This window comes from Ochlerotatus camptorhynchus, unplaced genomic scaffold (assembly GCF_037179485.1).
Source record: "Ochlerotatus camptorhynchus isolate MF236.1 unplaced genomic scaffold, CSIRO-AGI_Acam_v1.1 ptg000040l, whole genome shotgun sequence".
NCBI classification, from domain to species: Eukaryota; Metazoa; Arthropoda; class Insecta; order Diptera; family Culicidae; genus Ochlerotatus; species Ochlerotatus camptorhynchus.
In genome coordinates this window covers 14,181-86,269 of record NW_027040531.1, presented here as the reverse complement: position 1 = coordinate 86,269, position 72,089 = coordinate 14,181, and the positions used below count along the sequence as shown (strand labels likewise).

The window sequence follows — 72,089 nt, the reverse complement described above, 5'->3', positions numbered from 1 at the left end:
GTAGTTGATAGATTGTGCCTTATAATTTTCACATTTTTCACAATAGTGGCAACCGTAGCTGTTCTATTTTCGGCACCACACATCATCGTTTCGTAGCCACATGGAAAAGGTTATTGTTATTGGTTTTATCATAAAATCAATTTGTTATTCATTAAATTATTGTCGAGACTTTTTAAATAAATTTCAAACCAACAAGTGAACAACATTAAGCAAAACAAAAGGGGTAGTGTGTAATCAGAGAAAATTGGAGGAAACGCAAAAAAAAATGGAGGAAAGATTATTAAGGAAACATTGAAGCAAACAAAAGCGGAACAGCGAAATGGTGCTGCGTTAGAACGAAAATACAGAAAAAAAATAAAAAAATAAGAAAAAAAACGCTAGAAAAGTGAAGAAAATCGGTAAAACAAAACAAACAAGCACAACAACCGAAAGTAAAAAAAAAAACGAAACAAGGAAAAGGCAAAGTTTTTTGACAATTATTGCGTCTAGCATTCCATTTATTCGATCGAGTCATTTCCACCGAAAATCTCCCATCCATAGGGAGTTAGAAAATCAGAATACACTTCAGATCATTCTTTCGTTTATGGAGTTTAAAAAATCGCGAAAAACCAATATAGCTGCTGATAAGTTCCCATCGCTAGTGAGTATTAATTTAAGCGCAAACGGAAAATCGTCGAGTTTGTTTGGGGCGGTTATATATTTTTTTCGGGACGTAGAAATTTTGCTAGCAGTCTAGAGTCAGGATCGTCAAAAGCAATAAGACGCAAGCAGTATGCAGCCCAACTCTGTACTAACAGAGACACAGGAAACGAACCATCGGAGACGTCAGAGGATGCAGCTGGATGCGGATTGCAGTTTGCGTTGGATGTCTTGGATTATTTGAGGGTTGATAAGTGAAAATTGTTTCACAAGGTTCAAATAACTAAACAAAATTCTGAAAATTTTAATTAACTCAGATGTCTATTCCAAAAACGTGTCACCGAGAATTAGAATGGTCACAATTTGTTTCATGGATTATCTTGTTGGATGTGTTGCACCAGAAATTTCGGGAGCAGTTACTTTGAAGAACAACACAACAACAACTCTGATCTGATGTTCTTTACATTGTTTTAATGGAATTATGAGAGCAATCCAGGATGAACAGGAGTACTCTAAAAAATCTGAGAATATTCCCAAGAATTACAAAAATTTCCTCTTGAAATACCCTGACAGTTGTGACTGATTGAAAATCAGTGGGCTGTATTAGAATTTATGCCAAGACAACTTCAAGTATTAGTACAAGACACAGAAACAGTCTGTACATTGTAGACGAAATACGCGTATCTGTCAAGGATGAGGAATTAAATGGAAACTACTAATACTTCTCTCTCACTCAATACAAGACAACTTATTAAAAAGATTGGTAACTCGTCCATAGTTCTAGGGACATATACTCGATCAATGAGAGTAACTCAGAGAGGGAGAGAATCACTTCTACTCAGTTGTATGAGAAATTTACATCATGATTTATTCTGAATGGACGGGTAAGTAACCACACTTAGACATATACAAATTAGCAAATACGATAAACTCTTTTTTGTGCTGACCATTGAGCAGCAGATGTCGCAATTGTGCCCGTCTAATAGTGTTTGCATATGAAAGCCAAAAACATTCCAACACATCTAACGCACTGTACATTAGAGCAAGGCATAGCCCTTAAAAGAACATCACATGAAAAAAAAACACAGAGTCTACCGTCAACGCCGACCACAGACGATACCGACGCCCGCGCAAAACTGTCAAACAAAGGCAAAACGTAGCTAAAACTTCCAATTTCAAAGAAGTAAATTTCTAGCAGAACAAAACGAAGAAACCAAAATCTTTTCTCTAGCGAAAAAAAAATATGACAGAAAAAGCATGAAAAAAAACTAAATTTAAGATGTTTAAGAAATTGAACAAAAGTAAACTTTTTCAGTTATTATTTGATAAAAACGAAGATTGAAAAAAAAATTAAACCAAAAAAAAACTAAGTCGCATGCGATCGTCGTATTAAGAGGTTACATAAATCTTTATCGTTCTCATTCTGTTTTAGTTGAAGCGATTATTATTGAATTGCAACCTTTTCAAGAACGGCATCCGGCTTCGAATTCCGGCCCGAGTGGCGAGCGAACTCGAAATCGGAAGCGGCAGGTTCGGCCGAAAGGATGCAAGCGAGTAAAGTGAAATTTCTAAATTAATAAATCAGAGAGCAAGAGACAAAAACTCACTCGCACGCGCCGAGGTGCGAGCGGGAGTAATCGACGCGAGAGTGATTGAAATAGAGAAATCTTCGCTCAAATGGTAAGAAATTAAAAAAAAAAAAGAAAAAGTTCCGAATCTCTTACTGGAAATCTAAGTCAGAAAATCATTTAAGAAAAAAAAAAACAGAGAAGAATCCTGTACCAATACAGAGGCGAACACGAAAGAAAGAGAGCAAGAGTAACGGACGAGCGAGGAGGGAGAACAATCCTGTATTTGGTAGCTTCTTTCGAGTTTGTGTAGTAGCGTTATTAATTGAAAAGCGGATAGCAGGAAGCGATAGCGATAAATTTTAGGACACACAAGTGGATCAAACATCCGAAGGACCCATGCAGGATAGTGCAGCAAACTGAAAGCAAAGAACAAAAAAAAAAATCGAAGTTGAAGGAGCAAAATTAGCAAAGGAGGAAAATATTGAAAGTCAAGTAAAAAATTTATCAACAGCAGCACGACTGTGATATATAATAAAAAAAAAGTATATTTAAATTATTATTATTAATTATTAAATAATTATTGATTAAACGTACTGTAATTATTGATTAGTGTGGTGCGGTGAGAAGAGAGAAAGATGAGAGAGCGAACACGTTAGGGAAGGAGAATAAGACAAAATGCAACAACAGCCACCACGCGAGCGTTTTGGGTAAAATTGGGAGAGCCGTTCGGGTGGTTTTCCTCTCTCCCGGAGAGCTAGCGCATCATCGAGAGCGCGCTATTGCTGAATGGGGTCTCGCTGGTTCGGGACATTCGGATCTGTTCGGAAAGCTGCGGAATGTTTGCGATTGAGAGGAATGGGATTGGGTCTACCGTTTCTGTTTTGACGCGATTTTTTTCGCCTCTATTTTTCATCGTGAGATCTCAAATTGCTATAAAATTAAATCCAGCTTCACAGCTTACATCCAGCGGTGTTCCATCGGCGGATAATATCGCTTTGATTATTTATTTATAATCGCCATCGTTGGACTTAATTCTATTCTTAAAAAATAGTTTACTAATATTAAAATAAAAGCATCACAAACATCATTGAACAGTCTGCAACATTTGTCGAGTGGATTGTTAAAGCCAGTACGGTGTCCAGGAGTTTACAAGAGGTATGTATTGCGGAGACGACGGACTGATGCGTGGAAGTCGATATCCCGGAGCACACTACTGCAGTCAATATGATTACTAATCATGTCAATAATAAATAGTCTCTGCAGGAAGATTCGGCGAGTCGATAGTGTTTGCAGTCCAATAAGCGCACATCTGTGTTCGAATGGTGATAGGTTATTGGCATTGGTCCATGGAAGCTATCGTAAGGCGAATCTGGACAAGATATGGACCCCAGATTTGTACTCCATATTCAACAACACTACGAACCAAGGAGCAGTACAATGTTTTCAAAGCGTTCACATCATCGAATTGCACAGCGTTGTGACACAGGAATGCAAGCAAGGAAGTTGCCTGAATCTCAAAGGGGGTTACGGCAAGATGATGGACCTTCGTGTCTGCTATTCAACATCGCGTTAGAAGGTGTGATCAGAAGAGCTGGTTTAGACACGAGTGGCACGATCTTCAGGAAGTCCATCCAGCTTCTTGGCTTCGCCGATGACATCTACATCATGGCACGGAACTTTGACACGATGGCGGAAACGGCTGAAACAAGGCGGATTGGACTTGCCATCAACGCATCGAAGACAAAATACATGAGAGGAAGAGGTTTTTACAGAAGACAATGTTAGCCTCCCACCCCGAGTTTAGATTGACGGTGACGAAATCGAGGTGGTCGATGAGTTCGTGTATTTAAGGTCACTGGTGACCGCCGAAAATGATACCAACAGAGAAATTCAAAGACGCATTATGGCAGGGAATCGTGGCTTGGACTCCGGAGGACGCTCCGGTCGAATAAAATTCGCCGCCGCACGAGGTTGACTGGCTACAAGACGCTGATTAGACCGGTGGTCCTCTACGGCCACGAGACCTGGACTATGCTACTGGAGGACCAATATGCCCTTGGTGTTTTCGAACGGAAGGTGTTGCGTACCATCTACGGTGGAGTGCAGATAGATGACGGAACGTGGAGGAGGCGAATTAACGATGAATTGTAGCAGCTGCTGGGAGGACCATCCATCGTCCACATTGCAAAAATTTGGCAACTATGGTGGGTTGGGCACGTCGTACGAATGCCGCACGACGACCCAGTGAAAATTGTTCTCGAAAACGACCCAACAGGAGCAAGAAGAAGAGGCGCGCAGTGGGCAAGGTGAATCGACCAAGCTACCTGCGGACCCTCCGCAGACTACGAGGCTGGTGAAGTGTGGTCATGGATCAAGTAGAGTGGAGACGACTTCTTCGGACAGCAGAGGACAAAAAGGCCTTAGCCTGATTGGTTAGGTAAGGTAAGGAGTGATCGGTTAAAGATAGACATAACGGGTGTTGCCAACGATGCTGATTATATAATCCGGACGTGGGCCTTTCGATACATCAACCGAGCAAAGGCCTTTGAAAACAGCGTCATGGCTGAAGTTATGCTGCTGCAGACGAATGTTGTACTACTGCTGCGGAGGAGTTTGATCGAGTTCAAAAACGCTTCGGAAGAAATCAGCGAAGAGGTTTGCAGAAGTGGCATCGATTACAGTCTGCCGGAACACCAGCTGATTTTTTTGCGAGAGTTTACGAAAGACCAGAACGACGATGAGTATTCTTTGAAGCCACTCTGGAGATTATCGATACACTCACGAGCAAACTCTTGTACTCGGCTTCTGCAAGCTGCGCACCATACTTGTGTTCAGCAGTCCTGGAGCGAAAGTAACGTTTACGGGCCTTACGCAGACGGTTACGAAGATTACGCAATTGCGGATTCCACCACGGCTGTGGGCGATGCATAGAAGGTCTACGAGCCACTATTGGAACAGTATTATCGATTACTTGATAAATATTGTCATAGAATTCGGACACGGCGGCATCAATGGTAGGTAAGTTAAGTAATTGCACCCAATCCAACGCTGAGATGCTCACATTAATAGCATTGAAATCAAACCGTGCGAAATTGTACTCATAGCGTGCTACTGGATACGATGAAGGATGTTCGCTCGAACGGATGTCAACTTTCAAAACTAACGGCTTACGAAGGCGATCAACTTTCTGAATGGCAGATGGTGGTTCAAACAGCTCATTAGGATCTGAATCACTGACGAGCCCCAGGAATAGAAGTTTACCATTCGCGTTGACCAGATCGCTGATTAGCTTAAGTCTTGCAGATAGTAAGGTCTCGACTACAGCAAATTCCTGTTCAGATGAAGCATTGAGAGGTAAGAATCCTTGGACATCCTCATCAAAGTCTCAAGCTAGATTCGGCAGGTTGTAATCACCTATAACTATATTCGTATCATGAGCATGCTGCAGCATTTCAAGGAACTGTGGTACGAATTCGGCGTGCTTGGTATAAATGTCGAGTTGACCGGATGCACGGCTTTACAATTCAGCACGGATTTCACGACATTTAAGACACGACCACCACGTCGTAGTACACCTGTGCGGTAATTCCGGTCACAGCGGTAGAAAGTGTGACAGTTCAGCATTCGCGATGTCAGTATGAAGCCACGTTTCTGTGAAAACCACACAGCATTTGTTTTAGTCCTCAAACCACGGACGTTTTGACAGTACACGGCCAAATGAGCACGAGTGTTGACGAGAGTAGTATAAGAGGTAATTGTTACGGCTGGCGCTAATTACTGTTCGACGGACCCGGATCTGCGTTCAGCACCGGCTTCCAAAAATGCTGGGTCCTTGTATCATCCTCAATAAACTCCCGTAATTCGATTCCTTGTGGCCAAGATAAAGGATCCATATTCGAGGCTGATTCCAACCTTCTATAATACGAAAGACAGTGTTGACAATGGCCGACCTCTTGGTATCAGCGATTTCACAACAACTTCATCCACATTCGAAGATTCCTTGGTGAGTTTCTCGGTGTCTGACTGTGAAACATCGGGTGATATTTTGATAGGGAGACCCAGAACTTGTCTGCCGATTTATCTAGAGGGGCTGATGATACGTTGACCGCCGTTGGACCGATGCCAAGTAGAATTTTGGGTTGATCAGATGAAGCGATTTCATCATCACGGTTTCTTTTTGGCGTGTTGGATTTACCAATCTTGAAAATCCGAGGAAGAGGAGATAGTAGCACTGAGGAAAGCTTGTTAAACCCGCTTTAGATCTCCTGTTTAATCTCGGCAATCAGGCTGGGCTTCATCTCACTCTTCATTTCTACAATTATTTTTTGGTACGTTTCGTTGAGTTCCATCGCAGCAGCATTCATGGATGTCAGAGCGTTCTTAATACGAGCATTACCCATAATGTCACGGCAGCCTTCACACATCCTGAAAATAGCGAGTTTTTTTTAATTATTTCCTTGTAGAGTTTCTCCGTTATTTTTGCACAGCTGTAGTGAAATACAGCCTTGCAGAAACCGCCGCAAACAACTTCTATAGCGGTCATGCTGCGTGATAAACTTCCGATGCAGCCATTAGCAAGGTTTATCGGTACAGCTGGAGCCGGTGGAGATGCTCTTAATGTAGTCCAAGGTTTGACAAACAGATGGCACCACCAAGGGTGTCGAAGCAGGGCAAACTTTATTAAGGCTTGCACGGTGACGTCACCACCTGAAGAAAGAAAAAAACTTGCGGGCAATGTTTACAAACATTGACCGCAGCGGATGTCAAATTTTTTCACCGCTTTGCCTCAGGCTAAACAAATACGGACGATTTCAATCTATCCAGTGATTTCGCGAAGTATTTCGAGAAAAATTACAAAGAAGTGCGTAGTGCCGGGTTGTAAATCCACAGATTTAACCGAGGGGGGCGACACATCTAAATCTCAATTCTAGATGCTCAAAAAATCTCACACTAGCGAATCAATCTTCGAAAAATTATCTTTCATTTCTCGCATCTACTTGCATCGTGCTTCATCTTATTGCAGGAAATCTTCAAAATCGACATAAATCTTCCTTCTATCTACTCACATTGCTAGCCACAGCAAAACACAATCTTTTCTGCATCGTAGATAGAGTCGTCCCCCTCGGATTTAACCATAAACTCGCGTTTTTTTTCGATTTCCGGGGTTTCACGATTACCAAAAGCTCTGATCGAAGAACGTTTGAGATGCTGGATTTCTGTTCGGGAATTTCGACAATTATTCAACCCGAAAGACAAATATATTTGTAATTTGCATTTTGTGTCAGGTATGCTATAAATGAAGAAATTACAATAGCCGCTGAAATTAAAACCATTCCTTGATTCAGCTTAGGTGCTGCTGCAAACCTCACCGATAGTTCCAATGTGGACTGGTTACCATCATTGAACCTGCCTCTGCATGAATTACAAGCCTTCAACAACTCCACTCAAAAGACAAAGGATAAAAGCACCTCAGAGTCCAGTGTTTGAGATGCCACAATCTTATCAGAAAGTTCTACTTCCAGAACTAGGTTAGATGTGATTTCTGCACGATCAGAAAGCGGCTCAGTGTCAAGCGTTGTTGATTGTGCTATGGTCGATCCTGTCCAAGAGAATCGACGTAACGGTCAGGTTTTCAATGTAAAAGGCATCAAACGACCGCATGCAGAATGTAAATCCTTTCCCTTACTTTGACTATATGTTTTAGTATTACTTCTACGTGAAGTCAACGATTTACGTAGTTGAAGATGCTAATTTCAAATAACAGACTGTAGTGGTAATTTTTATACGATAGATGGAGTAGACGAAAGCATAGAGTTGATAGTTCCGTTAGAGTACGGCAGTGTGAAGATTGCATATAGATATTAGAATAGCGAGCTAGAACAACTTTTAAGGAAGGTACAAATCGGTTTTTTCATCTCTCTTTACCAAACTCCCCCTTTGGAGAGGGATGGTGAGGGGTGTCCCCCCCGCCACCACTGGCAAAAAGAGATGAAAACCGACCGCTCAAGTACCAACTGCGAGTTTGAAACAGTTCTACCGATTATTTACCGCACTACGGTTGTTATTTGAAGGAAGGCCTGGATGCTAGTGAGTTTCACTAATACATGCATTCTACTGGTTGAAAATAAAAAAAAAAGCAAACCGCTGTCAAGTCGAACACTTTGACAGCTGATTTTGTGGTTGAAAATAATAAACAAATCGATTTACACGGCTTCGCTAGCTAGGTTGTATTTGTGGGATCTTGCGTCGCGAAGTCAATGCGAAGGTCTCGCCACACCAGCGTTGCCAGATATACAGATTTATCGGTATTTATTGATGAATCTACGCGAAACTGCACCAGTGCATGCGACACCTAGGTTTGACATCCAAAACCACAAAAGTGATGATGTACTAAAAAATATTCCATACGATTTGACAGCTAGCAAAACGTCATTATCATCACCGACCGTAACGTAGATTCATCAATTCCGATTTGCAAACTTTATACCGATAAACAGATAAGGTTTCTCAGATAAATCTGAAACTCTGAAATATCGCGTAACATTTGAAAAGGGCCTATTCTCGTTGATCGATTCTCTTCATCGATTTTCTCTTTGGTTTACCATGGCAACATAAACGAATTTCTCGCTAAGCTCGCAGCACAGTTCGACAGAAGGTGATGTTAGCTTGCGCCTGAAACAACACACTGAATGGGAAATTAATTAACAGTCGGATTATTCGCGAAAGAGAAAATCTATGAAGAGAATCGATCAACAATGATAGGCCCTTTTCTCGTGTTGCGAGAGAAATGTCTAAATTTTTGGGTTACTTTAAAGATCTGTAAGGGTAGGTTTCTATACGTTAAAAACAGCTACATTAATTTCAAAAAATGTCCAGGGAACTCCAGTTCACTTAAGGAAACATCATTAATGTTTTGGAAACTTCACAAGTCTAAAAAACTTCAGAGAAATTGAATAGTTTTCATGACAGTTCCATTCGCTTCAGGCAAATTGAAAGGAAGCTCAAAGAGCATCAGTACAGATCAATTAAGTTCAAATGTATTACTGAAACTTAAAAGTACTTCCGAGAAACTCTTGGAATTTCCGGAAACTTCAGCAAAGTTCCGAGAGGTTCATGAAAATTTTGGAAACGTAAGGTAAGTCACATGTGTTATTATAAAATTGAGAAAACAATTTAGGAAGATCCGTGTTTGTAATGGCAGTTTGAAGATCTTTTCCAAAATAAATAATAATCGGAAATATCAGAGAATGTCAATACCGATGTTCATTTAATGTCACGAAAATTGTGGGAGCACTTAAGAACTCAAGCAGCACAAAACTGGTGCACAGAAAGTCCCATAAAAGTGGCCTGAAGTGTGCTGCTAGGGAAATTTCGAAATCTTCACGAAAGTCCAGAGACCTTCAAAGAAAATTTGATATTTTCCCGTAGTTTCATTGAAGCTCCGAATACTTCGAGAATTATTAGAGTACTTCTAAACAACCCCATTTACTTCAGGAAAATCGCAAGAATTTTCAAGGAGTTGCGAAGAATTATGGGCATGAATTTCAAGAATCTTTCGAAAACTTCAGAGATATTTTATGCTGCTGGTTTATTAGAACATGAACATGTAAGAGACTTCAGGGAGTGTTGTGCTAATATCCTCCAGATATCTCTATCTTCCGGAATGTTTTCCCAACTTCTCCTTTAAGTTTCTTACGACTGTTCCGTAAGCCCTCTGGCATCCGACTTACTTCAAAAGTTTTTTTCCAATCTCCAGAAAATTTCTTCCGTCTTCTCCATCGAATTCTACCAGAAGTTTCTGTCGTCTTCGTCTGGAAGTTTCTCCATAAGCCATTATCTGTTGCTTTTTTCCGACTTCTATTGGAAGGTTGATCCGAGCATCTTCTGTCATTCCCTGGAAATTACTACTCCTGGAATTTGCTTTGGATTTTCGAAGCTTTCTGGCTTCATCTGTTTTTTTTTTTCGACAGAAGTTTTTCAATAATCACCCTGGAAGTTCCCCGGATGTGTTTCCGACTTTTCACAGAACTTTCTTCAAACTTCCTCCAGAAAAGCTTCTTTATTTTTTCATTGGAAGTTTTATCGACTTCGCTCAGAAGCTAATTCAAAGCATCTCTGGAAATTTGTTTGGACATCCTATGGAGAGTAAATTTTCCGTTCTTAAAATTTCATTGGCATGAACATAAAATTTATTAAAGTAGTAAAAACCGATAAATACAGATTTTTTAAACATTGGATACCGATAAGCATGAAAACAATCTGGCAACGCTGCGCCACACTATAATGCCTCACCTGTCAGCGATGAATACTGTAAACAGCGCAGGTGATCGAGCTATGATGTTGTTGCAATGATGATGAAATTGAGCGGCAACCAGTTGGAATGCTGGAATATTTTTTCTTGTCGTTCGGATGGTGCAGGATCCGACAGACTTGGTAGTTATGCTGTATATTCAGCATAAACTTCGGGCAAGGAAACTTGCGGCGAGACTTTGCCGTGCCAATGTTGTCCATTTGTCAACTTGTCACTCCCAACATAGTTTACCCATTTTTGGGTAGGTTCAGTTTTGACCGATCTGGGTGGATTCTACCCAAATTTGGGTAGTTTTGAAATAGCGTGTACAGCTTAAAACAGTGTTGCCGGAACTTGTTTTAAAATATCAGAAAAATAATCAAAGAAAAATATAATGTTATAAAAAGTGCTGTACACACCATGCATGAGAAGAATATTGAAATAATAAACTCTCGTAAAAACAGATTTGAGAGTACCTCCATATAAATTATGGGTGCAAGATTTTATGCAAAAGTAGATCGATTAATTATTTTTAATGATAATGATATTTGGATTTTGAAAAATAGTTTCCAAAAAGAAGCCAATAGTCCATCACTTCTGAACCCCTAGTGCTGCCTGGGACCAATGTGTCACACTTAGAAATTATCGCCGATTTCGGTAATTTTTACCGAAATCTGAACAGCTGAACCGGTCGGTAAAATTTATGCAATTCAATTCAATTGCTTTTCAGCTACTTTGAAACTAAATCTCCACTAAAATGACAAGATTTGATCATTTAAGCTAGGTTGAACATTTTTTGAAATTATCTTCAAGTTCAATAGCCTTCAAAATGTAGGTCAAAGTTTTTACCGAACGTTCAGCTGTTCTGATTTCGGTAAAATTTACCGAACACGAAAACAAAATCTTAGTGTGTAAGATTTCCATCCAGGGGCGATTGCTGACCTTTGCTTGACCTACTTAACTATCAAATTTTAGCTACATACTAACTATTTTTAGCCTGTACAACCTAAGCTGCAGCTAAGATTGGGTAGGCTCCTAGCTCGATTTTTATCTCAACTGCTTCAATTTATTTGTTGAGGCTCCTCCTTCGTGATCCGCTTGGTTTACCTCTGCTGTGAAGTCCTGCTGGGTTCCAATTCAGTGTTCGCTTGCAGATTTCATTTCCGCCCGTTCGGTGTGTGTGGTCGACCCACCTACACTCACGCTTTCGAATTTCTGTTGATATCGGCTTCCGGTGACATCGTCGATCGAGCTCAGCATTCGAAATTCCGTTGTGAGGCCAACAAGCACGAACTATATACCACAGGTATCGTTTGGTGAAGTCCTCTAGCTTGTAAGTGTTCTCCGCTGATACGCACCTTGTTTCGTCGGTGTATAAAAGGGCAGATTTCACGTTGGAGTTGGATATTCGGAGTTTGGTGCGTTGACTAATTTGGATTGATCTCCAAATATTTCGAAAACTTGCAAAGGTAGCCCTAGCCTTTTTGATTCACGCAACAATGTCGTTCTTGGTTCCCTCGTTTGCAGCTATCTGGCTGTCAAGATTTTGGAAACTGTCGTGTGATTTGCACATCAACATATTTTGAATGCTTGGCAACAGATGATCTAATTGCTTAGGAAGTCACACATGGGCCACATCTCGATCAACTCTTCCAACTGAAACCAACACCGAATCAAGTATCTCTCGCCATTTCCAGATAGATGTACCAAGGAATGATAAACGGATGAAATATTTCATGATTGACAAATTAAAAAAAAAAAATGTAAATAGTAGCATGTAAGGGGCACAACATTTAATGGGGTTCTGCTATTATCGGGCGTTAACTACAGTCCATTTGGGCTCAATGGACTGCAGTTCGGAGCATAATTTCGGAGGCACCATTTACTCAAGCAACATTCAACATGATCGTTTGCTATATGGGATTGACATTGGTAAGACTTTTCCCAACATTTGAATAAGGTGCAGGCTGTTTCTGGTTTGGTAGAGGTGGTGCCTATTAGGGAGTAGATAACAGTTGGAAGAGAATACTGTATTGTTGTGGGGCCCGAGAGAGTTTAAATAAATGGTTATGGAAATGATAATGGCAGTCATCACAATATTTTGGAATACAAATCACAAAAATGTTTCCAATATCTTGACAGCCAGATAGAGGCAGACGATGGGATCAATAGTGACATAGGTGCACGAATCAAGAAGCCTGGATCTTCCTTTGCTGGTTTACGAAATATATGGTGATCAAATCAGATTGGTCAACGCATCAAAATCACAATTTGTAATTCCAACGTGAAATCTGTGCTATCATCGTCCAGCGAAACTTAGTTCATATCAGAGGAGAACGCTCAATAGCTGCAGGTGTTCATCAACTGATGCCTGTGGTGTATGATTCGAATTTGGTGGCCTTTCAACTGGATCTCGAATGCTGAGATCCGTCCGCGATGTTATCAGAAACTGATTTCATACAGAAGCTAGGGTACGTTATTGGAGTGGGGTCGACCACACACAGCAAAAGAGCGTGAAACGAAATCTGTAGGCAAGCGCTGGATTGGAATTCGGAAGGAAATAGCATCGAGCGGTGGGCCGAGAGAATCGTGGTGACGGAACTTTAAGAGAGAAATTGAAGCAATCGGTGAAGTGGACCCTACACGATTGCTTTTATTGACAATAATCGTATTGTCAATACATTCTATATTGACGTCAATACATCGAGATTGACAATATTTCTGAATTCACATCATCAATATTATTGTCAATAATTCCCCTTCGCGTCAATATATTGATGCTTGTGGGGTTTGCTTGAAACGAACCCAACACGTATCATATATTGACGTGAAGGGGAATTATTGACAATAATATTGGAGATGTGAATGCAGAAATATTGTCAATATCGATGTATTGGTATAAATATAGAATGTTGTCATACGATTATTATTATTAAAAGTAATCGTGTGGGGTCGACTTGAGAATTTGAGCTAATCCCAGTTAAAAACAAAAGCAAGCATTCACGCTGGCTCTATGAACCATTGCTCGATGAACATTTCAAATGGTCCTATCTGCTTTATTCGATTCTCTTCACCGACCTTCTCTTTTCATACACACTTAGAAAATATTACCGGTTTGATTTCAAACGAGTTTTTATCTGCTGAACGCTCGGTAGTCTGTTCGGTTCAAAGAGGAATAACCGAGCTGTCGTTAGTTCTTTTTGCTACCCACAATCTGTCAAAGTTACCGAAAATCTCGGTTGACGAAAAATAAATTTAAGCAGCAATAACCGAACATCGGTTTACTCAAGAATTACCGTACGCTGTCAAACAAACCGAACGGTTCAAGATTCCTTGAATAGTTTAATTTTTGATTTTGCGTGGTACTTTAACTCAAGAGTTGTGTTTTTTTATATTCATCGGGATGTAAATTTTTAGAGATTTTTTAAGAAAAATAGTTACCTTCTTCAATCTAAAAAAATTTTTACGGTTGAGAAAAATATCAACATTATGAAGACGCTCCTACCTCTCTGGCTACGCTCATATAATTTAAAGCAATAATACATACCATTCGAGTAGATTTTACGTGTTTAAAATTATAGAATAATTCCTAACAATTACTCGAGTATCATTTTTTGACGTAGGACTACGTCTGTGATTTCTATATGGAGATATACTTTGTGAAACCCGAAATGGACCATGTAACAAAATTATGAAAGATTTTGAACGTTAATAACTCAGCTGTCCCTGGACCAATTTCAATAATTTTATCACCAACCGATCAGAAATATTTCTACGCATCTGTTTAATTCAAGATTTTATCATTTTTGAAAATGTCACTATTGAAAACTGCACGAATATGCAACTGTTCCTATGATAATTAAAATTATCACCGATTGCCTGGGAAAGGCGATTTCCCTAGCACAGATTTCAAAGTTGAATTCGATCCGCTCTCACCAAACGGTGTTTCTTCAAACACCACGTGGTGAGTGGTGGTGTTCTCCAGTACACAAAGAAAGGCTCTCCGCAAGCAGCTAGCTATCAAGGCTATCCTCAACCGCTGATCGGATTCAGTCCAATCACCGTGTGTGGTGGTGTCTGGTTGTCGACATCAGTAGTGCTTCCGGCGCGGGGTTTTCAATATTGTACTCCAGTACCCAACGAAAGGCTGCCTGCAAGCAGCGAGCTGCAGCCCACATGAGCATCCATAGAAGGAGGAAGAAGCCGCACCGCTATTGATCGGAATCAGTAGTTCTTCGTGAGTCGCTGTGGGCTATCTATGTCAAGCGCGTCATACTATAGAGTATAAACAGAGAGAACCCCGCTCAAATTCCTATTCCTACACAAAACAAAAGCTCCTGCTGCAGTTAACAAATAAGATTTATTTTATAAGACCACGTAGTCCAACGTCACCATTGCGTACAACCCTTGTAGTTGTTAATACCTAAAGCAATGGTCTGTTCGAATCAAATAGACATTCAAAGGTGAATCGTCGAGGAGACCTAATTTCTGATTGATGTGTAGATCGTTTCTAAACTTCAAAAGCGCAGATATCAGCTCCCACGAAGCATACAACATTAAAACATTCTTCAAATCTACAGAAATACTTCAAGTCTTCTCATCCATTAATGTATGAGTTAGGTTAAGAAGAGTGCGTTTAACTAGTACTGTCGCATTAATGGCCCATCGCTCATTTTCAACTTCTATTCAATTTTCATACTGCGTACTCTAGCGAAACCATCTACCTACCCTCTTCAGACCTTTCTCTAGCTAATAATTATCAAACTTAAGCTTCATGTTAGATAGCATTTCCAACCAACGTTTGCTGTAATTCATTGGGTAGATACTTCAAGACCGATTTTTCAATATTGTATGAGAATTGTTTTAAAGGAAGTTAAAAGTGGTTTCGCCACATAGCCATCTAATTTTAAAGCATTTAAGTTTCAGTTTGTGTATTTTTCCTTGAATAAGGAGATGAATCAATAGCAGTGATATTTTGAAAACAAGGTGTTTTAAAATCCCCGGAATATCTGGAACGTTGAAAAATATGGAAATTAAAGTTATATGTCTGTGTGTCTGACAAGTTGACTAAAAATCTGGAAAATCCAGATAAATCTGGAATACTGCCAACGCTGCTTGTTCAAGATTTTTTTTAAGAGCGAAAACCACAAAGAGCACACACTATTTTGAATCCACCCGGTAACTGGGTAGATGGCACCCAGTCTTGTAGCCAGTAAAGAGTTGACAAAATCTGGGTAAACTAGTTTTGTTCAGATGAGTAGAATCTACCCAGATTCTGGGTAAATGGTTCTAATTGAAATTTTCCCAAACTTAAACATGGCGCAAGGAGATTGTTGTGCTGCCAGTGAAATGTATTCTGTTCAAAATATACAATTCTGATGGACAAAATGTTACAGCTGCGGAACTGTTAGTTTCTGAACTTTGAACTTCATTATTATTCTAGGTTATCCAGAAATTCTATGCCTCTCTTCTCGATGACAAATGTTTATGATGTTTATAAAACTTATGTAAAATCAATTTCAAATTTCATAGCAATTTTTGCGACCATCATTAACAGGCTAGATGAGCCGAGAGATGAGCTATAGTCGGGTAAAGTTATGTTTGATATAGCTGCTACAGCGATTATATCAACAAAATTCTATTAACATGTCATGTTAATATGTCAACATCTGAGTCACCGATACCCAGTTTTTGTCGCAAGTTCGTTTACCCAGATTTAGGGAAAAGTCATGTTTATCCATTTTTGGGTAGTCTTAAAGTAGCGTGCAAACCAAAAAATTCCTAGCTTTGTGTTTACTTGTCTGTGCTGTGAGCCGTTCTCTATAGAACGGTAAGAAAAAAGTACCCAAAATTGAGTTCCTTTCACTCATCACGTGGCTTCCGTGGAGCTAGGTAATATTAAGTTAAAGAAGAAAAGTCAATTTTGATTAATCCTGATCATGAATCCACGTTGACCAAGTTGACAAAAAAATAGTAAAACGGAGCAGACTGCAACCGAACCATGGACGTTGAGATTACAGGGCCCGTGTGTTGACCACTCGTCTATCACGCTTGTGAGGAATGGTTAAAGGCGCATAAGAGCAACGTCAATGAAAATAAACTTATATTTGAGTTCATTTATTATTACTCAATAGTTGAGTAAATTTTAACCAACGCCGGTTTTCTGATTCACTCAACGGCGGACCTCAAATGATAGAACCCAACGTTGAGTTTTTTTAACTTAATTTTGAGTATTTTTTCTTACCGTGTATCCCTGCACGAGGGGGGTGACACATCTAAATCTCAAGTTTAGATGGTCAAAAAATCTCACACTAGCGAATCAATCTTCGAACAATCTTCTTTCATTTGTCGCATCTACTTGCATCGCTCATCAATTTTTTGCAGGAAATCTTTAGAATCGTCATCAATCTTCTTTCTATCTACTCAGCGTGCGCGCAGCTAGCCACAGCAAATTACAATCTTTTTTGCATCGTAGATAGAGTCGTCCCCCTCGTCCCTGCAGGCAATCCAACTCAGCAAATGTTTTTTTAATAGTATGTTTCCAGGATGGTTCCAGTACACAAGAAAGGAGACAAACGTGATGTTAAAAACTACAGAGACTACTACTATAGAGGTAACTCTAAGACTAGCAGGTCCCGAAATAACGTGCTCAACTTTTTGGCTCAGCTCTGGTACTCTCTTCGGTCCCAAGCTAATCGATTCACCCCTCGAAACATAGGAAAAACCAATAACCCCTCATTTTATCTGTCAAACTTTCATAGCAAATCAAAACAAACATTGCGTAGTACTAGAATTTCGACTAGAATGGAATACGTTAATCGTTTGCTTGGGACCAATAGGCTAGTCAAGTAGTGAGCCAATTTAAAATCGTTAGTTTCATATTGATGTTGCTACTACTACCGTTTGAGATAATTGTGAGTGGGATAATTCTTGAGCGTATAAATTTTACATCTCCTGCGACCAACATGGCTTCATGCCAGGACGTTCGACTACTACAAATTTCCTGGATTTTACCACGACGTGTTTCGAACAACTCGAGAATGGGGCGCAAGTAGACGTCATCTATACGGACTTAAAAGCAGCGTTTGATACGATCAACCATGATATTCTGTTGGCTAAGCTATCCAAACTCGGCACATCAAATCGGTTGACATCGTGGTTTTGCTCGTACCTGACTTGCAGGTCAGGGTTAAACTTGATTCCAGTACTTCCTCGTCTTTTACGAACTCGTCGGGTGTACCACAGGGTAGCAATCTTGGCCCGTTGTTGTTTCTTTTATTCTTCAACGACGTATTGCTTGTACTTGGAGATGGTTGCAGGCTTGCGTATGCCGATGACCTAAAGCTGTATTTCGTTGTGCGATGTACTGAGGATTGTATTCGTCTTGAATTGCTATTGGATCTATTCGTTAGTTGGTGCAATCGGAATAGGCTTACCGTGAGCATACCAAAATGCATGGTAATGTCGTTTTACCGCATCAAGCAGCCGATTATTTTCGATTATGCCATCAACGGTGTTATACTGCACAGAACCGACCAGTTCAGCGATCTAGGCGTTCTACTAGATAATAAATTATCGTTTAACCAAGGCGAATCCTAACCGTCAGTTAGGATTCGTGTCGAAAATATCAAAAGACTTCTCTGACCCACACTGCTTGAAAGCTCTTTATTGCTCCCTTGTTCGACCTATCCTGTAAAACGCCTCCTTGGTCTGGTTTCTTCATCAGTTGACCTCGAACTTGAGGATCGAAGGTGTTCAGCGAAAGTTTATCAGAATGGCATTGCGTAACCTACCGTGGCGCGATCCTCAAAATCTCCCGCCGTATTCTGATCGCTGCAATTTGCTGAGTTTGGAAACCCTTGGAAACTCCAACCACGATACCATCGAACAGCATTCGGTTACAACGAACCACTAACAACTATGATGCGTACGTTCACGGCTGTTGAAGAATTGTTTGAATTTGGGGAACCTTCTGCTCGCTTTTTGACTCGTATTAGAAACGCATGAATGGTATAGTTTTTAAGATATTTCATGTAGACAACAGTCAGATATGGTTTTTAAGAGCGATTGCCGTTCCTCTCCTTGCATGGTCAACGTTGCAGATAACGTTATAACCGGGCAAGGCGAGCTGCTCGTTTTCAACCTCCTGCAGGAAAACGATATCAAGCTCCATCGTGCGAACAAACGTGCGGAGGGCGTTTAGCTTGGTCTGGTTAGTGATCGTGTTGATATTGATGGTTCCGATGTTACAGCTGACGTACTCCATTATTGTTGCATATTTTCATCGAAAATTTGGACGTGTTCGTGTTCGTGTTCGGTGCTGGTGTTGGTTTCTTCGTGTCGCATTTTCTTGCCTGGCGGTTGTCTACGCGAGCGTCGGCTGCTGTTTGAAGTCTGCGAGCTGTCCGTTTCGTTCCCATTAGTCCTACGATGTGATGTGATGGTGCCGATTGGGTTGGAAATTGGTGAAAGCTGGATGACAGCTTGCGCTGTGGAGGATTTTTTTGCATTGTAACAGGTACAGCGGGGGCTGCATCGTGTTTTTCTGTTGTGTTGCTACAGTACGTGACTCACTTGTACCAAGGAGATTTGAAGACAGACCCGAAGCGCCAAGTTGTTCGGATACAAACGAAGCCTTATTCTGCCCAGAATGCGGTTTTCGTAGATCCGTAGGTTTCTGTGGAGGTTTGATCGGTGTAGGTTTGTTTGTTTTACCTCTCGTAACGTTTGCGTACGATTGGTCTGCGGCAAGCTTCTGCACTAGCAGTTTTTTGTTCTGCACACATGGGATGCCGATGTGTGCAAATTCATGGCAGTGCAAGCAGGTTTGCCGCTGCCCCTTGTAGCCCACCGCAGTTTCTTCGCCCTGAATGGTCACGAGAGAAGGAATGTTTTTCGTAACCACCATACGAGCAACACGAACACCGGTTCTCTTGTAGGGGAACAGTTTAAGGTGATTCCTTGTAGAGTCCAAAAATGGCCGCCACGTAGGCTATAAATGCACATTCACATCGAATTTTCAATTACACAAATCTCGGAAATTAGAGTTCCATTTCACCTGAAATTGCTACTGCATGTATGCTGCAACGCAGCAAACGTGGTGTAATAGTTTCATTGTAGTACGTGTCGTGGAAGCTGATATTTGTGCACTTAAAGTTCCGAAGTGGTAGCGAGAATAAGGATCTCACAGCGAACCACCTTAAAGAGATGTTAATAGACGTATCCACGAACACCGGTTGCAACACCACCAAAATCACTGTATCGGTCATCCCACAGTAGGTCACGAACACTGATAACTTCTCCGTATTCGGCAAGGAAAACTGCAATCTGATCGTTGGTGACGCCTTCGGGTAGCTCGAAAAACTTCACCTCCACCGCTCCATCCTCCATCGTAATCCGTAGCTTGTAGGACTTCTCATCAAACACGAATTCGTGCTTTCCGTCGTGTTGCTCCACGATATTCTCGGCTAGTTCGAGGTTGATAACCTTCACGAAGGTACATCCTAGCCGTCTGCTTGGCTGGAGTAGAACCACGTTTTCGCGAGTAAGACCGAGTTCTTTCGCCATGAACTTATGGATCTCGTCATGGGAGAGAAGCTTCGGAAACTGTGAGTAATCGACGTGAAACGTATTCTCGCGGCGAGGCATCGTGGAATATGACGTCGTGACGAGCGCGAATGCGATACTTGACACGTCGAAAAAGAAAACTGACAAAAAGCGTACACGGTTAGAAAAAAAAGTACCCAATATTAAGTTCTTTTCACTCATCTCGGCACTATAGTGCAGGAACCCAAAAGGAGGTAAAGCGGGTCAAAGTAATTTTCATTTACTTGTGTGCAGTTCGTATGGAATTTTCCACTAGCTTTTTAACCAAAAGTAAGTTAGTTGTACCCAACAGTAGGTAAATATTATTATACCCAACGTTGGGTTCCCACACTTTACTACCCGTGTTGGGTGGTTTTGCTCCTCCGTTTTTGACAACATTAGAAGGAGAAAAGGAGACAAACTAGTCAAAAGTAGGTAAAAGTGAACTTTCCGTTGGGTACTTTTTTCTTACCGTGTACTATATAGTCTGTGAACGACTTCCGAGATCTGCTCGTCCAAAAACATCAACTGATCGGCTCGGAAGTTGAGCGCTTACTAACATTCATAAATGACGCAGAATTTGTGGGGGGGGGGGGGTCGGTGGAAAGGAGTGTCTGCAGAAGTTGTGACCAGCCATGTATTAGGTATAGCAAAATACGCTACGAAGGGGAAGGGGGTGTTTAAAATCGGTCAAAAATATGCTACGTCATTTATGTATAGTCCTTAACACTCTTGTACTCAGCATTGCCAGGTCGGTTTCAGGGAAATCCGGCCTGGAAAATTCTTCAATGTTCTGAAATTACCAAATAAACACCAATTTAATTGCTGTATTTTCAATGACTACCAGCAGGCATGGAAAATCATTTACATTCATTTCGTGCATTCATTTACCTCTATCTTTTTTCTACAACAGAATTGTGTAAAATGAAATAAAAAGTTTTTGTAGGTTTTGATGTTAGCTACATCTTTTGTAACTAACTCAAACCTGTATCTTTTATGCATGATGAACCAGAGCGAACAGAATCTACCACTGTTTACCACCAACTTTCTCTCTGAGATTACCAAGTTGGCAGACAGTATATGAGCAAAGACGGGCGCGCACTTTTTTGCCTGTAGATTGGAAGACATACGTCAAATCTCCACGTACATCGTACGGGTTAGGCAAAGAAGTTTGCGTTTGACTTTGTACTGTCGCATTAATGGCCCTTCGCTCATTTTCAACTTCTATTCAATTCTCATACTGCCGTACTCTAACGGAACTATCTACCTACCCTCTTCTTAGACCATTCTCTAGATAATAAATTATCATACTACAGCTAAGCTATCTAACATTTCCAAGTAACTCTGTAAACTGACCAAATACTCTATAGAATTTCATTGGTTTACTCTTCCAGAGTCGACCTAGCATTCTTCTACTACTTTGTGTTAACTTGTCTTAAAACACCTCAAAACTGTTATGCAGTTTAAGTCATAATTATTCATTGTATAAAATAATTCTCTTCAGGATTCTCTAAATACTCTTGGTAGGTTTTGACATTCTCTCAGACGTTCCTTTGAAGTTTCCTTTTATAATTCATCTCGATCTATCTTCATAACATATTTGAAATTATTATCTGAATTATTTTGAAACATTCACCAGAATTTAAATTAAGTTCTTCTCAGATTTTGCTGATCTTAAAATTAACATGCACTTCTTGTAAGAATTTTGAATTATACTCAAAATTCTCATCAATTTAACTTAAAAATTCCACTTCTCAATAATTAACTTAGGATTCTCCTTAGAATTTACAAGGAGTTATTCGTACAATTCGAAATAATTGATATTATTGATCTTTTCTGATCGATAGAACGGAAATGGGTGATTACGACGAAATAGCGCTCTACCCTATGGTATAAAAGTTTATTTGCAATTTGAACACAAAAGTGTCAACCGAAGCGATATTTTGCGAAAAATTTACCTGAAATATCGTGTAAATTTGTGCCTCTTCATAAAAGATTCCAATTTCCATGATTGACCAACCAATTCCATCCCTGTCAGCTCCATTCTTAGCAGCCAATTCTTTCCGACCCACTTTCCGAGATCCCACTCAGCCGCGCTTGTTTACTACTGAAGCTAGCGGAAAAAAGAAAAGCAAAATAAACGAAACAAAAAAAGTCGCATTTCTTATTAAATGTAAACAAATTATAAGAAAAAAAAACGGAACTCATTGGGATAAGGTGACAAAGCAAACACGAAAAAAAAAACGTACACAAAATTGACTTAAAACTGGCAAGTACACTTACACATTCAACCCACTCACACACACAAACGTTAGCAACAGAGACAAATGCCAAGAAGAAAACAGAGCAGAAGTTTCCCGCGTTGATTTGTAATGGTGATTTAATTGTTTGTGAGCAGATTTGATTTTTCTTCGCGAAATGTGACTAGAGACTAACTTTCGATTGATTTTCTCGGATAGTTTAACTAATCGTAATGTAGCAGCAGAACAGCAAATAATAAACCATCTCCCGGATGAAATGCACCCGCAGGCTGCGGCAACCAGAAACCACAGGTAAAACGGATGAGACATTCAATGATTGAAAACAATTGAGCACAAAAAAAAGGAGATACAATTTAAATCAATTAATAAGTAAGTGGTAGTTAATTGAAACCAAATAAGACAGTAAGCGATTAGATAAAAAAGGATAATATTTTGCCAGCCCCCCCTTGTAAGGAGTATGACATCACAAAAAAAAAATAAACAAATCAGCGCAACAGGAGCTTTTACGATCAAGGGAGTCCCGAACGGCAACTGCTGTCGCCGCTGGATGGGACTTCCGGGAAAAGCGTCGCTGAGGAAGTATTTACGAAATTCTATGAATTTTCAAATAGTACACAGTAAATCGAATTGTAAAGTTGACTATACGATAAGAGGTAAACAATTTAATTATTATTAATCAATTACAACACGAGAACGACAGAGAGCGCGAGAGAAATCAGAAACCATAATTGAGTGAGCGAATTTTTCGAAAGGAACTTAAAGAAAAGAGAACTAAAAACTCAAAGGCGGTCAAGCGAGGAAAATGTTCAATCCCGAGAAATTAAAAGAAAAATCTTAAAAAATTCGTCACGTTGCCAAAGTCAGTGCACCTAAAAAATCGAAACTTAAATAAACCACAAATGAAACGAAGCGAAGCGAAATTGCATCATTAAACCTATCATGGAGAGATACTTAAAATGTACCATATCAGAGTCTAAAGAACAAACCAACTAACTAAATTGATCGAGCGATAAAAGCCGGCGAAAAATTGCTTCTAGAGCATTTCGGTAAGAACTTTTTGGTTGAATCTCTCGTCCCTTCAAATCGGCAAACAAGCTCCCTACAATCTGACACCGAACGTACGCAATCGACCACACCCACACATAGACAGACTTACACAAACAGCCACTGTCCGTAGAGACTGCGAATGTGTTAATTTCACCACCCCAACGAATTAAGTGAAAAGCGAACGATTAGATTAATTTTAAACGCATAAATACCGCCGAACACTGAATCCCACTTCACACTGACCCAACCACCAGAAAATGCGCTGAACGAAACTATTTTTTGATTGATGTTATCGAAAAACCGATATCCCGCCAAATGTATTTGTATTCGTTTTAACCGTTGAGTGAGCCAATCAATCAAACAGTACGAATTCTATCCCTCACACAAACAAACACACACTTACACACTAATACCGAAACACACCCACACACAGGCACCGAACAAAAGTAGCCCCTAGCTGAAAGCGGAATCGCAGTAGCATCGACGAAATTTAAATACGTTGAATTAAAACAAGAAGATGGTGAAAAAAAAACGAGTAAAAGGTATTAACCCTGTACATTAATTCCACTGTTTTGTGAGAATAATCCTTAAAAAAAAAAGAAAATACATGAAAGAACCTAAAACAAACGGGAATGGAAAATTTTCTACGCAATTTACATCAATTTGATAAATGTGAATATTTTAATTAGTGAAGCCAAACCAGTAAAAAACAAGAGAATATTTAACAAAAAAATAAATAAATAAATAAAATGCGACGCAAAAGTTGACGGAAACGTCGACAAGTGAAGGTTTAAAACAGAAGTACACCTTAAAAAAAGACACTAAATAGATTCCTACTTAAAACGAGAACATTCACACACACACACATACATTCTCACTCACACACAAATGGAAGAAGAATACACAATAGAAGAATTATCGAAACAGGGAGAATTTCGCAGAGTAACACACTTCCACAAACATACAGAACTACTCAACTCATCTACACACACACACACACACACATACACACTTAGACTAAAACCGAAGACAACATCCTATAGGAGTGAAACGTCTATATACCTTTTATGTGATTGAACCTTTCCAGCCCCCTTCCCGTTTTATCTGTCATCGATTTTTGAATGTCGTTTTGCCATTGCTTCACTTTCCATGCTTGCGTAACTTGCTGTCCACAGTTCACTTAATCAGACTGTAGATGCGGACCACGACACGGTCAGATTTGATGTTTTGTTTCTGCTGAAGCCGTCATTGGCTGTGCGTCAAATGCTAATATGGTAGAACTGTCTGAAGGGTAAAATGACCCCGCGTGGTATTTCATAGTTTTCCCATTATCAATTCGTGAACTTAACGAGCAGTATTGCATGTTCAGTATTTGAACTAGAATGATGGCCCATAGTCATGGAAAAGCAGCGAAAAACCGCCCATGGGTGTATTGTGGACTGTATTGCCTTAATGATTTGTTCGTTGCAGGCCAGGGAAATAAGGGTAATTAATGCGATATCCGTTTTTGAGCTGGTCTCCCCTATTTCCTATTTTGATCAAATCGAATTTTCCATACAGTAAGAAATCCGTGATAATCGACGGAGATGAATTCGAGGTGGTGGATGAATGTGTGTACCTCGGATCATTGGTGACGTCGGATAACAACTGCAGCAGAGAAATTCGTCGGCGTATTATTGCCGAAAGTTGTGCTTACTACGGACTCCACAAGACCCTGAGGTCGGGTAAACTTCACCTCCGTACTACATGTACCATGTACAATACGCTGATAAGACCGGTAGTTCTCTACGGGCACGAGACGTGGACGATGCTCGAGGAGGACCTGCAAGCACTGGGTGTTTTAGAACGACGAGTGCTTAGGACCATCTTTGGCGGGGTATGTAAGAACGGTGTATGGAGGCGAAGGATGAACCACGAGCTGGCGCAACTCAATGGCGGACCCTGTATCCAGAAAGTTGCGAAAGCGAAAGGGCAGGACACGTTTTAAGAATGCCGGACAACAATCCCGCAAAAATGGTGTTTGCCTCGAATCCGACCGGTACAAGACGAAGAGGAGCACAGCGAGCAAGGTGGTTATACCAAGTAGAGCAGGATCTTGGAAGTGTGGGACGGTCAAGAAATTGGAGACAAGCAGCCACGGACCGAGTGAATTGGCGTAGCATTGTGATGTAGGTGCAATCCTGAGGGATGTCGGACCAGGATAAGTAAGTAAGTAAGAAATCCGTTTCGATCGAAATAGGAAATTGAAGTTAGTGATTCAGTGGGAGAATGCGTAAATGAACTAAGAAAACATCTAGTGAGAATTCCAGGATGAGAAAATGAGAAAACATCTTAGTAAATATGAAAATTTTCAACAGAACCCGTACATTCTCGGTCCACAATTTGACTGATGGATATACCGCATGATTCAATCCGGTTGATGCGATTTTCGATTCAATCTGTCCAGTGCCGTGAATTTTCGACCAGGGATCCTGATACAGATGGAAAACCAAGCATCTGAAACGAAAGCGTAGCACAGTGGTTCAAAACCCCCCAAAACGTGCGTTTTTTATTTTTCGGTATGAAAACGACATTTTAGAAGGATGGTGTCTTCAGAAGAGTTGCAGAGTTTTTAAAGGGCCATCGTTTGGTGCTAGGATATTGCTGATTTATCCACCTAGAAGGGCAGGGCAAAATTAAAATTTTTTGAGCAAAGTTGTAGATTATGTCAAATGAAACAACTTTGCTCAAGACACCAAATTCGTAAAACGATTGCGTAACGAGTTAACGAACGTTTTCTTTAAATGACCCCCCAAAAACAGGTTTTTTTAAATAACTTTTTTGGACGCGATTTTATCAACAAGGTTTGTTCTAGAAAGTTATTTGCAATCACAAAACACCCGAAGACACTTTACCTCTCTGACCATAACTGTCAAAGTTATAAACAATATTATGGTCAAAATACGCATTTTTCACGTCGACACACCATAAAAACCGGCAAAAACCGGCAAACCGGGTCATCCGGAACTTGTTCCACGACATTGGTCTCTTGTAGATTAGCGTGGTCTCTGATGACATGTCCATAAAATTCTGGAAATATTGATATGCCACATGACTAGTTTTGGGGGCCTCCCTTAGCTCAGTCGTTAAAGGCACAGCTACAAAGCAAGACCATGCTGGAGGTGGTTGGGCTCGATTCCCGGTCCGGTCTAGGAATTTTTCGGGTTGAAAAATTTCTCAACTTCCCTGGGCAGTATATGATTGTACTTGCCACACTTGCCAGAGTATGATTGTACTTGCCACACAATTATACTAATGCAAAAATGTTCTCAATTAATAACTGTGGAAGTGCATCTAGAACACTAAGTTGAGAGCACGCAATAAGCTAACATGCGATAAGCATTAAGCTTGAAATGCGATAAAGAAGAAGAATATATGACTAGTTTTTGTTCAAATTAGAAGTTGGCCACGTCCTTCAGGGCTTCCGGAACCTGTTCCGGGGACATTGGGTGGTCATTGTCTCTCTTTTCGATTGGCATGGTCTCTGATGACATGTCCTTAAAATTCTGAGAACATTGATATGCCGTATGACTAGTTTTTGATAAAATTAGAGTCTGAACACATCTCCAACGGCTTCCAGAACCTGTTCCAGGGACATTAGATGGTCATTGTAATTTTTCTCAATTGGCATGGTCTATAATGACATGTCCATATAATTATAACAATTTTGATATGCCGCATGACTAGTATTTGATGAAATTAGAGCATGGCCACTTTCTCCGGGGCTTCCAGAATCTGTTCCAGGGTAATTGGATGGCCTTTGTCACTCTTGTAAATTGGCATGGTCTCTGATGACATGTCCATAAAATTCTGGAAATATTGATATGCCACATGACTAGATTTTGGTCGAATTAGATGTTAACCATATCCTCCTTGGCATCCGGAACCTGTTCCAGGAGCATTGGGTGGTAATTGTTACTCTTGCCAATTGACATGATCTATAATGACATGTCCATATAATTCTGAAAATTTTGACATGCCGCATGACTAGTTTATGTTGAAATTAGATGTTCGATGTGGTGGACTTCCGGAACCTGTTCCAGGGACAATGAATGGTCATTGTCACTCTTGTCAATTGGTATGTTCTCTGATGACATGTCCATCAAATTCTGAAAATTTTGATGTGTCGCATGGTTAGTTTTCATTGAAATTAGAGGATGGCCATTTCCTCCTGGGCTTTCAGGGACATTGCGTGGCCATTGTCACTCTTGTCAATTAGCATGGTGTCCAGTGTTGGGAAATCATCAAATCTCACCAAAGAACAACATCACTGTTGATTTTCTTAGACAAAAATCAAAATTCAATCAACTGCAGTTGATATTGCAAGCTGTGATATCGCAGCTAGGAATATCAAGCTAACAAAACTCACCAGCTGCAAATCACACCAAACTGTGGTGAGATTGAGTTTCATGAGTTTTGCTTGACACCCGAACGCAACCGAAACTTCCATAACGGCTGGAAGCAGTCGCTTCGTGTCTGCCATCGGTGAAGAGAAAAAAGAGATAGCAACGGAATCATTTTTGCGTCGATTCAACGCTCAGCTTAAACTTTACACGTTGTGAGTAGTCTCGCAATATCGAAGGAGTTTGTAAAATCGATATCACTGCTGGTGTCTACTCGAATGTTCATCAATTTCTGAAAATTTTGATGAACTGCATGTCTGGTTCTGTGGAAATCAAAGATTGGCCACTTCCTCCGAGGTTTCCAGGGACTTCGAGTGCTCCATTCTGGAATTCATGTACGCCATATTTCAGTTCTTATCCAAACCTACAACTTTGCAGAACATTGTTTAAGGTGTACAAAAAGTATATGGCCCCTGATTAGCTCCTCCTTCATCCACATTTATTAAAATTTCACCAGATCGTTTGTGTTAGCATTTTACAAGATGTCAGAAAGCTTCATAGCAATAACAGACCCCGCCACCCACATATGGATTAAAATGGGTAAACTCCTAGAAAAATAATTTCTTCATTCATACCACATTTCACATGCAGTCAAAATATTTGAGCAAGATCAAGATCAGTTTTCTTTCAAAAGTCATTTACTTTTATTATCAACCCTAAAATATATTTTATTTGTTTCACCATCATTCACAGATTATCCATATTGTACTTGCTATACAGACTGTATTGGTACTTAAACATTTTCTTAAAACAAGTCTACTACTATTGTAATCAAAGTCAAGAGGATTATTTAAACCGAAAGCGGTGATTTTCCCGGGAGCAGAGTTGCGACCAATCACAATCACGATCATCAAACAGCTGTAGCAACGCTTTGTACATTCCAGTGATGTGCTCGTCGAAGCTCTCTCCAAGACCATCCATCAAGTTCACGAAAGAAGTAAAAAGCAACTGGTGAATGTCGTCTTCGGTTGTGAATCATCACCGATGTGATCATTTCCGACAATCACGACACTCATATGTGCTCGTTTTGAAGCAGTTGCTGCTTTGATTGCTTATGTGAGTGTGTTGGTGAGTGAGCGAGGAATTGCAGAAGTCTTCACTGTTTTCGTTGTGCTTTTCATCATCAGCAGCGAGTGTAACGTTTTGCTTGTGAGCAGCGACTATTACTGGTGATTGTTGTTTGCCATGGCTCTACCTCTCACTACGTGACAAAACATTCTGTCAGCGATAGTCGGTTGATGCGTAAACGAGTGTCACGTGAGATATGGAGATAGCGGGTTGGATCGTGAAGCTCACTACTGCAATCGATATGAGTTCGCAGAGCAAGTTGTTCCTATATTAGCTGATAGTTCATCTTCAGATCATTGACACTTTGTTTCAAAAATCGATCTCAGACAGGTAATTTTTGTGTCAGTGTTCAATACCTTTGAATCCACTGGCCATACTTTTCAGAATTTAAATAAACTGAATAGTTCATTGTTAGTGAAGTGTCGGAATTAATTCCAATAGCTTATTCGGCACTCGAATGCAGTTATCCTTGAGATTCATAGGGAAATTCATGGCATTTGAAATACCTTTAGGCGCTCAGTTTTGACCAAACGATGATGCTCTAAAACATTTTATCCCCATATGATGAGAGGTAAAGGTTTTTCTGAAGTCGATATTTGCCCTAGTTGAACAACATTTGGATGCACTTCTGATATGTACATTTCCAGAGCTGTCATTTCCACAGTATGACAATGCAGAATAAAACATCAAATCTTTCTATCTAGTGGCGTCAACTCTACAGTACCCATGAGATTCTATTCACCATTATATCCATTTCCATCTTGATAGGAACTTAATTTATGTCACCTTTACACTGATTTTCACCTCATCTGAGAAACTCTTACTAAGCAATAATAGCAAATTCACATTTGAACATCATGCATTCTCATCCCATTATCGTCAAACCATTGCTAGTGACATCTGTAGATATATAGCATTTATAAAATTCAAATTTAAAGCAAAATATAATAAAAATAAATAAAAGTAAACAAATGAGAAAGTCATCCTAACACAATTCCACACCATTCCATAACGACAAAAAAAAATCTAATTGAGAGAACAGAATCAGCTTTGACTGATCTAGAAAGCAAAAAAAAATCACAAAATATTCGCGATGCACCTTCCTTTCATTTACTAAATCACATGCCACCCACACTTTAAACTAGATCGAAAACAAAAAAAAACTTAGCGGATTGAAAATCACATTCTCAAAACTTTTACCACATTCCAAATTCTAATAAACGCCTACCCATTCACACAAAATTCCCCCGAAGAAGAGAACAATAAGCAAGCAAGTAAATTCTCGTCTTAGCTCTAGATTCTCACAGCCCTCGTGTTGCAACGAGATAAATAAATGAATAAAGAAAAAAAAAAAAAAAAACAATGAAAACAGAAGAAAATCTAAAAGCAAATGCCAATTTTCTGAAACTCAAATTGAGAAAACCCAGAGAAATAATTGTGATTGTGTAAATATTGAAATTTAACTTTAGGAAAAGAAGAAATCGGAGCACTTGATAGTATTTAATTGAAAGGTAATAGTTAAATTATCGAACCCATTTCATCAAGCATCGATTTTCGTCGTTATTTTCCCGATTTTTTGAAAGCTGCTCGAGAGCAACAGAGAGAAAAGCCAAAAGTGAAAGAAGTCAGCAACTGATTTGTACTGTTCCTCATAAACGAAACAAACAAGCAACATATAGAAAGTGAAAGAAATCTAGAAGTCGTCAGTTCCATGAAAGCAGAGATTCATAAGTTTTTTCGAATAGTAAACAAAAAAAAAGTACATTATAAATAGATAAACACTAATCGAGATCAATACCGAATACAGATAGAGCAGGATGGAAGAATAGAATAACTAAAACAAAAAGAAACAGCAATTACAGCAGTCACACTCACACCCACAATCCAGAACAAACTCTTGCCTAGCAAAATAGATAAACAAAATTATCAAATTATCAGTTATCACTCAGTAAAATGGATGGCAAACGAATGGAAGAGTATAGCAAACTAGCAAATTTCAGTCGAACAAGTAAAAAAAAAAGACACACACACACCCACGCAAAATCTAGATCGAATCACTCTTAGATCCTTTCGATGCATAGCGGTACTGTACATTTTTTTTATCAGCGATCAAGAGATTTATCCTATGTTGACGTTTTCTCAACCGTAAATTCATTCCTTCAACCGGCGAAAGTGCAAAATGACAAAGCCCATGCGTTAAGTTAAGTTTTTGTGAATATTTGAATTTAATATGAAAGGTTTAAGAACAGAAAGAAAAACACACTGGTAAACAAAAAAAAAAGAACATGTTGCATTTGATGAAAAGTAAAACTAGCCAAATTCTATTTAGTACATAATTTTGACAAATTTTGTAATTACCAAAACTGAACAAGGAAAACTGATGAAAATATATGAAAAGTCGAAAATAATAAAAAAAAAAGTCAAGACCCTGTTTCTGAGTGGAGAATGCGAGAAGAAAAAATATACAATAAAAGATGAGAAAATTCGATGACAAGTGTTTCATTCTACGGTCCCTTTGGATTGATTAAAAATGTACTCATCTTACCATTCAGGATATGAAGTCAGCTCCAGTGCACTCGAGCCATGGCCGCCTCCAAGATCTGTCTACAGGGCGACCACGATACAGCTGGTCAAAATATTTAAAATAAATTATAATTCTGTTTTCAAATCTGTGTTGAACATGATTGACCACCCACGGTTGCTACTATGTTATTGCCAGATCAGCTTTAAATTCACAGATAACCAATAAACGTTCGCTGGGGCTAGCAATCATCCTCAATGTGTAAATACTGGAGATCTAAAACTAGCGCCGGTCACGTCCGAATGTTGGCCAAGAAAGGAATGGGTAGGAATATGTTGACGTAATACTCGCTGTAATTAAAGCAGAGAACACCTCTGCACTTCCACGAGAAATCATTGGGATGTTGGATAAAAGAGTTGGGATTGCAGCAGGATTCGTTTTGGTAAACGATATGCTGAATGGATGTCCTGAAGATTCAATAGCGCAAAGGAGCTTGTGTTCGAACCGACGGTCTTCTGCTCAGTAAGCAATATCAGTCGCCACTAGACCACCAAGCTCCTTATAGTACAAACAAATTACGATCAATTTTCCGTTTAACTTATTGTTACTAGGTTTTGATCCCGGTGGCGACTTCACCGATGACGAGAGCAACGACCCTATTAAAAATACCATACCCGAACGATAATCCAAATGATAGAGCTAATCCTCACATGGTGTGGATGATAACCAGTCGAATTTTAATTAGGGTGCTCTTGAGAAGGATTTCTTATGGATGTTTAATCAACACGAATTTCCTAAGAATATAATATTACTTCTTCTACGTACTCGTTCCTCTAACTGGTATTCATTAATATAAAATAACGATTTACATTTAAACTCTATAATGTGAGGGATTTTGAGATTGAACCCATGATTTTCTGCTCAGGAAGCTAAATTAGTCGCCACAAGACCACCGAGCTCCTTATATCACTAAACAATTACGATCAAGTCCCCGTTCAACTTGCTATCACTAGATTTCGATCCCGGAGGCAACCTCACCGACGACAACAACAACTGCTCTTAAGAAGGATTTTATATAGATTTTCGATCAACACGTTAGCCAAAGTCTTTAGGGATATTTTCTGTTTAAAAACACTCTTTTGTTCGTTAGTCCGCTCCTCATTAGAGTAATGTTCCGTAGTACAGGCTCCTTTTCACAGCAACGGGGTGAATATTATTGAAGGCCATTCAGCGAAGGTTCTGATCCTTTTAACCTCCCTAGCTATGAAAGTCGCTGTAATTTGATGTCCCTACAATTACTTAGTGTTCACCGAGGCGTCTCTAAGGCTACCTTCATCGCTGATCTACTACGATCGGACATTAATTGCGGTTCACTTCTGCAGCAGTTGAATATCAATATCAGACGAGTAAACTTACGTTCTTGTTATTTTTTCAACATCCCGGCTTCTCACACAAACTATGGCGCTAATGAGCCGTTAACTAGCATGTGCAAGAATCTGTTATATAATGCACTTTTAACTTCCTGACGGTTTATGTTTTCTGTACTTCAATTCAGTAAATCATGTTATCACATGGGGTGGTCACTACACACTTGTTTTGCGCCAACTTTTTTCTTAGTGTACCGGAGTGTGCCGCAGCTGGCACGGCAGTGCCGAGAAGTAATTGTACTGACTTTTGTTTGCTTGTGAATAATGAATTGTTTGGCAACCCGGTATTTTGACAACTCTTGATTTTGTTTTGTTTTTCGAAACCTGAGAACTCATTTGACGACGACGAAAGCGACAGCGGTCAAGAAAGTGGTGGACGCTTTGTGCTGTCACGACTGTCGGATCTTTGGAATCGAAAGGCGCTAAGCGCAAAGCCATTCCAAGCGACGAACAGACGAAGAACACCAACGGAAGATCAAAGCTATAGCTTTATGAATATTTTATAATATTTATAATAAACAGTTTCGGCTTGGCAGTCTGGCAATCACTCAATCAGAACAAATTAATTTTGTAATTTGTCCCTACGTTTCGGCTCTGATTAGGGCCTTCTTCAGGGGAAACTGAGGGGAATTTTATTTTTAGAATTAATTGTTTCACATTTAATAAATATTTTACACTCACAATTGTTTGATTTGTTCTTTGTCTAAATACTTTTTGAAGTCTAACGTCTGTTTTTCTGGTGGTGAGTTTTTATACATAGCGGTTTTTAGTTGAATATTCAAAGTTTTTTTTTTCTTTTTTTGATTTTTATATAATTTGTGTCGGATATAAAATTGTTTGCGTTCGTAGACCGTTCTCTCAACCAAGTCAAACAACCAACACAGAATGAGAAAGCGATTAGCAACTTCACTAACGTCGTAGTGCCACAAGAAACGCTTACACTACTCAGTTTAGGACCTAAATTTGCACTACCCAACTTTAATATTCAGGATATATCGTTTTATCATGTCATGGCTAATTTAGAAGCAATCATTAGGACAGAACCACAAAAGAACATACAGGATTCCAATAGATGTCAAGCAACAAATGTCATCCTCAACTACCTGCATGGTTTCAACGCGCAACCCATCCGTAACCACCCGATAACAGTTTTTTGCCAAGATGCTGAAAAAACTACCAAAAAGTTCCTGAAATCAAATCCAGAACTATGTGTGCTGTCAGCTGACAAGGGCAACCGTACGGTAATCATGTACCTAGAAGACTACGAACAAAAGATGTCTAGGCTAGTCAACGACGAAACCACGTATGAAATCATCCCCAGAGACCCCACCTCGAGAACGCAAACGAAGAACAACCAAATTGCCAACAGATTGCTAAACCTCAACCTAATCACCCATAAGGAACGCCGATGGATCACCACATACAACGCAACCTGTCCCAGAATATATGGTCAACCGAAATCCCATAAAAATGATCTGCCACTCCGACCTGTTGTTCCAAATCACACAGCCCCGACCTACAACCTATGCAAATTCGTTGCAAGCATCCTGAGCAGTTCACTCAAAAGTAATTACAACATCGCTAGCTCTTTCCAATTCAGCGAAGAAGTATGTACAATCACCATTCCAGCCAACCACATAATGGTATCCCTAGATGTGGTCTCCCTTTTCACCAATGTCCCGAGGATCCTTGTAAGCAGAACCATCATCGACCGATGGGATGAAATAGACACCGATATCTCTCTTGATCTGTTCCTAGAGATCGTCGATTTTTGTATGGAAGCAAGTTTTTTTCCGCTACAAAACCAAATTCTACCGCCAAACATACGGAACTCCCATGGGAAGTCCTCTATCACCTATATTAGCAGACATAGTCCTCGAGTCAGTCATCAAAAGGGCTTTGAACGATCTACCGTTCGAAATCCCCTTTTTACGAAAGTATGTAGACGACTTATTCGCTATCATACCAAAAGATGCACTGGACACCGTATTGGAAACGTTCAACAGACAAGAGACCAGACTACAATTCACCACCGAAACAGAAGTCAACGGCAAACTTCCCTATATGGACACCACCGTGATAAGAAATGAAGATTGTTCTCTTCGCACAACCTGGTACATCAAACCAATCGCATCAGGCAGAATACTCAACTACCAATCGTTCCACCAGTACAAGCAGAAGATAAATGCAGCCACAAATATGATTCACCGAGTATCATCACTCACAACAGACGAAAAAGCGCAACAGGATGTCAACCACATCATACACAATCAACTGTCAGCAAACAGCTACCCAAAAGCATTAGTCAACAGACTCATAAATATGTATAAACATAAACGCAACGCATCCAGAAGTGAACCATCAATATCCAGCCGACCATCTGCCAGCTTACCACCCCCCAGCCAACCATCTGCCTGCACACAACCCTCCACTTCACCATCTGCCAATGCATCATCCATGAGCAACCCAATAGGCAACATCGATAACCAACCGTCAAATCATCTATCTGTAACTGAGCCAACACCAAACCTGCAAACACCAACAACACCACAACTGGAATTCATCTACAGATCTTTCCCGTATGTATCTGGTCTCACCGAACGCATCACCAAACTACTCAAAAAAGACTACCCACAGGTAATAATAGCTGCTAGTCAACACAACACGGTAGAGAAATTTCACACCAAAGTTAAGGATCCTAAAAACAAAAAAGATATTAATAATATTATATACAACATGCCATGTAATAATTGTAATTCCTGTTACATAGGCATGACCCAAAACAAACTAGGTCAACGATTATCGGGACACCAATCACTTGTAAACAAACTAGAAACAATACTATCATCCGGCGCTGATGAAACACAATTAGCTGATCTAACAAACAAAACAGCTATGATCGAACACTGTATAACCCACGAACACAGATTCAATTTGGAGAAAACAGCAATAGTTGATCGAAGCAACAATACAAATACACTTGCATTCCTTAAAATGTGCCATATATATAGTACACCCCATACAGTCAATACACGGGAAAAAATCCGATCTCCTAAATGAGAAAAATGACTCATGATTTCATGAACACAGCGTATTTTCATGTTATGAAAATACACCATGAATAATATTCATGATATCATGAGCAACTTTTGCGTAACGCAGCAAATATTCCCAAAATCATGAATCATCCGAGTTGAAATCATGAGCTAAATTCATGGGTTTAACTTTTAACCAAAAAATGCAAAAAGAATAAAATAAAGCATCAGACTAGACTGGATTCGAACCAAGAACCTTGAGATCACTAAACCCATACTTTTACCACTAGACTATCAGCACTTGTATAAGTTGGAAGACAAAAGGCGTTTAAGAGATACCTATGTAGTGCGGTTTATGAAGACGGTTTGCCAAGTACGTGTAACGCTTGTAGCGGTCTTGATTCCACTGCATTATGAAATCATGAATTTCCATGACAAAATCATGAATCATTGTTACGATTTCATGGGATGGCAAGTTTTTTCATTTCATGATTTTTTATTCATGAAAATGGAATCGGATTTTTGCCCGTGTAGAAGAACAGACGTAGACAATTTGAACACAGCTTACGCAGCAATCTTACACTCACTAAAAGCCAAATCAATCAATGCCCTAGAGCAGTACCAATTATGCCCACCTGAATCCAACTAAAAAGCTCAACTATAATACCCGTTCCCACCATTTCACCATAGCCACCATAACCCTCGAAGAGTGCACAACCGCAAACAATTTTATATCCGACACAAATTATATAAAAATCAAAAAAAGAAAAAAAAACTTTGAATATTCAACTAAAAACCGCTATGTATAAAACCTTACCACCAGAAAAACAGACGTTAGACTTCAAAAAGTATTTAGACAAAGAACAAATCAAACAATTGTGAGTGTAAAATATTTATTAAATGTGAAACAATTAATTCTAAAAATAAAATTCCCCTCAGTTTCCCCTGAAGAAGGCCCTAATCAGAGCCGAAACGTAGGGACAAATTACAAAATTAATTTGTTCTGATTGAGTGATTGCCAGACTGCCAAGCCGAAACTGTTTATTGTAAAACCTCACAGTCGAACACTCCAACACAATATAATATTTATAATATTATAATATTATATTATAATATTTATAATATATGAAGCAGCTGTACGAACCGCCGACGGTAGAGGAAATCAATCGGTTGAAGGAAACGGAATATGTCTACCACTCGAATCAGTTCCGGCTGCAGGTGGAAGAGATGCTAAGCGAGGTGAAGGTGAAATTCAAGATTGGGCGATTTCCGGAAGATTTTAAGGACGGTAAAAGATGCGGACATCATGGGTCGCATGTTCTCGTTAAGGAAAGCTTCAAATTCGTTCAGCTACGGATCGTGCACCATATTGGATCCAGTCATTTGGGAACATCTTATGGCAAGCCACTGAAAGCAGATTTACTGCTGGAGATTCCGGGCAAGTTTTTCCGGAAGGCAGATTACCTCAACTTAATTTCCTTAACTCACATGAAGAGGGCACATTTCCTGTGCCATCTTACGGGCGGAAGCATTGGACAAACAGTCAATGTATTCTTTGCCTAGTGGGATGCTAAAAGGGGGCTTTCGATGAAAAAAAAATGCCAATCGCGTTGTGTTTGTGGTGCATGCTGCTGCACTTTTTTTTGAAACATAATAGTGTTACATTCAAAGTGTTTTTTATGTTACTTCATACGCGAAGTTAACGATTTTCAGAGTTGGTTGGAAATGCTAACATGAAGCTTTAGTGTGATGATTTATTAGCTAGAGAATGATCTTTAGAAGAGGGTAGGCTCTCGCAACGTGGGGCTTTAGGTAGTGATGAAAACGTCGCTAGAACTATTCCACAGCCGCAGTCAGTTTATGAGCAACAAGAGGGACGCACATTTTTGCCTGTGGACTTGGAGACATACTTCAAGTCCCCGCGTACATCGTACGGGTTAGGCAAAAATGTGCGTCTATCTTGAAAAACTGTCGCTTTAATGGCCCTTCGCTCATTTTCAACTTCTATTCAATTTTCATACTGCCGTACTCTAAAGGAACTATCCACCTACCCTCTTCTAAAGATCATTCTCTAGCTAATAAATCATCACACTAAAGCTTCATGTTAGCATTTCCAACCAACTCTGATAATAGTGTTATTTTTTATATAACCATATTTTATTACAGCAATTATTAACAGTAGTATATGGTATCATAATGAAAACAAACATTTTAACCAAGTGCATCTATTACCACTCGTCGGCACCTTCCTTTTCTTCGTCGAACTCTCCTTCCTCGTCAATCGTCGTCTCCTGGTACTGCTGGCTGGTACTCCGAAACCAGGTCGTTCATGTTGCTCTCGGCTTCGGTGAACTCCATGTCGTCCGTTCCCTAGCCGGTGTACCAGTGTAAGAAGACCTTGCGGCGGAACATGGCCGTAAATTGTTCGACGATGTGTTTGAAAATTTCCTGAATCGGCGATGAAGGTGGACGACATTTTCAAACGTATGTATGGCTCTACGACGGTAGAAGCAACTTTGTGCGATGGATCGACGGGTTCATGATACGATCTGGGTATTCTTCTCGAATCTTCGAGATCAGTATCGAGAAAGGTATTTTGCTACTGAATTCCACCAACGATACAAAACATTTATAATTTACCTGAACCAGTTTCACCACCGAGCGAGACGAGCTGAAAGCCCTGCAGGCAATGGCAACCCTCGGATTGCTTACGGATAACATCCAGCACAGAATCCACCAGTTCGGCACCCTTGGTGTAGTGTCGTTTGACCCAGTTGTTATCAGCACCGGACTGTCCGAAAACGAAGTTATTCGGTCGGAACAGCTGTCCCGCTCGGACTGAATCCATAGTTTTGGATAACGGAGCTGGAGCTGGTAATGTTGAGATTGATTGAGTGGTGTTGCTATGCAAGCGATTGACCTGATTTTTTCATGAACCTACATCTTCGGACAGGCAATAGGATGTGCACTGACTGTACTTTGTGGATTCGATTTTGGGACTTGATGGAGATTCACGGTTGTGGTTTGTAAAAATCGGATTCTATTTTGGCAACATCAATATCAAATGTTGACACATGTACACTGCGCAGGCGCAGAAAAGTTCAGTGTTGCCAGTAACTTTAAAGATCATACAAATTGTAACCATTTGGCACCCAGCACAGCGCCAATGACTGCACCCAGGTGTGCCCAAGTTTGATTATGGCACACTGTGTAGAGTGACCAACCCCTTGTGTTATCATTATTATCGTTTTCTATGTTTAGGACTTAGTTCAAGCAAATGTATCTGTAGGATTTCATCTATTGGTACTGAAATTATGCGGTTTTGCGTCCACTTGTGTTGGCTTTTCCATTCAAATAAATAAATAAATTTAAAGAAATAACGTCAGCGTTGTCACGGTATACTTCGTAGAGTGGATACTAGTGACACTCACGGATATTTTGACATTCTTAGTCAGATCGCTTTCAGAAATAATGCTGGGGAGTAAAAATTATTTTCAATCGATACAAGAATACCAAAAGAATGACAGTCGCTACTGCCAGTCCCACCCATCTTTACCGTAACTAGGGATAGGGAATGAAAATATGATGTAGTACTTACTTAACGAGAGATCACTGACTTAGTGACCATGTTTGGCATACACAGTTGTACACACCAACTCATTTGTTAATAACTTTTTACTCAGTTGTTGAAATTTGTTTGTCTTTAAAGTAATTGATAGATTAGGATCATAGCTTACTATAGATATGCAAAAAGTAGATAAATCTTAACATTTGAAACAACACCAATTAATTTTTACTCTTACAGTCCGAGATGTGCAGCGAGCATTTTTCACTTAATTTTTACAACGCAAAAACAAATATAGTTTATTACTAGAATTAAATTCTACTTTGTTTTATGTATCTAACACGCATAAACTATATTCTATCTACTGCTTCAAAAAGAACTTTGTTTCGTCAACTCTGTGTAAAATTATTAAAAAATGAGCAGTTGGTGTGTACAACTGTGTATGCCAAGCATGTTAGTGACACCCTCATAAGTACTACGGAGTTGCAGAATTGTATAGGGTATTAGGTCAGGATACACCTCCAGCTGGCGATACGTCCAAAAACATATGATTGTTTTTGGGTGGAACTTGAAAATAAACCTACGATCTTCAGCTCAATAAGCAAAAGCGGCTGCCGATTTGCTAACTGAGGTCCTTAATTTGTTTTCTTAGTACTGTATTAATGAACATAATGTCCCGAACTAAATAAATAAAAAGGAAAGATCTCACCCGAATAATCCTTGAAGGTCCCGAATGCAGTTAATGGTCCGAAAGATATCTTTGATCTTGACTAAGGAAAACTGCTACCCGTTGCCAGCCGTCGAAAAGAGATGTATCGAAGACAACTGTCCGGCATCTCTCAATATCACTATAAGCCGCCGGTCGTTGGCCTGCTGGATTCACACCATCGCGATCACATTGGGTTATTTGTTGCCCATGAGCTAACACAGCTCCCAACAATCACCGATCCTGAATCTTCCTTCTTTCACTTATCATCCGCCTTAGTCTGATCTATTTCGATCCATTGCATGAGAGATTTTGAACAATCGGAAGTTCGTTTAAACATGGTTAAAATCACAAAATGATACTCAGCAGCAGACCAAAAACGCGTCAACATTCCAGTGCAAACTACTTCAATCAGCCCTAATAAATTGTAATTCTGTTTTCAAATCTGTGTTCCCGGAAAACTTACAAAATCCAAAATTTGAATCTTCGTTTCAGCACCTTGAAAATGTATCCAGGCTTGGATTCTTGCAGAATGGTCTACATTTTGGGATTTTGCAACATTTACATGCATATTAAACCACAGAATTTTAATGAAGTAATGAAATTGGGTTGTTAGCGGAATGCTAAAACAGCAAAAAAAGGTTATCTTCCATTTAATTCCACTTAATTTTGGTATCCATGACAGATACGTATTTCGACTACAATGTGCAGTCTTCATCAGTGTCAGTCCCACTAAAGAACTTATCAAAATCTAACCCTCTTAAGTATTCATCCCCTAGGTAAAGAAGTCAAGATCATAGGTATAAAAATGAAACTACAATGTGTTGAATCGGAACCTACCTAACTAATAAAAACCAAAGATTTAAGTAAGCTAAAGGAGAAAAATCTATACAAGAACACTGCACATTGTAGTCGAAATACGTATCTGTCATGGATACCAAAATTTAGTGGAATTAAATGGAAGATAACCTTTTTTTTGCTGTTTTACACAGAATTTTAGATTTTGATGAGTTTCGTAGTTTCATCTTTTCGTGACTTCAATTAATTGTAGTTAAAATTTTCTTTAAAAAAAATGCAATTACATTTTATTCTTCCTTAAATGGCCAAAATTGGTAAATAACGTTCATCAGTTTCAACAAAATTCGATGATCCAATAAGTAAACATAATTTTAAATTAAGAGATTTATTAAAGCTTTGAAATCTAATATATAATAACATATGATGCTAGGGGAATTGGCTCTAATGTTGGCCTATGGATTTATGATTATAAGATTGGGCCCATTGCTAAAAATCCGCTATCTAGATGAACGCGTCACTGGGACGGTAATAATGGATATTTTTGGTCGCTATTGTAAATTTAGTCAATTGCAGAATTTTTGTTTGGGCACAAATTAGGGGCATTTAGGCCGATATTACATCCATTTCCCCTACTGGGATAAGTTGCTGCGATCTTAAGAACTAATCTAATCTTATTTAATCTAATCTAACACAATCTCAGCCAGTACGAGAAAGAATTCTGGAAAGTCATTAGGTTAGATAAGACCTAATCATTATTCTGGTCAACATTGATGTTTGCCGGCCAGGCCTATGTACTGCGTTGCATTTGCCGTAAAGATGATTCTGTGAATTGATTCGAGTTTAAATAAACCGTACCATATTCGAAGCAGTTCCTAAATCGACGCACTCCATAACGTTCGACTATTTTAAATAATTATTTTTGAAATGTTACTTCGGCAAATATTAGTTTCAGTGCCTAAGGATGATGGTGTTGCAAGGTTTTAAAAAATATCTTGTCAAAAAAGACGAGTGAGTCATCATTATGAACGCGTCTTATATGGTTCCTAGCATGGTATATCTAAACAGCGATGCATTTCGTGAATCTTCAGGGGCGTAAGGATGCGTGGACATACCGTACCAAACGCTCCGAGTTAGGTTATGAGTGAATGTAGCAGTAATATGTAACGTAATGAATGGTACATAAAATATAGTGTAATGGAATGATCTCAATGATTTCCATTCGACGTTTGTCAGCTGTAAGCTTCTGGCACTTGAAACACTTGACACTTGAAAGTCCTACCTCGGCAACATGATCGCACTGAACGATGGGACGTTGAGGGTTTGGTAGCTTGAAAGCGGCCCCAGAAACAAGCTGGGAGATATTGTAGGTCCTGCACATCGTCGATGTACCTACAATCGCTGAGTTCCGAATGGATGATCTTCCGTTCCTGATGATTGGCCATTTGCACCAGGAATTGAGCTGCTCGTCAAAATAACATCTTGAATCTCGGTTTTAGTGGCGACCCAGAACCGAGCAATTCACCCAAGTATAAATATAACACCGAACAACGCCATTTCATTTAAACTAATTTGCTGTGATCTTAAGAAGAGTGCATAAACTACGCTGATACTAGTCAAACCTCCACCCTCCCTAAATGGTCATCTTAGTTTTTGGATTGTCCCTTACCCAAGTTACCATTTGAAAGTTAAATTGCCCTTTTGGCTATACACAACTTAACAAACCATTTTAACTGTATACGCCCATTTTTAACTATACCAGTTTTTGAAAATTCTGATGAGACCTCTTATTTGGTAAATTGTTTTCTTGGTAGTTTCCGAAACTTTTGAAAATTTCAAAGTCCTGTAAATTTATTTTTAAGATGGAATGCCCCCACTCACCCGGCGGTGAAGACATTTTCTAGATCTTGTTCAAGGCTTTTTCTGATTCATTCGCGTGATGAGTAGACTTATGTTCGTAAAACTACATAGAAGCTCAGGGAATTGAGTAGAAAATCTGGAAACATTCCAGAGCTGCAGCAAATGTTATAGAAGTTCAGTTTACTTTGTAGAAGCTCAGCGATCTTGATGGAGTTTCAGTGAACTTTGTAGCAGTGCAAATAATTTGGAAAAAGTTCAACGAAAATTGCAAAAGATCAGTGAACTTTGTAAATCTTAGTATTGAACTTATTAGAAAATTAGTGGGTTTTAAAGAATTTCGGGAAAATGAATCGAAGATCAGGAAACTTCTGTTAAAATTAGGCAACTCTGCAAACACTCGGAAAACATCGTAGAAATGAGAACTTTCATCAAAATTGGGAAACTTCGTAAATGTTGAGGGAACACTGTTTAGTTTTGAGACTAGACGAGACTCACCCTAATGGCTCAACCAAAACTTCCGAGTAACTAACTCAGTAGCATGAGACCCCTGAACTGTGTCAAAGGGCCGGTATGCTACTGGGTAATTCGGAGGGGCTACGCGGAGCAAAGTGTGCAGAAACTGTGGGATTTCTATTGCGATGTGGGTGGAAAAAGCGCGGATTTTGAGGAATTATTGGGCTATTGTGGGGTGTTCTATGGGTTTCTGCTGCTTTGGTACGTACCGGTGGTGTTTGCTGGACGATGTAGCCATGGCGCTCGTGGATGGTGCTTGTGTGGAGGCCGCGATGGCGGTCCGTGGCTTGATCAGTTCATAGACAATGGCGGATCGGTGGTTTCGACTGGTCTTGAAGATGGCGCCTGGTGACTGGAGCTGTGGCGGATTGAAGGCTTGGGTTTGCGCGTTGCAATAGCGGTTTGCAACCAGGGAATGTAGCGATCCCTGTGCATCTGCCGAAGTAGCCTTTTCTGGGTCAACGGCGTCTCCCTTCGTTGGCGAATATAGGTTGACCGTGACAAGGCCACCTTGGTCGAGCCGAGAAGGGCTTTCCTCTTTATCGATTAGGACATCCGAGTCCGAAGATGCTCTCCTTTCTGGCGATTATCAAGCCGGAGAGTGGAAGGTCCAAATCGAATTTGGTCAAACTTAGTTACCTAAACGAACACCAGGAACAGAAAAAGGTCGTTCATTGCACTTTGCGGCACTTTTTTCGGTTCATTTTGGTACTGACTTATATTAAATCATGTCTTGTAGGCACGAACGCCGGAAAACTTGTGAGCAATGTTTGACTATCCCAGATATCAAAAGCCCTCTTTTTCTCATCCAGTTTTCAATCCGTTCACTATTTCCTCCATTGTCGTTCCTTGTAGCTTATCACCACCCATCCATATCATCTCCTTCTCCTGTTAAGTTTTCTCTCACAGTTGATCACAACACCCTTTCGATTCTGTCTCGCCCAGTTTTGTTTATAGAAATATCGATTTCAAACTAATCCTACTAACACAAATTTATACGTTTTCCAATTACAACAATTTTACCAACAATCCTAATAATCCAACTAAATGCTCAGCAAACATTTTGAGGTACTAAGAATTTGTATTTAAAGATCTTCTTCGAATTTCAGCGATCTCCGTTTTTTTTTTAAATTTCATAGCAGTTTTTCAGGAACATTATTAAAAAAAAAAAAACACGAAGATCGTTCTGGAAGTTTTGGGAACTTTATATAATTTCAGAAAACTTACCAGAACCCAAGATTTTCTCGTAGAATAGCTTGAGGGTATTTTTGACGCTCGGAAAAGTTCAAATATGTTCTGTGGTTTTGGTAGAATTAAGAAAGCTTAAAAAATGGAGCGCAGAAGATGTTCAGGGAGCTTCGTAGAAGTTGAGGTAATTTTCTAGAAGCTATGGGAATCTTGCAGATGTTCAGGAAACATTGCGTTTAGGAATTGGTTGGAAATGCTACCTAACTTGAAACTTTAGTGTTTGCGTTTAAGTTATAAGAAATTTCTACAAGATCAGAATTTTTTTTAGAAACCTAATGATATTCAAAGAAATGATGATGTAGTACTTACTTAACGAGAGGCCACCGACTTAGCGACACCCTCATAAGTGCTACGGAGTTGAAGGGTTGGGTAGGGTATTCGGTTAGGATTTACCTCAAGTTGGCGATGCAACCAAAAGTATGTATTGTTCATTTGTTGTTTATTTAATCTCTCGATAGCCGGCTATCGAAAGAACATATTGATTTTGTTTAGTGATCATGAATTTTAAGAGTCACGATGGAGAGCTTGAGATTAAACCCATGATTTTCTGCTCAGAAAGCAAAATCGATCCCTCCAGGGACATCGAGCATCTCATAGTCCACAGCGTTTCGCGTCAAAGCACGAATATAGGGATGAACTATCTACTAATAACTATTATTTACGATAATTACATGAAAGAAATAAAATATAAACTACAAACAAAACGTGACTACTAAAATTTCAAAAAGATATCCTCACAAATATATTTCACGCAACCAGGAATCTCAAAACCATTAGACCTTAACGAATTGATAATAATAATAATAATAATGATACTCTGCACATGTTAGACACAAGAAGAGGCCAAAAAGCAAGCGTCCGTCACACAAAACCCGCCAAATCCACTTGCAGTCACAATCAACGATTCTACGAGTCGCGAACGCTCACGAATCATAAAAACGCTGACTGCGCCACTCTGAAAGCGAAATTGACAGGCTCTATGCGTCAAACACCCGCCTTCCAATCTCCTCCCGCATCCAACAACACAAATCTCCACTACAACATCCAACGAATAAAACTCCGAAAATCACTCATCTGTAGCAAGGGAGTGGAAGCAACCCTGCATGCAACCATTCTTCATGACACACTTTTTCTGCCTATCTTTCTATTAGGTCTGTAGACATGCGTTAGCTTGGAAACTTCTAACCAAACTGGGAAAGCTGAAGCATTAAGAAGGTGATATGTGTCACTATAGGAAATCATCATTGTTGCAAACATAAAGAAATAAAACATAACCCTTTGCTTCAGTACCGTCAACCTCCATGTCCATGGGGAGGGCATGATCCATTCACTTTCTGGAACAATAATCACGAAGAGCATCCACAAGAGAGTAGTAGTAGTGGCCATGTTTTTCCAGAGTGGCTGGGTGGATATACAATAAACAACAAGATAAGAATGTCAAGGCTCAACTAGTACGGGCACATCCTTAGGAGGGATCCAGGCTGAATTTTTAAAACGGCACTCAAGTACAGAATACTAGAACCCAAGAAAATTGGAAGACCGGCATACATGTATTCGACAGGCCGTGACGAAGAGCAAACCACTAAAATTCTGTATAGTAGCATGGTGGAGTTGGAATTTGAGACTAGCAGCGACTCTGACTGGGATAGTGAAACAGAAGACCTAGCTCCTTCAGACTTCTCCGAATTCAGTTAGATTCTGGCGACGAAGTCATTCCGAGGCAACGACAATAACAACCCACAAAGCACCCCCAGTCAACCGACGATTTAGGTAAGTTCACACGATCGTTATATTAACATGCTACCCCAATAGATTCCTATTGAAATGTGTTAGCAGTGCCTTTTTAACCACCATTGATTGTCTCTTCTGGCGTTCGAATAGCGGATCTATACGAAGTTGGTTGGAAATGCTATCTAACATAAAGCTTTAGCGTGATAATTTATTAGCCAGAGAATGGTCTTAAAAGAGGGTAGGTAGATGTTTCGTTAGAGTACGGCAGTATGAAAATTAAATGGAAGTTGAAAATGAGCGAGTTGGACGTCCAATTGCTGCTAAGACGTTGTTGCTTCAACGTGAATGTTGGTGGACGGGTGATTTCTCAGTGACCTCTGTTGGTGAACAGACAGGATGAATCGAACCCCGTGTTTCGATCGGTGGTGGTGACTGCATCAGATGAAAGGGTGCTAATTTAATTGAATTTTTGTAAGAATAAAAAACTTGCCTGAGACCCTCGTGGCGATTGACATCAGATTCCGATTTATTTAATATATTTTAGCATATGAAAAATCATAACTCCCGTGTAAAAAAAGGATGTACTACATTTTATTATTAAATGTATCCGAACATCAAAAACAAATTTCAGGGCTCAACCGGGATTTGAACCCGGGACCTCTCGCACCCAAAGCGAGAATCATGCCCCTAGACCATTGAGCCACTTGTCATGTGGTTCCAATAATAAATAAGAAAAAAAAATAAACATCAATGCCGTTTACGAAGAAGTAAAGTCAGATCATGGAATCTGTTAACTCTCGTTTCTGAGTTTACGTAATTTACTGTCAACATAATTTTAAATACCACCATATCTCTCTTTGATGTGAGATTTGTGTAAACAAGATGCATTAAGAAAATACCCTCAAAATTGGTTTGAGTGTAAATGTCATGTTTTCGAAATGTTGTGGCAAAAATATTCAAATCGCCATATTATGTGCGGCTGCCCCTGTTCCCTGATGAAAGAAGGAACACTTATGTTTGAGTTTATGTATGTATCACATGTTTAATTTAATTACTCATGTTCTACGCTATAAGAATAAAGATCATATCATTTAAAAATTAACTCTGTGAGATTTTAACAACCAGTTTCAACATCAAACAGCTCAACCAAATCGAACAGCTTTCAGAATGTAGGTTAATAACGCAGTCTGGCCGAATTCGAATTAGGTGCCATAAAGCTTGCTGCCAATAATGTCGATGCCTTTTCGCGACACAGATAGCAGAAAGCAAGCCCGTAGTGCTCAAATTATCTTCCAATTGAAGTAGATAACTGATGACAGCCTTGAATCAATAGAAAACTGGTTGCCGAATTAAATACGTCTCAATTAGAGAAGCCGTTTCATCCGAATCCAGGTGCCATTTGGTCTAGTGAACCATCAATTGCCTACAGATTTCTCAAACGCACCTGACGAGCCGCAATCAATTGATATGCGTATCAATCCGAAGCTTCGGCGAGAGGGGTTTATGCTTTAATTGAAAACTTAATAATACATCACTGCCCTTTTGTTGTTGTGGAATCTCGCCCCCCCACAGCGAAATGCCAACCACTCATCGAAAGGAATTTACTACGAACTACGCTAACTTACCTAAAGCCTAGGCTCGCTTTCGTCGCACTAGGGTCAGGTGTGTTCTTGCAGTTGGACAGAAATCAATACGGATTGATTTTCCTTCATCCTGAAGAAGTTTGACCTCCATTGGAAGGACAAGGGGAAATCGGAGGAAATTTCTAGAGAACAAAACCCCGTCGCAGTGTGAGTGACAACTAGTCAATCACATCCAATATGAATTGCTCATCAAACAATTTTACAGCGAAATGACCATATTTCAGTAGTAATAGAACGAGTTAATTAATGCGCTTCTTAGCTAATGGTCCCGTCGCGGTGCGATGTAATTCGATGACACTGTATAAAACGTTCATCACTCTTGGGATGTATAGTATTGCTGTCGTCGTCGTCGGCGCGCTGCCCACATTCTCGCGTTCTATTTGTGCCTTGCGTTCCGCGTCGCAATCAAAATGTGATGATGATGACGCCATGTCGGCCGTTGTCTTGCCTACCTCTGCTTTTATACATTGTTGTTGTTGTTGCTGCGATCCGGTTGGTTGTTGTTCATTTTTTGAATGTGTGGCTTCTTAGCAGCAGTAAATTTGTTTCGAAGATGTGCGCTTGGTCAATTTATACCGAAGGGGGTATAGCTCAGTGGTAGAGCATTCGACTGCAGATCGAGAGGTCCCCGGTTCAAACCCGGGTGCCCCCTCGCTGATATTTTTTGCCACTTAGGTTGACAGTAAATCAGTAATAATTTAAGTAACATTTAGAGGCAATTTATCAAATGTTGCTTATCCTTGAAACATACAAGATTGAATACAATGCTCACACGGTCGAATAGTTATAGAATAGATGTATTAGTTGTGGCTATACGTATTATATTGAAACACATTATAAGAGGAACGTATAGCCATAATAGGGTACATCTACCCTGACTCTAAAATGAGTAGGATTTCATTACACATCTTTGAAAGTGTGGTTATTCACTTTTAGAAGCTTCTGACTAAAAAAACACAGGCAGAACAGTAAATCTGAGTAGGTACGCAATAAAGGAGTTTTTTTTTTCAATATGTATGGATCAAAATCCAAAATATAGTTAATTGACGTTGATTGTAGCCACCGAAACCGGTAACCGGATTATCCGGGTTAGGTCACATAATGCACGAAACCAACAATTGTCCTCAGCAAGGTACTGAATTAATTAGTTGCACCTATTGGCATAATTTTATGATGGTAAATCAAAAGCGTGTACAAGCGATTGTTTCTCTCGGACCAGAAATTTGTGGCATCGTGAGTGAAAATTTTAATTTCAGTTTATGCGCTGCAAGGTGCGTGAAAGAGCTTGACACGATCGGTGTTGAGTAAGTAAGTTTTTTCGAATGAAATTGATATCGAAAGTGTACCAAAAGTGCTTCTGAACGTGTTACGCAGTTGGGTGTGGTGAAATTCGCGGTTGTTTTCAGTGAAAATTCAGTATCACAAATTTGCTCACCGAGTCCCCTTTTTTTTGCCGTTCGACGACATCGGGAATGCGCTCCCGGATATATTGATTTGGTGAGTACGTTCCAGTTGAGGATTGTTCTTGTACATTTCTCGATTGCATTTTCGAGGGGACGTGTCTGCTTTTGTGGGCAGTGCGTTTGATGGTCGGTTTGGTAGTATCCTTTTAAATATAATGTCTAATGTCCAAATAACCTCGATTTTCGGTCTATTGATTCAATACTTTAGTATTATATTTTCAAAACATACAATGATGCATTATGTCATTTCATGGCACATAAAACAAAAAGTGTGTGTATAGGCCCCAAAAATCTAGGTTATTTGTATTTTGTAAAACATCTTTATTTTTTATTATATTTTTTTATTTTATTACATATTTTATATACATTATATATTACATGATTATATATAAATTCATAATGTAAATTACAATAAATACTGGGACGGGAGGGAGCATCAGGGCATCATTGAAGTTGTAACTGGACAATGGAGTGGAGTGCCAACCGGAGTCTAGGAGGGAATGTGTACTATCATTTTAGATAGTTACATTTCACTCCAACAGTTGCAATGAATTTGACGCGCTCTTCTTAAACAAATCATCCCGTGGAAAGCTTAACATGCATTGCGAATTTTATTATTCATTTTGTTGGATCATATTGTTGGAAGGAGATTCTCTTATTCCCGCGGGTTTCGCGTAAGTGCCTCTGCTTACGGGCCCGTCCAACCCTTTTTGGCCCTTCATACAGCAGTATGTTGAATTCAGAATGATGACGGAATTTGATATTGCTGTTGAGTGGAGCCGCATGCAGGGCAAGACCCAAGCTAGGATGGTGGCTACTTACATACATACATACAAAAGCGTGTACAAGCATTACTTACTTGGTATTATTGTAAATTAATGAAATTGGGTTGTTAGCGGAATGCTTAAATAAAGCAGCAAAAAAGGTTATCATCCATTTAATTCCACTTAATTGATTTTGGTATCCATGACCATAAAAACCAAAGATTTAAGTAAGCTAAAGGAGAAAAATCTATACAACTCTCTAATAAGGAAAATCCCCAAAGGCTTGGTAGCCATCACAATGAAGTAATGAAATTGCGTTGTTACCGGATTACCTTCCCTAAAATTTGGAAAACCTCATTTCTAGTACCTATCTTTAAATCTGGTCGAAAATCTGACGTACGTAATTATCGTGGAATAGCCATTATCTCTTGCATTCCTAAGCTTTTCGAGTCAATTATCAACGAAAAATTATTTCTCCAAATCAAAAATAGAATTACTGACATGCAACACGGCTTTTTCAAGGGTCGTTCGACCTCGACCAACTTACTTGAATTTATAGACTATTCATTGAATGCAATGGATAATGGAAACCACGTAGAAGCTCTCTATACAGACTTTAGCAAGGCATTTGACCGCATTGACATACCAATGTTACTCTTTAAACTGCAAAAAATTGGAATTAAGTCAGGGCTCCTGAAATGGCTTGAATCATATTTAACTAACCGCCAACAAATAATTAAATTCAACGGAAAGAAATCGAGCCCAATTCAAGTCACTTCAGGCGTCCCCCAAGGCTCTCATTTGGGACCTCTCCTTTTTATTCTATACGTAAACGACATATCTTACATTCTCAAAAAACTTAAATTGCTTATTTATGCCGACGACATGAAGCTCTTTTTGGAAATAAGAAATGAAGAAGACATCAATATATTCCGGAATGAAATACACATATTCTACATATGGTGCAAAAAAAGTCTACTAGAATTGAATGTAAAAAAATGTAACTTAATATCATTTAGTAGAAAAAGAACAACTTCAAATATTTCAATTGCATTAGGAAATCAAACTGTAGACAAATGTGAAAGAGTTAGGGATTTAGGAATTATCTTAGACTCTAAGCTAACTTTCATAGACCATTACAATACAATTATTCACAGGGCAAATAACATGCTAGGCTTTATCAAGCGCTTTTGCTATAACTTTCAGGACCCTTACACAATTAAAACACTATATATTGCCTATGTGAGGTCAATACTGGAATATTGCAGCATTGTATGGTCTCCATTTTCAATCACGCACGAAGAAAGATTAGAATCAGTACAAAAACAATTTCTATTATACGCTCTTCGTAAATTAGGTTGGACTTCATTTCCTCTTCCATCATATGAAGCACGCTGCATGCTTATAAACATACAAACATTAAAAGAGCGTCGTGAATATGCAATGGTTTCATTTGTAAATGATATCGTTTCGCAGCGAATTGACTCAACAGAACTTTTATCAAAATTAAATTTCCATGCACCTACTCGGCAACTCCGAAATCGAAATTTATTTGCCATAAAACATCATCGCACAAATTATGCAAAATATGGGCCATTAAACCGCATGATGGCCTCTTACAATAAACACTGCGAAACCATTGACTTTACAATGTCTCGGCATAAACTAAAGCAATATTTTTATTCCATAAGAAATAACAACTCATAAAAGAAAAGACAAGAAAGCTGACACTACTTTTTATATAAATATATATTTAAGAAAACAAAACTGTATTAATTAATTGTACTAGTCTACGTTGGTTGACGAAATAAAAAAAAAATAAATAAATAAATTGAAGACTGCACATTGAAATACGTATCTGTCATGGATACCAAAATTAATTAAGTGGAATTAAATGGAAGGTAACCTCTTTTGCTGCTTTATTGGTATTATTGCCTTAATGTCTTCTCAAGGTATTCCGGAATACCGTAAGATGGGGTGGCATTGAGCCAAAATTGAAAAAGTTTATTGTTGCAAATATATTGAATATGCAGAAAATGATGATTTAAATATGTTACTTGAACTCCTGGTGACATTAACCAGTTGTTTGTTTTAAATAGTGCTATAAATTTAAGTGTTATGAATAGTAGCAAAAACACGTTTAAAAAAAATGTCCAAAGGCACGGGTCCACGCGATTTTCAGCCATACATATGATGTACATTAACTAAATGTATTCCCAATAACTGCGTTACATTTACATATTTTAAGATATTTTAATCATATTTTTGTTTTGGCTCCCCGTATAAAGTTGTACATTGTTTTATTCTTTATTTAATTTGAGTAAAATGAGATATCAATTTCCATGAACCATTTCCATGACAGTCGTAAATATATCATTTATGGAACGAAGATTTTTTGGTTTTGGCCCATTATCACCCCCACTTACGGTATATTTCAAAAATCACTGGTATTTTGAACACGGCATTTTCATCAAGCAAATACTTGTATCATTAGAAAACAGAATCAGTTAGTATTGAATATAAGAAATTAAATTAAGAAAAGTTTTGAGCTTGTTGGTTTATTAACTTTTAATTCCGTTAAAATTGCGGTGTTATAGTGATGAGTACGTGACACTGATGAAGTCTGCAAGTATTGAACGATATACGCAATTATAACGGAATTAAAAGGAAGTAAATCAACCCACTCAAAGCTCTAAAGGGATTTCGTTAAGAGGTTCGGAAAAAATAAAAGATTGATTCAATAAAGGTTTTTAGCATTATCCATGGAACAATACTATTGAAACATCCTTTCATGATATTCTTTAATAGGTTGAATGGATAACTGTATTTATTTGAAGTAAAATTGATTAAGTTTATAGTCTTACAGCCAATGTTTAAATCAGTGATCAAGAATGTCTGAATTATCTTCTAAAAATCAATCAATAAATTACCAATGACGTAGGATTACGTCTTCCGGCAACATATTGAAATTGCAAAAAACCAAAATCGACCGTTTTACGAAAAGTGGTCAGGTTTTGACCACTTAGAACTCTGTCAATAGCGGAAGGATATTAATTCTAAACAAGCCAATCGATTGGAATGTCATCTACGAATCTGCTAAAATGAACACTAGACTGATGCAAAATTTGACATTTTTGCTCCACAGTGCTCATGCGGTTCCAAATCGGGTCTAGATTAGCCTCCCAAGGTTTGAACTGATTTGGTAAGAAACTGACTGGGCACAAACCATTTGAAGTTTATATGGGAATTACTATGAGGAAAAAAAACTTTTTCTTCGTAGGTTTCTACTCTTCTTCCATATTGCTATTGGTATAGCTATAGCTATTGTTATGGAAAATTTTCTCAGCTACAACTTTGTGAAATACTGTTTTTCAGTTCAGGAGATTGATACTCTGATGGTATGATCAGGCAACTGTTTTATGGGCAACACTGTATTCTGCAGTGTGACATAGTAGCGATGATGTTTCAGCTCTGTTCTACGCGCCAGAAACACCAACGTTTGCACACTGCTTTCTCTCATGACCAAGTTGGTCATGACGAGAGGAGCAACACAATAGTTGGGTAAAGAAGAATTTTATTATAACACACCATCGACTGCAAATGCTCTCGCAACGTGGGACTCTAGGTAGTGATGAAACGTCGCTAGAACTATTCCTCAGCCACAGTCAGTAATGAGCAACAGGCGGACGCACATCTTTTTCCTGTAGATTTGAAGACATTCTTCAAGTCTCCACGTACATCGTACGGGTTAGGCAAAAGATGTGATAATCACACTAAAGCTTCATATTAGCATTTCCAACCAACTCTGAAAATCACAAACTTCGAGTATGAAGTAACATAAAAACACTTTGAATCCAAATCAAGTTGAAGTTTCATAAGATACAATTCCAAATTGGTTGAAGTTGTTTTAGATGAAAAATTATGATTCAATTACAATCCTCTTTGCAAGATTATATAGGAGCTCGTTTGATGTCAATAAGGAGTTATTTAACGCGTTATATTTTAAAAATGTTGATGATAATATAAATATGTACATAAGATCAGTTTCAGTTATGTCGTTAGTTGTAAGAACAATATATTGAACCATAACAAAAAAAAAGTAACAGATAAATGTATTCCTTTGTGATGAAAAATAAAATGGCGCCGGTGGTGTAGTGGTAAGCGTGATTACCTTCACCCCAGCAAGCCTGGGTTCAATACCAGTCGGCGCCGCCGGGATGTTCTGAGGCATAACATCTCTGATCACGCCTTCCTTCGGATGGGAAGTAAAGCCGTTGGTCCCCGGTTCATGAGTTTGATGGGTCGATAGATAGGGTCCAGGTGTGAGAGCTGCCTTCCTGACACGTCGGTAGCATTGGTGCTCAGCACGGAAAACAAGATCGACGGAAAAAACAAATCAAAGGAAAAAAAAAATTCGAAAAAAAAATGAAGAATACAGCCGATTGCTGCAAAGCACAAGCAAAAATCAAGAACAATAGAAAAGGAAAATCTCGATTTTTCACCTCAGCCACTGCCAGATTCCAACTCGATAGTTAGTTCCAACGAACCCGGGATGATTTGTATACATTAGATGAGCTTCCTGATATTATATTTTACCATTTAACAACATTATGAGAGTTGTATCAACCGTGTGTTAACATTTTTCTGGATTCCTAGTTGAACACTCAGTCGGTTAACAACGTCCCGGTCTCAGTCGCGCGGCATCTAGTTTTTTTCGGTGTTTTTTCCGCCCGAGCGGTTTTTTCACCCCCCCCCCCCCATTGGGTGCCCCAAGTGACCAGTGTGCAACAGAGGAAGTGGAATTCCATGGGCCGAGCCCCTTGGAGTTGCCATCCAGCTTTAATCCACACCGGTAATCCATCCGGTCGTCAAGCCATTTTTTCATCATCGTGCCGACCCACCAACACCAATCATCACCACCAGCAGCAGCAAACGGACCATCTAGCTGCAACGGCTGATAGGTTGTTTACAACCGGCATAAGTATTAGACAATACATTTTGCAAGTCCATTGCCTCCCTATTGTAGTTTAATTTTGCCTCGTGGCGCGTGACTCTGTCTCTCACCCCTGGTAGGGGAGTATGGGTCATAGTGAGACAACTTTTTGCAAGTAGATATAAGTTTTTTTTTTGTTTCGATTTTTTTTTCTTTTTGATTTGTTCGTACGTCGGGCAAAAAATTTAATTACTAGTAATTAAAATTAATTAATTAGTGAAGGTTTTATTTTTTTTTCCTTCTTAAGTGGTTGCGCACCGCTTTTGCGCAACACTTATGGCATCTTCCGATGCCTACGTTACGCGAACCAGATACTATGAACCGTCTTCGAAAGGACCATGGGTTGTCTTTTTTCGGCCCAAAAATAAACCTTTGAAAACTCTCGACATAACGAGAGATTTGCTGCGTAAGTATCCGGGAATCTTGGTACACAAAGAAAGATTCAACAAACTGCGTGTAGAAGCACGAGAAGCACCGACTTATGATGTGGCAAATAAAATTGCTGATCACGAGTTGTTTAGTGTTGAGTACAACATCTACATCCCTTCTCGAGATGTGGAGATAGAAGGCGTGGTCTCCGACGCGAGTCTGACTGTCGAGGACTTGAAACATGCCTCGGGAACTTTTAAAAACTCGACATTCGCTACCGCGCTAGTGAAGATACTGGATGTAAGGCAACTGCATTCAGCATCTTTGCTAGACGGTAAAAAAGTTTATAAACATTCAGACTCGTTCCGGGTGACTTTCGCAGGTTCAGTTCTCCCAAACTTTGTTAAAATTGATGGTGCTTTTTTTCCGGTGCGACTGTTTGTACAGAGGGTATATAATTGTACCAACTGCAAAAGGCTGGGACACTCGGCCAGCCATTGCGGCAACAAAACTCGTTGTGGCAAATGTGGTGAAAACCACAAAGAGGATTCTTGCCACAAAGAATCAGTAAAATGCGCTTACTGTGGCGAGAATCCTCACCCCTTGCAGGAGTGCCCGATGTACAAACAGCACTCCGATAAAGTGCAGCGTTCAATCTCTGGACGCTCCAAGCAGACATATGCTCAAATGTTGAAGGCTGCATCAGCCGTCCAAGATGCAAACCAATTTTCGGTTTTGTCAGTTGAAGAATCGGACTCTGACTCATCCGATGAAGGTGATTCTACGGTGGTACACGCACCTTCAAAAATAGACGGTTCCTCAAAAAGAAAATGCCCCTCCCCGAAAGTGCGCCGTAAGAAAACTAAAGTCACCTCCAGACGATTGCCAAATTCCCAGGGTAATGGGGATGAAAAAACAAAACCGAAGGCTCCTGTTGATCCAATCCCTGGATGCAGCAAGAATTTTCCGCCATTGCCCAACAAAGATAAAAAAAATAAAAAAGCTGCTCCTCAAACTTCTCAAAAGAAATCCAAGTCCGAACGAGGTTTGCTAGCTTTTTCGGACATTGTGGAATTCATATTAAACATGTTCAACATACAAGACCCTCTAAGAAGCTTAGTTTCTGCCTTGCTTCCAACGTAAGAATCATATCTTAAGCAATTGACTGTTTCATGGCCCCTCCTTGCATCAATCATATCTTTCGATGGATAATTCGTCGAACGAGGTTGAAGATATGATCACTGTGCTACAGTGGAACTGCCGTAGTCTAGTGCCTAAACTAGACTCGTTCAAATTTTTACTTCACAATTCTGATTGTGATATATTTGCTCTCTGTGAAACATGGCTTTCTTCCGATAAAGAACTCAACTTCCACGATTTTAACATTATACGCCTGGATAGAGACGATTCTTATGGAGGAGTACTTTTAGGGATCAAAAAGTGCTACCCTTTCTACAAAATTTCCCTTCCTGCTCTATCCGGCGTCGAAATCGTTGCTTGCCAAATAAATGTGAAGAACAAAGATCTTTGCATAGCTTCAGTATACGTTCCACCAAGAACCTCCATTAGCCGTAGTCAACTCTGGAATCTAGTTTCGATTCTTCCATCCCCAGTATTAAATCTGGGTGATATGAACTCCCATGGTACTGGGTGGGGCGATCTATATGACGACAATAGAGCGGCTATTTTTTACGATTTATGTGACGATTTCAATTTGACTATTTTGAACACTGGTGAAGCGACACGTATAGCAAAACCTCCGGCTCGAGAAAGCCGACTCGACCTATCTTTGTGTTCAAGATCGCTATCATTGGATTGTCAGTGGAAGGTTATCAATGATCCCCATGGTAGCGATCATTTGCCAATCATCATTTCAATAAAGTGTGGCCCTCACTCTGCAGAACCATCTCGGGTTCCATTTGATCTTACAAGGAACATCGACTGGCAGAAATATGCAACGGCGGTGACAATCGGTGTCGAATCAATAGATGCGCTTCCGCCATTGGAAGAATATCGATTCCTAGCCGATTTGATTTACAAAAGCTCATTGGAAGCACAAAAAAGAAAAGTTCCAAGTGCACCCTTTAAAAGGAGACCAGCCACACCTGGTTGGGACGAAGAATGCACAAAATTGTATGTAGAAAAATCTGATGCTTTCAAAGCTTTTCGTAGACACAAAACCTCCATTTACTTCGAGGAATATTCAAAGCTTGAGACAAAGCTGAAACAATTAATCAAAGCAAAAAAACGCGGTTATTGGCGCAATTTCGTCGAGGGACTCTCACGAGAAACCTCAATGAACACCTTGTGGAGGGTGGCTCGCAACATGCGTAACCGCTCATCTTTCAATGAGAGTGAAGAATACTCCAACCGATGGATATTCGATTTCGCTAAAAAGGTCTGTCCGGACTCAGTTCCAGCACAAAATATTCTTCGAGAAGCGTCTCCTAGCGGCGGCTCTCTGGATAGACCATTCTCAATGCTGGATTTCTCTATGGCTCTTCTTTCATCGAACAACTCCTCACCGGGAAGCGATATGATTAAATTCAATCTTCTGAAAAATCTCCCAGATATCGCTAAAAGACGCTTGCTAGATTTATTCAATTCCTTGCTAGAAAACAACATTGTACCGCCTGAATGGAGACAGGTCAAAGTAATAGCCATTAAAAAACCTGGCAAATCAGCGTCTGACCATAACTCATACCGTCCGATTGCTATGCTTTCGTGCATTAGGAAATTGTTGGAGAAAATGATCCTTCGGAGACTCGATCACTGGGTCGAATCAAATAACTTGCTATCAAATACACAGTTTGGGTTCCGCAAGAGCAAAGGAACAAACGATTGTCTAGCGCTGCTTTCCACAGATATTCAACTGGCCTTTGCACACAAGGAGCAATTGGCTTCAGTATTCTTGGACATTAAGGGGGCTTTTGATTCAGTTTCCATTGAAATTCTGTCAGACAATCTGCACAAATGTGGACTTTCTGGAATTTTAAATAATTTCTTGTACAATTTGTTGTCAGAAAAGCAAATGAACTTTTCCCTTGGACAACTGACAACTTCCAGAATTAGCTACATGGGCCTACCCCAAGGCTCATGTCTCAGCCCTCTTCTTTATAACTTTTACGTCAAAGATATCGACAACTGTTTGGCAGAACAATGCACGCTAAGACAACTTGCAGATGACGGTGTGGTTTCCGTAAGAGGTCCACATGCCGTGGACTTGCAAGGACCATTGCAAAATTCCTTAGATAACTTGTCTTCTTGGGCTATGAATCTAGGGATCGAATTCTCGCCGCAGAAAACTGAACTGGTAGTGTTTACTCGAAAGCGGTACCCAGCCCAAATGCAGCTTAATCTTTTGGGCAGAAACATTACCCAATCATTGTCTTTCAAGTACCTTGGGGTCTGGTTTGATTCAAAGTGCACTTGGAATGCCCATATTACGTATTTGAAGCAAAAATGTCAGCAGAGGATCAACTTTCTCCGTTCAATTTGCGGCACATGGTGGGGTGCTCATCCGGGAGACCTCATAACGCTTTATAAAACAACTATTCTCTCTGTTCTAGAGTACGGCTCTTTCTGCTTTCTCTCGGCAAGAAAAAGTCACCTAATAAAATTGGAACGAATTCAATATCGTTGTCTGCGTATTGCTCTAGGCTGTATGCACTCAACGCATAACATGAGTCTCGAGGTTCTAGCAGGAGTAACACCCCTCCAGAACCGTTTCTGGGAGCTCTCTCTCAGAATACTAATCAAATGCGGAGTGACGAACACACTTATAATTGCTAATTTTGAAGAAATTCTTGGGTTGAACACACAATCTCGATTTATGAGAATCTACCACCACTACATATCATCAGATATGTGTCTTCCTTGTTATACTCCAGACCGTGTTCACTTCACCAATCGCAGTTCCTCAATTGAATATGATCTGACCATGAAACAAGCAACTCATGGGATTCCCGATCAACTTCGACCTATTATTATTCCGCGTATTTTTACTGAAAAGTACCAACAAGTCAATTGCATGAAAAGATATTTTACAGACGGGTCCCGTCTCAATGGATCCACTGGCTTCGGTGTCTTCAATGAAAACTCTAGCGCCTTCCGCAAACTTCAGGAACCTTGTTCCGTTTTTGTTGCTGAGCTGGCAGCAATCAACTTCGCATTGGGGATGATTTCCAACATGCCCGCAGACCATTACTTCATCTTCTCGGATAGTCTCAGTTCCATTGAGGCTATTCGGTCGATGAAACCAAGTAGGCACTCATCTTATTTCCTTTCAAAGGTAAGGGAGCAGATGAGTGTACTGGTGGAAAGATCATATATGATTACCTTTGTATGGGTCCCCTCACATTGCTCAATCCCAGGCAATGAGAAGGCGGACTCTCTCGCAAAGGTGGGCGCGCAGGAAAGCGAATTGTATGACAGGCAAATTTCACACGATGAATTTTACCATTTAGTGCGTCAGAGTACCTTTTCGAGTTGGCAAACCGATTGGGACACTGGAAATCTTGGACGGTGGTTACATTCAATTATTCCTAATGTTTCTTCGAGAGCGTGGTTTAAAGGCTTGGGCTTAAGTCGTGACTTCATTCGCGTGATGAGTAGACTTATGTCCAACCACTACTCGCTAGATGCTCATCTCAATAGAATAAACCTCGTGGACAGCAACATCTGTCGGTGTGGAAACGGTTACGATGACATCGAACACGCAGTTTGGCAATGTACGGATAATGACGCCGACAGAGAGCGACTTTTGAATACCCTCGAGGCCCAAGGAAGACAACCCTATGTTCCTATCAGAGACGTGTTGGCAACCCGTGATCTCTGCTATATGCAGTCCGTTTATGTCTTTCTTCAAATGTCTAGTATAAGAATTTAATTCCTTTTGTCTTTTGTCTCTCTTTATTAGTTTTTGTTTGTCTTGTCCCCCGTCTCGATGAGTCTCATCGTCGCCCACTGGTCACCCACCATAGCCGGTCGAACTCCGGACGAAGCTAGAACAGCACTACCGTTCATACTGGCGACAACGCTCTGATGAGACAACGAAACCCTACCCCAAGCTCCTCCCCTGATCCTATCCTTCGAAAATGTACCCTTCTAACCTCGAGTAAGCCGCGAGTAATCGGCCCAACTTCCAACTAGACATAGAATTAAGTGAATCTTGTTACACACAGTGAACAATGAATTATCGGCTCCGTAAAGCTAACGCGATTGAGCCTTCCAAATAAACGAACTAGATAAAAAAAAAAAAAACATTTTTCTGCAAACCTAACGTCGGCAATCCGAGAATGGGCAACTCAATTCCGAGTATCCCAGGCCGCATTAAAATCCTTAACTGATATACTCAACACTCATTTACAATGTAACCTTCCGAAAGACCCTAGGACATTGTTCGAAAACACCAACCAAACCCGAATTTTTGACGTAGAACTACGTCTTTGTCGACTATACTGGGGTGCAAATCAAAAAATCACGTCTAAGATTTTGTGACAAGCAACGCATTAGGTATAGGAAAACGTCACGATAGGGGGGGGGGGGGGTAAATTTCTCCTCGATTTAGCGTGACATAATTAATGCATGGCCCTAAGTCATATATCATGCAGAACAAGATTGTATAGTGCAATCTACACTACTCTAAGCAGTTTTAGCTAGAGGAGGAATGATCTAATGTAATACACAAAATCGAAATAGATTTAATCACGTTTACACGCGAGGCATCAAAATTTTAAATTTATTGCTCCGAATATACGTGCTCAATGCCAGCGAGGATCGCAGCATAGCAGAACTGAAGCTCTTTGGTCCGGTATTGCAGGTAACATTGACTTTAAACTTTAAATATGTGCATCATTTCAAAAGATAACTCATTATATTTCAATTTCCAACTTCTATTCAAACCACCAACATCAACAGCTACCACTAACTTTAGAAAATTGAAGGTTCATTTAAAAGATATTTTGAAGTAGGATTACGTCTTTTGGCAACATAGTGCCCCCATAGTGCAATTAAAAAAAAATTGACTGCATTACGAAAAGTGGTCAGGTTTTGACCGCATATAACTCTGTCAATAGCTGATAGATTGTAATTCTAAACAAGCCAATCGAAATGTAGCTACGAATCTGCTAAATTGAACACTTCATTAATTTTCATACAACAAATTACACAAATATCCAACTATTGCAATAGTGATCAAAATTATCACCGATTGCCTACAAACAGCGCATTCCCTAAAACAGCTTTCAAAATCGAATTCGATCCTGTCTCCCTGAACGGTGTCAGCCTCATCCGTGTTGAACACCCTAATAGCTAAGCATTACTCAACCATCACGACAAAACGGTCCTTTTCAGGGCCACCATAAATTTGATAAAGAGTATTTTTTTGGACATTTTCATGCTGAACATTAGGTCATAAGTAACATTGATCGATTCTCTTCGTTGACATTCTCTTTCGTTAATAACTTGAGCACATATCCGCTTCTTTTTGGGTTTGATATAATAGATGCTAGATAAAAGCTTCTTTTATAGATCAGTGTGCAGAAAATACCTGGGAATGTCATCATATGACCGTGGGGATACAAAGAGAAAGTTGATGAAGAGAATCTGTCAATGTTACTTAGGATCTAATGCAAATTTCAGCTTGATTTGTCTAGGTCATCAATCGAATGTCAGTTGCCATATGTTAATATCTAACATAAAGGAAATGTAGATAATGTTGGCCTATGGATCAAAGATTAGGCCCATCGCTAAAAATCTGGTATTTATCAATTTTATCTAGATGAACGCGTCATAGGGACGGTAGTTATGGATATTTTTGGTCGCTATTGAAAATTTAGTCTATTGATCCCAATCGACTTATGTATGGGCCCAAATTAGGGGCATTTAGGCCAACATTACATCCATTTCTTCTACCATATATTTTTAAGGCAACATTGATCCAGAGATGATGGATTTCAATTCTGAATAAGCAAGTCAATAAGACATTTTTCTACAAATCTGATAAAATTAACGATTTATCATTTTTTTAAATTTCACTATTGAAAATTGCACGAATGTCATAAAATGGTAACCGATTGCCTGCGAAAAGCGCTTTCTCGAACACAGATTTCAAAATAGAATTCGATCCGGTCTCAACGAACGCTGTTCATTCAATCACGGTGTGTGGTGAGTGGTGTTCTCCAGTACACAACGAAAGGCTCCCCGCAAGCAGCTAGCTATCAAGGCTGCCCCCAACCGCTGATCGGATTCAGTTGCTCGTCGTGAGCCGCTGCGGGCCATCTATGCCGAGCGCGTCACCCTCATTCCAAAGAACATACAGCTCATCAGCCTCATCTGTGTTGAATAGTTTAAGAGTTAATTTGCATTGAACGTTCACTCGCTTTGCTGCCAACCACATCACCCCCAAAGCTCTTTGATAATTTACCCAGCAATCACAAGTTTGTAGTCAAATGCGTAACAGTATTGAAGTGGTCCATAAAAACCGAATACCACATGACCATGTCAATTGACCAGAAACACTTCAAATTAAGGTAAGGCTTTCTCTAGGACGCCAGAAAAAAGCAAAACATTCGAAATCGAATAATATTTGAAAAATTTAGCAAAGAACTTCCTCCAATCAATTTTCGCTTTTCTTATTATCTATTGGATAAGCCAAAAAAAATCTTGCGTTTTGTGCATGAAAATACGCAACTTATTCATCTGAAAACGAGGTGAAATCAATTTAATATTTCCAATACTTTTGCCGTGACATCAAAATTACCTTTCGTAATCCTACGTCAAATCTACGATCGTATCTTGGTTACAAACTCTTTTTTTTTTCTTAAATGTATGTGCTTGAAATAATTGTATTTACTTGAATCGAAGTCAAAATCCGTTGATTCCAAATCAAAATAGTCAGACCCGGCCTCACATCACATCCACAGCTATGCCACCCAGGAATGCACCCTTTGATTAACGTAAGTCTCTGTTTCTCAAGTCAATGCCAATCACCGGTGCAGGGGAAGCCAATTTCACACCTCCCGCTGAATTTCGGGCATACTTTCATCGAAGGAATATAAATTTCTACATTTTAAAAGCGCCCCAATCTGGACATTTTTCCATGAAGTTTCCTCGAAATGTCAAGGTAAATGTGTATTCGAAAAATGGTACCGCCCAATGCATAACTATTATTGCTATCAAAAATCCATCCATAGAAAAATGCACACCATTATGAGGTGATTGATCGGCGAGTGTGTTTTCGTACAATTTCAAAACAAACTTCTGAGCTTAAATACCTAAACGAACTTCATCGCTCTGTACCTACATTGTGTCACCCTTCCACCGGACATCACCTAAAGTATCCACAATGACAAGCAGTTTTGTTCGACGAGCTACCTATATGGCACACTGGGAATCCCCCCTGCAGCATTTTAGTCGCTTTTTCTACACCTTCCTCATATATCTCATGTCCGCCCCCATCCGGTCCGGAGAACTCCGCGCCACATTTGCATGATTTGTTTTTATTGTATTCAACCACCGACGTTTTTCTATTCGCCTTCACCTTGCAGCCCCTACAGAGGGTCTGCTTCCGATCACCACCCACCATGCCACCCCATTTACACAAATTGGGGTAGTAGCTTGACACGGTAGAATTCCAGTCGCTATACTTTTGCCCGCTCCGTTGTCATTACGAAAATTATTCCGCTCGAATATGTTCATTTCCGCTGAGGAATGTTTTTTTTTTTATTTTGCACTCTCATTCGTCGTATACAACCTTGCCTGGATTGAGTAGAATGAATTTTGTTGTTGTTCCAATGCGGAGAGTGAAGAAAAACGGTCAGCCATCCACGTGAGGTAGAGTTCATTAGATTGTAGCGGATGGGCGATAATTCTCGGTGAATTGAGGGAACGCGAAATTCAAATTTTTGCGCGCCATCTCTCGCTCTTTCTCTTTTATTCGAATGAATGGTTCGCTAGAGAAGAGCAAGCGTGAAGTAGGTATTTATTCTATGCAGGTGTATCAACGAACGAACGAACGATAGTTTGGAACAGTAGCTTTTCAAAGCATGATTCATGGCGTGGCCGACAGTGTGGGCGGAAAAATTGGGAACTAATTATGTTGGATTAAAATAACCTTATAATGTTTGTAACATTAAACAAAGACCAGAAATTTGAGACCCGTACAATAGAAAAAAAAAATTAAGATCCAAGATCCTAATCAAGTAACTAATCCAGAAATAAGAAACAAGATACAAGAAGCAAGAAATAGTAGAACATATGCAGAAAAGAAGTTAGTACTTTAGAGAGAAACAGAAATTAACTAGGCATTCACAAATAAGAACATTCAATTTCATTTAAATTAATCTGGCACCTCTTCCAAAAACACTTTCTTCGCCGACAGCACATGGCAAGCTCCGCGCAGCATGTGTTCATTTTCCGCTTGTTTGACTCGCTCGTTAAAAACAGTGCCCCTAGAGTAGGTTCGTACTCCCTCGCACGATACAGTAGCGCCGAGTCGCCATATCCACACATGGAGAACGGGCGACCGCATCATCGGGCAAGGTGTAGTACCTACATACCTACTCCGACTGGCTCGACAAAGCTCAGACCAATTTCTGTTATTACTTATCACACTGCCGACCGACCGCACACACAGCCTCGACTTGGTCTTACTACATGCGAGCTATCTGCGTGCCCGGAGCAGAGCGCACCGCTCCACCAGGGCTCTTAGTTGACTGTCGAAGTCAGACCGGAACGGTAACGCAGCGTGAAATTGGCGACGCGTGGATTATCGGCCGGCACTAGAAGGTGCGCGTGCGAAAGTCTCATAAAAACAATGTCGCATCCATCGGTACGCATCTCAATGTCAAGTGTACCGGGCAACGACGAGCAACGGATCAATTCAGCATAAATTTCGTTGTTGGATTTTGCGGCGGTGTGGGTGGAAGAAAGGCAGTTCTGTTTCGGCGGTGTCGAATTGAAGCAAGGTGAGATCACAAAGTAAGTGTATTAGATCAAAGGGAAAATAAGAGTTATTGTACTACTAGAGAAAACCTTGTGCCGAGAGAAGAACAAACGTGAAGACATTGTGAACGGGGTAGGCATGCATGTGTATATGATAGGAAGTGATTAATTGAACTGTCAAGAAGAAACAACGAGTGTCTAGAGAGGAAGTGACCCCCTTTTCAGTGGTCGGTGAATTTGCCGTAGGAAGAGGCGTACTGAATGAGGAAGATTTTAATCCAACCTTCGCAGCCAAGTAGTGGATGTCAAGATAAAAAGTGAACGATCCGGCGGCGAAGGTGGTATTCAATGCGTTGACATTGCAACAAATTCGTTGGTGGAAGAGTGTAATTTGACGGGTGAAACCAGATGACATGAAAACAGAGTGTTCTTTCTTGGCGTATCATGCTGCTGGAGATCATCTGTAGCCTTCAAATGATTCAGTGATTTGAGACGATTAAGGTAAGTGTATTGTTAATTTGATTGTGCGTTCAACTTACTTCCATGATTTAGAAAGCAGTTTATGTAGCGCTCACAGTTTCATATTGTACTGTAGTGTCTAGAATCTATGTATTCAAATAAATCAGAAGGAATGTGTATGTGTATGATGTATGGTGAATCTCCTAGAAAATTTAGGCATCTATCTTTTCTCATAAGCTTCGAACTACAAAAACTATTCCGTTTGAGTGAATACAATGTCGGCGTACTTGCAACGACACAGTATATTTGCTCATTTTCGGAAACGCTTTTTCACACCTTCAGTTGCTCTGTATTTTATGTTATTTTTTTTATTTTTACGAATTGGATCACTTGGGATTAACTTTATCCATTACGTTTTCAGTACGTTGCGCTAATAACCCGAATCAACAAACGAGTATGGGATTGCTTTTTGCTATTTCCATTGGGGTTATTGCAAAAAACATATGATGCAACGAGTGCGACAGTTGAATCCGATCCACTTAGAACGGAGCCAGCTGATTATTGCAGCGCACTTGGTGGCAAGAGTTGGAAGCCTTGTCAGCAGTTTGTTTGGGAAAGATTCTTCTCCTTGTGCTGATGATTAAATTCATGAACTCCGATCGTGATTTCGCCACAAACATTCGATGCAGCTCCGAAATCGAAAATTTCTTTTTAGCTTAGTCAGTAAAGACAAGGTAAGACCAGAAGGTCCCGAAGAAACGAGCTCAACATTTTGGTTCAGCTCTGGTACTATCTTCGGTCCCAAGCTGATCGATGCACCCCTCGAAACATTGGAAAATCCACGAACCCCTCATTTTATCTGTCAAACTTTCATAGCGAATCAAAACAAACGTAGTGTAGTACTGGAATTTATACTAGAATGGGATACGTTAATCGATTTGCTTGGGACCAATAGGCTAGTCAAGTAGTGAGCCAATTTAAAATCGTTAGTTTCGAATTGATTGTTGCTATTACCAAGCCGGAGGTGGCGGGTTCGATTCCTGGTCCAGTCTAGAACATCTTTCGGGTTGGAAGAGTTCTCGACTTCCCTGTCTTTGCTTGCTACACAATACACAAATTCATCCATTCATGGTTGGCGTAGAAAGGTCTCAATTAATAACTTTGGAAGTGCATCTAGAACACCACGTTGAGAGCCAGAAAATCGCTCGCTACAGAAGCGTAAGAAGCCAATATAAAAAGAAGAAAAAATTCACCTTCATATGTGATTTATTTGAGAGGGAAGCGCCCACTTTAGAAGGACCAACCAACGTTTAGCTGAGTTTTTTTTTAATTTAAAGCAAACGGTAAATGAGTTGACGCGTATTTCCAGGCACAGTAGAATTTTAATTGACCACGTTTATTCCAATTTTGATTCCATTTGTTCGGAGTTACGGATACTGATTTGAAAAAAAACCGATCATGAGACCTTAGTGGTTAATGTCTTAGACCATGTTAACGATAACGACAATTTTGTAAAATTGAAGTGCTGGAGGAAATATTCGAAACAACCTGTTTCGAATCTTGTTGAGAGGAGCGTGAATTTTCCATTAGATGAAAATTTTAGAACTTGTTGTTAAAGGCCAGCTGTTGGAGTAAATTTGTCGAACCTCTTAACGGAATTCCTTTATGAAGAGCTTTGAGTGGGTTGGTTTATTTCCTTTTAATTCCGTTATAATTGCTTATCTTTTGACAGATACGCGTATTTCGTCAACTACTTGCAGACTTCATCAGTGCCAAGTACTCAACACCACTGAAGAATCCATCTTTAATCTACGAGTTATATACTAATCAATAGGTACTAAAAATCAGCAGGTATCTACTGCCATGTCAAAATTTACCTAAACAGGTACCTAAATTCAGTCTCCAACAGGTAGAGGCATGCTACGATGTGTTGTTTTAGGTAGCATGCTAAAGAGTCTCGAGTATCCGTTTCCTTGATCTCTATTAAGCAATGTTGATGGATTATGTTTAAATATTTCTAGACTTTCGGCTACGTCTAGTTTCCAAGGTGAAGATACAGTCCGCAGGATATTAATGTTTTCCTTAGTCAAATTGTGCCCCTTTTTAACGATATGTTCTGCAACCTTGGATTTAAATTCATAATGAAGTCCTTTATCCATCTCTTTGTTAGCCTTTTTTACCTCTGCGATGTGTTCCTTAAACCTTGTTTCCAAAGTCCTTTTCGTCTGACCAATGTAGATTTTATTGCAATCTGAACAAGAGATTTTGTAAACTCCGGCTTTCCCTAAGACATTTATTGAATCCTTAGTTGATCCTAACAGTGACTTCAGCTGATTTATCCTACTGCTGAATACTAAATCGAGGCCAAAACTTCTAAACTTTGAAATCAATGGTTTGGTAATGTTTTTGTCAGAATTCACCGCTACCCGTTTTAAACCCTCAGTTACTGGTGTAAGAGTTGTCGAAATACGCCTAAAATGATCCCTTGTTCTTTTATCGATTACTGCTTGAATTGTTTTTTCTTGATACCCATTAAGTCTAGCGATTTTAAAAATGTGAGCTATTTCCTTTGATTTGCCTGTATCGCTAAGAGGAAGAGTATGCATCCTGTGAACCATGTGGTGAAAAGCGGCCATTTTGTGTTGATGGGAATGGTTTGAAGTGCTTGGTATTACTCTCTTTGTGTTTGTTGGTTTCCTATAGATTTCGAAATTGAACGAAGACGTTTCCCTGATTCTTCTTCGTGAGTAAATTTGATGTCCTTGTGAACGTTGCTTATGGCCTCCAAAGTTTTTGATAAATCTTCCCTTTTGACAATGCTAAAGATGTCATCCACGTACCTATACCAACATTTGGGCAACAAATTCCTATCCTTTAGAGTATTTTCTAGGTTAGCCATGAACAATTCACATAAAAATGGAGAAAGCGGATTGCCCATAGGAGCGCCTTTAGTTTGTTTATAGAAATTTCCTCTGAAAATGAAATAATTTTCCTCCATACAAAGACGAGTAAGCTTGAAATATGACCGAACTTTGTTTTTCAAGTAGAATCCTCACGTTGCTTCAGAAGCCAGTCCTCTAAAAGGCTGATGGCTTCCTTTACTGGTACACTCGGAAAAAGTGCTGTGACATCAAATGAAACCATGACTTCATCTTCCCGAATCTCTCCTGATGCCTGAAGCTGACTTGCGAATTCCTGTGTGCTGTTAACTGAGCGAGTGGAAAAGGGTTTAGGCATATTTTGAAATTCCTTCACTAGCCATTTGGCAAGCTTATGAGTGGGGGATCCTTCAACCGAGATAATCTCCCTCATTTCGTTTCCTGGTTTGTGAATCTTTGGTAAACCTTTGATCCTAGGTAGAATAGGGTTTGAAACTTTCAATTGATTCGTACTGTTGCCAATAAACGCCTTGCACTCTTTCAACGTTTTATCCACATGTTTAACTATAGATGGGAGCGGGTCAATCCTCAACTGTCTGTATGGGCCATTAGTATTTTTTTCCGTCATCCGATGGTCATAGTCCTCTTTGTCCAAAATCACTACTGCATTACCTTTGTCCGCTTTTGTGTAGAATACCGGCTTTGTTTTTAGTTCTTTGAGAATTCGAATTTCCTCTTTTTCGGTTTTATTAAGTGAATGTCCCTTTCCGTTTTGTATTGTCTCTGAAATAATATTCCTGGCAGTCTCGTTATAGTTTGTTGATACCAGAACAATCGAGATATCGGGAAGGTCATTCTTGTGAAACCACGTTAAATTTGGTATTAACGAAGTGGAAAAATAATTTGGAGTATAAAGATACGATTGTTGCTGTTTTTTTTTATCTAAAACACGCTTTTGAAACAATTTCTAGGCCCTTATTGTTGAAATCAATCAAACGCTTTGGAATTACGAGTACTGTATATAAATGGTTTGAAAGCTATTTGTCTGACAGAGCTCAACGGACTGTTTTTAATGATTCTGTTTCCAGTCCCATGGAGAATAACCTTGGAGTGCCCCAGGGAAGTGTAGTAGGGCCCCTGTTATTTATTATGTATATTAATGACTTGCGACGTGTTCTATGATTTCGCGACATTAATCTTTTGCAGACGATACTGTGTTATTTATTGCAGCTATGGATTTAGATGCCGTTTTACACTTGAATGAAGATTTGAGACTATTGATCGCGTTCGGAAGATTAAATATCTTGGCGTGATTATTGATGACAAATTTAAGTTCAACTCTCACATTGACAATGTCATCAAGAAAATTGCCAAGAAGTATGGAATTATATGTCGATTGAAACACGATTTAACTATTACCAGTAAAATACAGCTATACAAATCAATCATCTTTTCTCATATAAATTGTTGCCCTTGCATTTTATTTCTGGCCAATGAAACACAAATATCGAGATTACAGCACTTGCAGAGTAAAATATTGCGTTTGATTTTGAGATGTAATAGATTCACTTCCTCAACTTTGATGCTAGACGTCTTACAATGGTTGTCGGTGAGGCAAAGAATCGTATATTTGACTATGGTGTTCATTTTTTAAGTAGTTAACGGTTTGCTGCAGTTCGATTTTGTTTGCTAACCTGGTTAAAATGTCATATTTAAGAATCTTGAAGATAAATCGTCCAGCTCAAACCTTTGTAGGGGTAAGAGGTGGGACCATCATTATCATCATCAGATAACATAAAATCCTACTACTTAAACTAAATCAGGAATCATTAATATTTACTTAATCAGGATGATAAAACATTATAGAATAAATACTTAAGGCTAGCACGGGAAGCATTGAAGTCAAAAAAGTTATAATATCTATTTAAAATTTTCGTTTGCACCATAGCTTGTGCGAAAAGTCGGGATCGTAAAGAAAGAGTGGGTTCGCAAATTGACTCGTCTTATATTAATGTTAAGCTGTTGTAAAAGTGGACTGCAGTCAATGTCCGACCGCAGGAGATCGGCGATGAAGACAGCCTTAGCGACGTCACGGCGAACACTGAGAAGTTGTAGGCTCAGCAAGTTACATCGATTTTCATAATTAGGGAGGTTTACAGGGTCTTTCCAGGGTATCTCCTCTTAATAGACTCAAGTCGATTCGTGGCATTGTTGTAAAACGGCGCCCAAACTACTGAACAGTATTCCAGTGTCGAACGGACTAGTGAACAATAAAGCGTTTTCAAGCACGAAGTTTCTCTGAAATCTTTAGCAAAGCGAAAAATAAAGCCAAGCTGAGAAGATGCTTTACTGGCGACATATGACACATGCTCCTTGAAGGTTAGTTGACAATCTAACATGACTCCTAAGTCTTTGACTGTAGTCTCCCGATTCAGTGTCTGACCATGAAGGCTGTACGTAAAGCAGGTGGGTTTTTTTTTCTGCAGAAAGTGATGATTGAAAATTTTGAAGCATTCAATACCATCCTACTCTTGCGACACAAAATTGCAAAAACGTCCAGCTGTTGTTGAAGGAAAACTGAACCACTACGATCCTTTACGACAAAATACAGTTTAAAATCATCCGCATTAGATAGCTTCGGACAACTGATTGAATAGTGAATGTCATTCAAATACAGCAAAAATACAATCGGCCGAATATGCCTACCTTGGAGTACACCAGAAAGAACCGGAAACGACTGAGAAATACGGTCACCTATTTTCACTGACATTTGATGACCGGTGAAGGGGACCATGGAAGCCTAATCGCTCTAATTAGGCAACAGCAATCTTGTGGTTCATTTGATCAAACGCAGCAGAGAGATCCGTGTAGATAGCATCAACTTGTTCGCCTTGTTCAGACTCGCGAATTATAAAAGATGTGCATTGCACAAGATTTGATGCAGTGGATCTCTTCTGCTTAAATCCATGTTGTTCGGAGGCAACGTAAATAGAGCAAGTGTGTTTAAAATAATCCAAAACTATCAGCTCAGAATGTTTCGAAACTGCGCACAAAACCGCATTGCCTCGATAGTTGATTACTGACTGTTTATCGCCTTTCTTGAAGACAGGAAAAACGTCTCAGGGAAGATTCCAGCATTCAACGAGAGGTTGTATATGAACGCTAGTGGTGCGCTCAAGACTCCTATACAGTTTTTAATCACCACAGATGGAATTTCATCAGGGCCAATACCGGAAGATTTTTTAAGCGAAGATCTGCTCTTTGGACGTC

The 72,089-nt window shown here is 39.6% G+C and overlaps 1 protein-coding gene and 2 non-coding genes across 3 annotated transcripts in view; 2 read left to right on the top strand and 1 right to left on the bottom strand.

Moving 5' to 3' along the window:
• LOC135713013 (neuronal acetylcholine receptor subunit alpha-7-like) overlaps positions 1-1,334 on the top strand; it is a 382,027-nt gene extending 380,693 nt beyond the window's left edge. Inside the window, exon 14 of the mRNA XM_065236096.1 lies at positions 1-1,334. This exon is cut by the window's left edge and continues 57 nt beyond it. Within this exon, the coding sequence (XP_065092168.1) occupies positions 1-96 (96 nt within the window). The 3' untranslated portion in view covers positions 97-1,334.
• Positions 1,335-46,934: 45,600 nt separating this feature from the next.
• On the bottom strand, positions 46,935-47,006 carry TRNAP-UGG (transfer RNA proline (anticodon UGG)). Its single transcript has one exon. It is a non-coding gene; the product is annotated as a tRNA-Pro (tRNA).
• A 1,521-nt stretch (positions 47,007-48,527) lies between these two features.
• On the top strand, positions 48,528-48,599 carry TRNAC-GCA (transfer RNA cysteine (anticodon GCA)). The gene has a single exon. It is a non-coding gene; the product is annotated as a tRNA-Cys (tRNA).
• The last annotated feature ends 23,490 nt before the right edge of the window (positions 48,600-72,089 follow it).